Source organism: Diabrotica virgifera, chromosome 3 (assembly GCF_917563875.1).
Source record: "Diabrotica virgifera virgifera chromosome 3, PGI_DIABVI_V3a".
NCBI classification, from domain to species: Eukaryota; Metazoa; Arthropoda; class Insecta; order Coleoptera; family Chrysomelidae; genus Diabrotica; species Diabrotica virgifera.
The window spans coordinates 236,675,731-236,747,819 of record NC_065445.1 but is presented as its reverse complement, the minus strand read 5'-3'; the positions used below and the strand labels follow the sequence as shown (position 1 = coordinate 236,747,819).

Genomic DNA, 72,089 nt, shown 5'->3' with positions numbered 1-72,089 from the left:
AAGCATATCTTGTTTAGTAATAGACCTATAATTTTTTACTATACACTATTCTAAAGTAAAGAAAATAAGCTTTCTTTTTTATTGTACAATGTATATACCTAAATATACAATAAAAAGTTATAATGTGAAATTTAAAAATAATCGTAAAATATATCAAAAATCATTAAAAGTATAAAATTTTTAAAAACCATATCTTGCTTAAAAATAGTCAAACAACCTTCTACAATAGACCATTTTAAAGGTAATTGACTTCTCTTTCTACTAAATGTACAATTGTATATACCTAGAGATGCGTAGAAAATAGTTACAGAACAATGTTTGCGAAATAATGGGGAAAATGGCGCAAAAATGCTTTGAGCGGCGAAATTTGAAAAATCCTATTTCGGAAACAGGAAATAATCATAGAGGCTTTTACCAAACTTCATTTTAAAGAGGAAAGGGAAGTTCTTTTTAGGTAAAACAATGCCTATACCCATATCCCTGTGGAAAATTAGGGAGCAAAAAACAAAATTGCTTTCTTTCTTGTTTTTTCTTGCTTTTCAATTGAATATATTTTTGTAAAAAAAAATTTTTTTTCTTTAAAATGTGATATTTTGATAGCAAATTTAAACCTGGAACAATTTTCCTGGAGACGTGTTTGTACCAAAAGGGCATAGAACTCACCCTAATTCACCCTGAGCCTAGAGACTAATTCACTCCTTTCTCAAAAACGCACCCATTTGGTATCACTCCACGGTTCTTTAAAATTTAGAGGTTCATTGACCATATGAGACAATAAAATCACGTTAACGTTGTAGTTCCTTTTAGCTCTCTTATTTTGAACATAATCAATAGGGTGATGTCGAGTTCGCTCCGCTTCGTTCAGGTATATTTTAGAAGGGTACGAATTGGCTCCCGCATGAATGCGGGTAGGCTCTCATATAATGGCGGAAACATTAGACATTGTTGCCAAATCGTGTAATATTTATACTGCTTAGGAAATTTACATAGTGATATAGACTTTTTATAGGAAAATTATACTTTTAGACAACTACTTTTAGAGTTTGTCTTAGTTCAACATTGGCATATGTGGCAATTTTAACACAAATTATCGGTGTCGGCCGGTATGCGCTCGACCGTTTTGCGCTCTTACCTGAAATCGGCCGGTTTGCGCTCTACACTCTAATACCCGAAAGTTAAGTTAGGACCGAAGGGTTAGGTCTTCCTCCTTTCCCATAGATATTTCTAGGAAGGTACCTGTTTCTAACAAAAAGAGAAAATTTGAAAGAAGTGACAACGCTGGGTGATATTTTCGACATGTTTAGGTAAAATAAATTTTGTCTATGGGAGCCAATTCGGACTCTACCTTTTTTAGTTCAGGTAAAATTCTTACCATTGGGAGCGAACTCGACCCCGTCCAATCAATAGCATATAATTCCGAACATTGATTAGATATTAGATCCGTAGTAGCCTGTCGTTATGAAACCTGGGTAAAGACGAAAAAAAATTAAGTCCAAGTCATGGCATTCAACAGAAAGATACTCAGGAAAGTATATGGCCCAGTGCAAAAGGAAAAGCGCATATTGAGAATCAGGAGAATCAACCAGGTTAATGAATTGAATTAAGAGTTTGATATTATAGGATTTGTGAAGTCAAAGACTGTCATGGCTGGGACATATTCAGAGCCAAGAAGATGCAAAACAGCAAAGAAAATAATACAATGGAGGCCGATAGGAAGGCAAAAGATGAGAAAGTCCCTGAGCAAGATGGTTGGCTAACGTGGAGGACAACCTGAAAACCATGAATAAATTAAAAACAAGGGCACAAGAGAGACCTGAATAGAAGGACACAGCCAGGCAGGCAAAGATCCTTATGATGTCAAAAAAATAAGAAGAAAAAAAAACTAGTTGATATTGTGACATTCTCTTAATACGATTAAAACATTTTGGTTTTCTTCTTTTTATTATTTTTAACAGTTGCCTTTGCGTATTCAAAATTTGTATTATACACTCCTTCTAATTGATGATTTTCCCATACGCATATAATTAGTAACAATTTTTTAATGCCTTATTAAAAATGCTTTATTAGAGGCCTTTTAAAAGGAATTTATAAAACATGGAAGCTAATATAAATTTGGATGTATATGTACAATATCGAATATAGCTTCTATTGTGTAGACTTTAATAAAGCAACAGTTTAAAGCATCAAAATTCCGTGTCAAAAATCAAAAGAGAATTATGTCTGAAGCATCTCTGAGATTAAACTTTCTCCCCAGTATATTTTCCCCTGAAGGAATCCGCACTTTCCGCGTATCAAACAATAAACATCGTTTATCTGGTTTAATAATGTACCACCTATAACCCCTGTGCCAAAATACAACTTTCTCTACATTATCTCGTAGAAAATTACTTCCATCCCACACGCGTACCAACCTTATTCATTTAAATGGCGTTTGAGACTTTCTCCGTTTCTGTTAGGCTCCGACTCTACGGTTTATCTAATTAAAACTCATGTCATGACTTTAAGAGCCAATTTGAATGTTGTTAAACAGTTGATTAGAGCTATATACAACCATAATCCCAGGCCACACTTACCACCAAAACAATTTTATTTGACTCGGCATTTACGGAAAAATTATATATTTTTGTTTATGATTTTTAAAATTATAATAAAATGTAAATAAAAATTAATAAAATATGCATGAAAAAGAAATAACTCAAAGATGGAGAGAATACTTTAAAGAAATATATTATGCAAAACATGACAGAACCCCATTAAGAATTAGAGCTTAACACTGGGATAATTACAAGAGAAGAAAGGGTTAACTCACTAAATTTACCTATTAAAGAATGGCAAATCAGCAGGAACATAATACAATGTACCCATCGGCCTGATAAAAGCAGACACCGAACAATCTATAAGTATATTATTTGCTACATAAAATTCTGAATATAATGTGAACCAACGAAGAATGCCAAAAGAACGGAAAGAGGGATTGATAATAAAAATACCAAAAGGGCTGATCTGGGCAACTGTAATAATTGGCGTGTAAAAACAGTACTAAGTGCCACATCTAAAGTGCTAACAAAAATCCTGCTCGATACAATGAAAGTAGAATTTGACAAGAAACTAAGGAGGAACCAAGAAGGATTTCGTGCTAAACGCACCACTATAGATCACAATATGCACCTTAAGAATCAAGGCAATGCATGTCAGAAAAACCTTCAAGCTGATTAACCTATAACTACACGCGCTGGCGTATTTTGTACGCCAGATATACGAATTCTACTGCAAATATATTTAAAAATTAAATTTTTCACCTTGTTTATCTCTCTAACCTATCACTGGAATGTGCTTTACAATTTGGTTTTAGTTTCGTTATAATCGACGTTCTGGGAGGATCATAATTTCCAGTTTATTATTTGTTGTTTCCGGTGGTGGACAATATACTCCACGATTATATTAATATAAATAGTAATATAAATTCATATTTCAATTGTTTTTTAGTCATTATGGCACAAAATATATTTTTCTTCATAAACAATACTTTTTCTCCTGTAAAAAATCACATTTCAAAAAATTTTTTATTATTAATTTTATTTATCAGGGAATCCAGTTATTCCATGATTCCAGTTATAAATCCCAATTGGCTTACTGAGAAGGAACTCCAAGTATTCAATGATGCCCAATAAGGTTTATAACAAACAACTAAATGTATTTTTTCAAAAAAAATAAACAAATCCGCTGTTTTTAGTTAAAGGTTAAAGAGATTCCATCTACTGTCTGTTAGATTATCTGTTACTTTCCTCATAATCCAGTCTACCAAGATTAGGAATAACGTAGGAGACAAAATACAACTTTGTTTACCACCGCTTTCAATAGCTATTTCTTCTGTGATCACTTCATCGTATTCTACTCTAGCTTTGTACCCTTCATAAAACAATTTGATCAGGTTAACAATTTTTCCACCTACCTCTACCCAAAGCGAACTTGTCCTGACCTGATTGTAGGGAGCAAAGTCGTACTTTTCCTCCTTAGGGAGTAATAGTGCTTTTCCTCCCTAGGGAGAAAAAGTAAAAGTGACATCATGATATGTCATTGATGAAATAACTTATTGACGCCCTATACAATATTCTGTTCTCCATTAAGTAAGTATCTATACATTTTAACGTTTATTTGTGGAATAATTGTTTATTTGACGTATATTTGAAAATGAAAAAATGACTTGTTATTTAATTGATGGATTCGACCGTTACTTGATGGAAGTTCATTTTATCTCACAATAAAACACTGAAAAACGTTTGTTTTCTATACTTCCACAAAATTTATTACAACTATGTTATTACTACAGCTGTTTCGGCAAAGTGCCTTTCTCAAGTGATATATTTTACAATGTGTTTGCCTTTTTAAGTCTTTAACTGAAGAGGTTGAGGAGTGGGGATCTGTTTGTCTCGAGTTGGTCATTCAGAATTATATCTGTATTTTTCAATTTATTAATTTCCATTGATTCCAAAAGTGATAGCTTAAGGCCTTTATTTTGAATATGTAGAATTTGAAAATCTTCATTGAAAGAATGATTATGATCTAGAAGGTGAAGTGCGTATGTAGAAGTGTCTGTTTTTCTATTGTTGAAAGCCCTTTTGTGTTCTGCTATTCGTTTGTCAAAAGTTCTGCCAGTTTGACCGATGTAAGTTTTCGGACAGTCACCACAAGTTAGTTTGTACACACCACTCTGCAGTTGCTTTCTCTTTCGGCTTTTATTGTTTTTAATATGTTTGCTTAAGTTGTTGTTAGTTCTGAAAGCTGGTGTTATTCCTTTCTTTTTTATGTATCTGGCTATTTTTGTTGTTATTTTGCCAGTATATGTGAGAGAGCAGAAGGTACTGGGTTCTTTCTGTGGTGGTGGATACACTAATTTCAAGGCTTTCTTATGGAGTTTTTGGTTTAAAATGTTGTTAACTCTTTGTTCGTTATAGCCATTGCTTACTGCTATTTGTCTAATGATATTTAGTTCAGTCTCGAAGTTATTTTTTGTCATAGGAATTTCTGTCAGTCTATGTATCATGCTATGGTAGGCTGCTAATTTGTGTTGTGTAGGATGGGATGATGAATTGTGTATAGTTGTGTCAGTATGGGTAGGTTTATGATATACGGAGAACTCATGTTTGTTGTGTAGTCTGGTAATCGTTACATCTAGAAAGTTTATGGAATTATTCTGTTCTGTTTCTATTGTGAACTCAATATTACTATGAAGTGAATTAATGTATGATAGAAATTGGTCAAGTGGTCTGTTAGTTCCTGTAAAGCAGGCTAGTATGTTTAAATACGGGGTGTTTAGAAATTGTTGTTTCAAGTTGGTTCATAAATATATCTGATAGTAATGGGCTTAGAGGATTACCCATAATAAGCCCTGCACTGTTGTTTGTGTAAATTTGATTATTGAATTCAAAATAGTCTTGATTTATGCAAATTTCAAGAAGGTGTAAAATTTCAGATGCAATGATCGGATTTGTACTATTATGTTCTAAAAGGTTTTTAACCAAAACAAAAGTTTCTGTAGGAGGAACACTAGGAAAAAGATTTTTTACGTCAAATGAAATTAGTCTGGAGTTGTTTCGGTCTATATAGACATTTGAACTAACAAAAATTGCCGGAGAGCTAAATTTTGGTGGAGAGCTAGGGTATACCATAACAAATAAAGTTTAAAAAGTCCCCATCGATCCCATGTGTGCGTCAAAAGTTATTCGGGGTCAAAAGTCAAAATTTGAGATTTTTTGGATTTTTTTCGAAAACGGTAAGTTTTATCAAAAAAAAACCTTAAACCAAAGTTGTAGATCTTAAAATTCTCTACAAAAATAGTCCTTACTATTTTTTTCCTAAGAGTTGCCATTCCTGAGATATCGCGATTCAAAGAGTCACATTATACATGATATGCACACGTTTCCACACCACCTGTGAGGTAGTGTACTAGGCGCGTTTTTTTTTACCGTGGTTTCCCCTGTAGGCCTACTCCACTAACTGTTTTGACAACTTTAGGATAATTTAAGGAAACAATACCGGTCAAGTTCTAAATATTACCTTATTATTGATATTGACTATTGATATTGCTATTGATTATTAGGTTAACTATTGTTTTGATTTCTTTAGATATTTTAATCGGATTCATATTCTTGAAAGTCGACTTCAACAGTCAAGTCTTCTTCGATTTCATCTTCTTCCTCTTCCTCTTGCTGGATGTTCAAAAATTGTTCAAATGTGACTGAGTCATTGGTCTCTTCATTAAAATCACAGGAGTCTTCCTCTGTTGTACTAAACTGGACATTTGAGCAAGACTGACCTTGGCAGTTGGTACACACTAGAGAACACAGCAACCCGACTTTTTTACATCCACATTTGGCACTACAACCTTTTTTGCAATTGCAAAAAATAGTGTTGAGGGGTTTTTCTGGAGCAGGTGGAAGTAAGGTTTTAATCGGTTCCAGAGTATTATCTATTAATTTCCAACCCCAGTCTTCTGGATTCAGTTTATTGTCTAGCCATGTTTGAACTTGATAATATACTCGACACAAATGTTGAAAAGCAGATGCTGATGTTGGAGGAAGACATGATAGTTGTACTTGTTTCGCGTATTTTTTACAAAAGTTAAGTATCGGTATTTATCAAGACAAATAATTTTTTACTCCATAAACCGCAAGAAGAAAGCGAATTCCTTCCGTAATTATTGTTTGCGGTGTAGAATCAAGTTCTGTAAAAACTTTACAGCAGTCAGTCAAATCTTTTTTTTTTTCGAATAATTTAAGTACAGTGGAACCCCGATAAGTCGGCCCCCGATAACCCGGAAGTCCGGCTAACGCGGACCGATTTTCATCAGACAAAAATTTAACAAATAAACAATTTAACAATTTTATCAAATAAAAATGTATGTAGGCCAAATAATATTTCAGAGATAATGTGTATTTGTGTAATTTGAACACATAAGTACAATAGTAAAAATGATTCATGCACACGGCGGCAGCCAGAGCGACCGTCTCAGCTTATCGGAAAGAACAGACACCTGTCTGTATTCCTTTTTCTTTATTTATGTCAAACTGTCTTAGCATTGTTTAAAAAAGACGTGACTATTTAAAAATTCTTGTATTGTGTGTAGTACAGCCTATTAATCACTTCCGTTCTGTAATGTAATCGTGCTTCAGATTGTGTTTGCTTTGTCTACGTAATGGTAACAAAACCTAAAAATGTTGCAGTGACAATGGAAAAGAAACTTAGGTAGGATTGATAAAGACGAATCTTTAAAATAAATTTATTGCAGCATCATAATATGATATTATGCTACCATAGGTCTGGATCCCGCGTATGAAAAAAAAGTTGATTAATAGCAAGCTAAAAATTTATTAATAGCTTAAGGGTGTCTAGTCGGATAAACTTTGATATATGAGAACACTGGAACAGGGGCAGTTTTAATTGTGGAACAGGTCAAAAATTTGGAACGGTCAGAACACGAAAATGGCACATTTGTTTTGTCCGACAGAACAGACATAAACTCTCCGAACAGAGATTAAACTCTCATGCAAAAATCAGACTGCTATTTATCACCTGTCATAATTCCTGTCATTTGACATATTCTACATGTTCCACTCATTAAAACGCCAATTTGGTGATAAATAGCAGTCTGATTTTTGCATGAGAGTTTAATCTCTGTTCGGAGAGTTTAAGTCTGTTCTGTCGGAAAAAATACATGTGCCGTTTTCGTGGTCTGACCGTTCCAAATTTTTAACCTGTTCCACAGTTAAAACTTCCCCTGTTCCAGTGTTCCCATATATTAATGTTTGTCCGACTAGACACCCTTAAGCTAATAACAAATTTTCAGCTTGCTATTTATCAATTTTTTTTTATACGCAGGATCCAGACCTACCATATTATGGTGTCGGTACATCTCTACAGTATGACTGAGTTTTTTACCAAGAAATGAACAAAACTCTACACTCTATACAACTATACGTAATTTAGATGTGTACTGTGCATATGTGTTTCATGTTTTTGTAATTGTAATGGAGGTTATTTATTAATTTTTACTATATTCTCCGGCTAACCCGGATTTTCGATAACCCGGATCGGCCGCGGTCCCGATTAATCCGAGTTATCGAGGTTCCACTGTACTGACGTTTTGTCCCTTCTGTACATTGCGGACGTAGTGTCGCAGCCGGTTATCGCATGTAAAAATAAAATGTTCTTTTGGCATTTGGGATAAGCCGATAAACTATTCGAAGAATATATCTCTGTTCGCTGTTGAGCCCTTCCAGGTTTCAGAAAATAAATAACTTTATCTACTGGAGTCCTTGCAGTAATCAGTACCAAAAAATCAACATCTTCACCAACTACAATATGTTGTGTTTGTTGCCTTAAATGTTTCAATTGCTGTCTCAATTATAAGGACATCTGCGTCATTTTTAGCTTGTTTCACTTCAATATTCGCAGCTGTTAATTTGTCAGTTAACATGGAAATGAAACGAGATTTATTATTAATGTTGGCGAAAAATTGTTGTTGATTCGCTGGAACTGTTATATTTTCATCAAAGATAATCTCGGAACCCGATGATGTTTTTGTAGTTCGACGACGTTGTTCTGCAGCTTTAATATTCTTTGTCGAGTCATTGTAGCCGCCTTTAGCACTAAAAGAAACAGATAATATTATGAACCAGACCTACGGACAATACTGTAGCCATTGCCTATAATAGACAATCTGTTCTTTTTTAAACAATGGTATAGCCAAATGTTTTTCAAGGCCACGTGGATAGAGGAAATTCAGTTTGGGACTGATTACCTTTTGAAGAAATATTTTCAGAATAGTATAATACAGGTACTATATAAAAGAGACACAAATAGGCATTTATACTTGTGCCGGCTTATACAGGGTGCGCCAAACCTCTGGTCTTCTTTGATTACGGCTAAACTATGAGATATACAAAAAAATGTTAATAACAAAACTAATGTGTATCAAAGAGGTCTATAATTTAAAATTATTTTCAATTATACAGGGTGAGTCAGAACGACGGTATGAACCAAAGTTTTATTTTTTTAAATGGAACACCCTGTATATTAAATCATTTTTGAATATATTATTTAAAAATATGAAAAATTTGTATAAGGTCTTATAGGCCTAAAGTTAATAATTTTCGAAATATTTACATTTTTATTGAGAAAAATGGTAATATTTATAGGGTTGTGGATTATGTTTCCAAGGAAATAAAAATTTAGGTGATAGGTCAAAGTTTTTAAAATATAGTGTTATTTTTAAATAATTTAATATTTTTTACTTTTAGCCATAAAATATACAGTGTGATCACTATTTGCAAATACAAAATTTTCTCATTTTTTTAAATGGGACACCCTGTATATTAGTTTTGCGTTTTGTAGTAAATATTACAACCTTTCTTTTGGTATAAGGTTGTATGTACCTAGCTTGCTTCGTTTTGTAGATATTTTAAAAAAACTATAGATTTTACGTGTTTGCGGATTTTTTATTTAAAAATTTTTTTGCAAAAAAAATAATTATAATCTGGTTTTAGAAACATACACCAAAATATAAAATATGAAAATAAAAACGTAATTAAAGATTAAAATAAATCGTATGCTAGTACAATTCAATTGAATTTAATAACTTTAAATTATTTTACAAAAAATATTTTACCACATTAATGAATGCATAAATTAGTTACTAAATTAAATCAACAACCAAATTTTAAATCAACCGTAGTAATTTTTCTACTACAGCAACTTTCCTGTACCAAATTAATTGTTAGTTAAATTGTATTTAGTTAAACTTTTAATTTACCTTTTAAATTTACTTACATACATCTTGAGAATATAAAAATTATTATAAAGTATGCTTTGAAACAAATGAATGTTAAATGTATCATCCAAATTATTTATTAATATAAATAGTATTTACTGGTGTCACAAAAACTGGTAATACTTTTGTAGTTGAAATTTTTGTAACAATTTTTTATATTTTAAATTTTAATTTTTTAACCGAAAAATTTTTGGATATGACATTTGTTTTGGGCGAAACCATTAGAAATTATTACCAGCTTTTGTGACACGAGTAGGTACATAGATACTATTTACTTCTTAATATACTTCCATAACGTTCATTTGTTTCAAAGCATACTTTATACGTTCTCAAGATGTAGGTAAATTAAAAAGTTATTAACTGATCTTACTCGTAAATACAATATAAGTAACAATTAATTTGGTACAGGAAAGTTGCTGCGGTAGAAGAATTACTACGATTGATTTAAAATTTGGTTGTTTTTTTAATTTAGTAACTAATTTATGTATTCATTAATAAGGTAAAATATTTTTTGTAAAATAATTTAAAGTTATTAAATTCAATTGAATTGTACTAGCATACGATTTATTTTAATCTTTAATTACGTTTTTATTTTCATATTTTATATTTTACTGTATGTTTCTAAAACCAGATTATAATTATTTTTTTTGCAAAAAAATTTTTAAATAAAAAATCCGCAAAAACGTAAAATCTATAGTTTTTTTAAATATCTACAAAACGAAACATGCTAGGTACATACAACCTTATACCAAAAGAAAGGTTGTAATATTTACTACCAAACACAAAACTAATATACAGGGTGTCCCATTTAAAAAAAATGAGAAAATTTTGTATTTGCAAAGAGTGATCACACTGTATATTTTATGGCTAAAAGTAAAAAATATTAAATTATTTGAAAACAACACTATATTTTAAAAACTTTAACCTGTCACCTAAATTTTTATTTCCTTGGAAACATAATCCACAACCCTATAAATATTACCATTTTTCTCAATAAAAATGTAAATATTTTGAAAATTATTAACTTTAGGCCTATAAGACCTTATACAAATTTTTCATATTTTTAAATAATATATTCAAAAATGATTTAATATACAGGGTGTTCCATTTAAAAAATACAGCTTTGGTTCATACCGTCGTTCTGACTCACCCTGTATAATTGAAAATAATTTTAAATTATAGACCTCTTTGATACACATTAGTTTTGTTATAAACATTTTTTTGTATATCTCATAATTTAGCCGTAATCAAAGAAGACCAGAGGTTTGGCGCACCCTGTATGTGCATAAAATGTATAAAGTAACTTTTAAAATCGCGATATCTCAGGAATAGTAACTCTTAGGAAAAAAATTGTAAGGACAATTTTTGTAGAGAATGTTAAGATCTATAACTTTGGTTTGAGGTTTTTTTTTGATAAAATTTACCGTTTTCGAAAAAAATCAAAAAAATCTCAAATTTTGACTTTTGACCCCGAATAACTTTTGACGCACACATGGGATCGATGGGGACTTTTTAAACTTTATTTATAATGGTATACCCTAGCTCTCCACCAAAATTTGGCTCTCCGGCAATTTTTGTTATTTGCCAAGCATTTTGATGTCTAAGTTGACCGGACAAAGTTGGGCAATTGAAAATGTTGTATTTTATTAACTAGTTCTAGTGTATTTTTTACGGTGAATTTAGGTGAAAATTTAGTGTATTCTGTAATAATATCTTACAGTTTTTTTGAAAGTTTATATGACTGAGCTGTATAAAAAGAAACTACAGGTTTTATTGGGTGGTCAGGTTTGTGTAGTTTAATAAAAGAGTATAATTTAGGGGGTTGTGGGTTAATAATATTAAGGTATTTCTGTTCTGTTGGATTTAGTATTGATTTTGAATTTTCAATGGCTAGTTTAATTTGTTTTCGGTATTTTTCTGTGGGCTCTTTGTTTAGTGTTATACTATTTTGGTTATTTAAAAATTCTATTGTTTTGTTATTATAGTCACTTTTATCGATAGCAATAGTAGTATTACCTTTGTCTGCTTTTGTAAATATTATGTCATGTGTTAGGAACTTTTTGACTTTTTTTGTTATGTGACAGTTTCGTAGAAGATGAAAAGAAAATAAAAAGAAGATTTATGTTTGCATGGTGATGCATGCACCTTGATAAACAATATAGAAATAATTGAATTTTTACCAAGTTGTCAGAATAAACTTCAAATTTAAATATAGTTTTCTTAATGCAATATATCCATACCAGCGCAAATAATTACAGTCCAACCAGATTTAAAACCTAACATTTTGGTCCTTCGAGCCGGATTTGGTCCTACATCGTCGAATTAAGGATATATTCATTAAGAAAGGTGCCAACAGCCACGTTTCCAAGTGGGTTTGAAGTTACCATATATTGGTATATTTTCAAGTTATTGTCCACCAAGCGACTTCCAAGACTGGAAGATATAAGTAATTCCAATAGATTCCGTTATTTTCAAGATACCGTGCACCAAGCCACGTCCAAAACTTGAAGATAAGTCTGTCCTTTTTGCTATTATATCATAAACCTATTTTTATTTCTGAATTAAGCAAAACAGTGCATTTTAAAGATTTGTTTTTGATTTAATATAGAATAAATTTAATTTCCATTAATATTAATTTGCTAACAAGTTTGTGGGATTGCCATAAATCGCCAAAAAATGACTTTAGCCAATCATATAAGAACAAGGGGTTCTTACAAGGGAAAACTGACCAATTTAGAGTCTTATGTTAATATAATAAAAGCTGCTAAGCCAAGTAGTAAACCATCTCTGTCAGAAATTCAACTAAGATATGAAACGAATGCCAGTTTATTAAAAGAATTTCAAGATGTTCAACTGCAAATTGAAATTTTAACACCGGAAGACAAATTAAAAGAACAGTATGAGGAAAATGAATTATTTGAAAATAGGTATTTTAAAGCTATGGGTTTTTTGAAAGGTTATATTGAAAGTAACACATTTCAGTCTTCACACGATACTAGTTTGAGTTCTACTCCTCAAGTAGACTCCTTAAGTCACCTTTTGTTACCAAAAATGAAAATCAAAGTCTTCACTGGGGAGTTAGAAACTTGGTTAGAATTTAAATCCACGTTTACTAGTGTCATTCATAACAGTCCTTTGTCAAACAGTCATAAGTTTCAGCTTTTGCGACAATATGTGGATGGATATGCAAAACGTATAATAGATAAAATTGAATTTTCTGGTGACTATTACCAAACTGCCTTTGATGCTCTCTGTCAGAGATTTGACAATAAAAGGTTATTAGTAAAAAAACACATTAAAACCATTTTTAGTTTAGAGTCAATTAATAAAGAGTCTCCAAAGCATCTAAGACAATTGTTAGATATTGTGTCAGATAGTGTCACTTCAATTGAAAGTTTGCAGATAACAAAAGAGTGCCTAAGTGATTTATTGTTAATAAACATTATTTCTGATAAACTTGATAAACAGAGTTATAGAGAATGGAAAGAGTTTCGCACCAAAGAGGAACTCCCTACCTTAATGGAATTCTTTAATTTCTTAAAAACGAAAGTAGATACTTTGGAAGAAATCCAAGACCAAAATTCTCATAATGCCAATCACAATAATAATAATAATAATTCCAATTCTAATTACAAATATACAAACCGTGAAGGTCATAAGAGAGCAGTCCAAGTAAATTTAGCACAGAAAAAGAGTTTTGTTTTGTGTAAAGGCAATCATTATATATATTCTTGTATTCAATTCCTCAAACTAGATACCAAAGGCAGATTAGGTAAAGTTAATGATTTAAATTTGTGTCACAATTGCCTAAGAATTGGGCACAGGGCTCAAGAGTGTACACTAAAACCATGTTTGAAATGTCATTTAAAACATAATTCCTTAATACACTTTGATGACATTCAACATGTTTCAGTGGACTCTGACAACAATGTCCAGCCATATGAAACATCAGTAAATAGTATACAGAATGTTAATATGCCACCAATGGCAACTCGCCAGCTATCTGCACAAGCAGTAGATTTGCAAAATAAACAAGTTCTTTTGTCAACAGTTGTTTTTAATGTCAGGTCAAATGATAATAAATTAATACCATGTCGTGCGCTTCTAGACAGTGGCGCTCAGATAAATATGATAAGCGAGAGCTTTTGTAAAAAATTAAATCTTCCATTGGTTCCAACTAACCTTGCTGTTAGTGGTATAAACCAGGTAGTGTCAATTATCACAAAGAAGTGCCAAATTTCTTTGTTGTCTAAGTTCAATAGCTTTAATATTACATCCATATTTTATGTTGTACCAGTCATTTCAAACCAAATTCCGTCAGCTAGCTTTGATACTTCAAATTTTGTTATCCCATCTAATATTCAGCTATCTGATCCTTTATTTAATGAATCCACTAATGTTGATGCCATTATTGGTGCCAATTTATTCTGGGATCTCCTTACCGATGGCAAAATCAACCTGGGAAAAGGTTTACCAAATTTTCAAAATACACGTTTAGGCTGGATTGTAAATGGAGTTGTTCCCTATGAGACAACTCGTGTGTCATGTAACTTTACCAGAACCATCGCCGAAGATGACCAGTTAAAACATTTCTGGCAAATAGAAGAAATGCAAGATTCTACACCATGGTCGAAAGATGATGACGAATGCGAAGAAATATTTCAAAAAAGCACTACCAGGTCCGAAAGTGGCCAATTTGTAGTAAAACTTCCACTGAAGTTCTCTGCTGATTTGTTAGGAGACTCCTTAGATACTGCTGTCAGCAGATTTCTATTATTAGAAAAACGATTTACCAAAAATCCAGAACTTAGTGATTTATACCATGACTTTATTAAAGAATATCAAAACCTGGGACATATGGTTAAGGTCGATATGAAAAATATATCTTCTAAATCCTATTTTTTACCCCACCATGGAGTTTTAAAAGACACCAGTCTTACTACTAGACTCAGAGTAGATTTTGATGGCTCCTGTCCTAGTACTTCTGGTTGGTCTCTCAATGATCTTCAGTATACAGGACACAAAATTCAAAACGATATTTTTGACATTCTAGTACGATTTAGACAGTACACCCACGTTGTTTCTGCGGATGTGTCAAAAATGTACAGACAAGTAATGGTACATGAAGAGGACCAAACCCTTCAACAAATTGTTTGGAGAGAAAATCCAGCTGATAGTCTTGACACATTTAAATTAACCACAGTAACTTATGGACAAAAGGCAGCTCCATTCTTAGCCATGAGATGTATGCGCCAATTGGCCCTAGACTTTCAATCTCAGTTTCCTTCAGCTGCAAAATCTGTGATACAAGACTTTTATGTAGATGATCTACTCACTGGATCAAACGACTTAGAAGAATTGCAATTGAGATGCAAAACCATTTTTAAAATATTGAAATCTGGAAATTTTATCTTAAGAAAATGGATTTCCAATACTCCTGATACCCTTGTTCACGTTGATAACAATGATATTTCCAATAATATCATTGATATTGGAAGCTCTGAGAGTACCAGAACTCTTGGAATTCAATGGATGAGTCGCCAAGACCTCCTTTGTTATAAAATATCACTTTGTGAAATGCCTGTTTTATTTACTAAACGTCAAATTTTATCCATTATTTCTAAAATTTGGGATCCAATGGGTCTTCTCAGTCCAGTTATTATACTTGCCAAAATAATTATTCAAAAATTGTTCCAACTTCAAAAACCATGGGATGAACCTGTACCTCCAGAGTTAAATAAATCCTGGAGGCAGTTATATAACCAGTTGCCTCAGTTAAATTTATTACGTATTCCAAGATCCGTTGTTGGACCATACAGTCAAATCATTGGCATCCATTGCTTTTGTGATGCTTCTCTTAAAGCTTATGCAAGTAGCATTTATATATCCAGTATTGGTAAAAATAATGAGTACAATTCTCATATTTTATGTTCAAAAACAAAGGTTGCACCTCTCAAACAATTAACAATCCCGAAACTTGAATTATGTGCAGCTCTCTTAGGTTCTCAACTTATTAATAAGGTTGTAAAAGGCTTACCAGTTGTGAATGTTCCAATTTATATGTGGTCTGACTCAAATATAGTATTATGTTGGTTGAAACTAGAGCCGCACCAGCTACAGGTATTTGTATCTAATAGAGTAGCTAAAATCCAATCTCTCACCACTGTGAACAGTTGGCACTATGTCAACACTAAGGAAAATCCGGCAGATATTGCTAGTCGCGGAATTCTTCCTGAATCTTTCATTGAATCCAACCTTTGGTTTCATGGGCCACATTTTTTGAGACAACATCCCAATAATTTGCCGATTAATTCACTTCGAGAACTAGAAGAAATACCAGAACTTAAGCAGTCAGTTCAAGCAACCTTATCTTCCAATATACACATAAGTTGGATTTCGAATTTTATTAGTAGATTTTCAAATTTACATAAACTAAAAAGAGTATTTGCATATCTTATAAGATTTACAATATCTATTAAAACTAAAACTAGAGCAGATAGCATGCTTTTAAGTGTAAAAGAACTAAATGACTCCTTTTTAATATTAATAAAACTTGTTCAAGCAGAATCTTTTCAAGATGAAATTGTTAGCTTGGCAAATAAAAAACCATTAAATAAAAAATCCAAATTAATTCATTTATCACCTATTTTAGATAATGATGTATTAAAGGTAGGAGGACGACTTTTACATACAATGTTACCAAATAATATAAAAACTCCAATCCTATTACCAAAATTTCATGCTTTAACAAAATTAATATGTACACATTACCATGTAAACTATTTGCACCCAGGACCACAACTATTATTGTCACTAATCAGACAAAAGTATTGGCCAATATCAGGAAAAGTATTAACCAAGCAAATAGTGAGACAATGTATTAAGTGTTTTCGAGTAAAACCACCTAATACTTCAATGACCATGGGTCCACTTCCTAATGAACGAATTACTACATCACACACTTTTGACAATGTGGGATTAGATTTTGCAGGACCGTTCCCTTTAAAGGAGAAAAAGGGACGAGGAAGCAAAATTCTAAAAGGTTAAGTTTGCATATATGTCTGCTTTGTTACAAAAGCTATACATTTATAATTATTAACTGATATGACAACTGACTGTTTTTTATCATGTTTTAAACGATTTATATCTCGCAGGGGTATTCCCACTAATGTTTACTCCGACAATGGTTCCACTTTTAAATCAGCCAATAGAGAATTAAAGTCTATTTATCATTTTTTGGAAACAAATAGCCATACCATTCACAATTTTGCTTTAACTAAAAATATTGCATGGCATTTTTCTCCACCATATAACCCAAATTTTGGCGGTTTATGGGAATCGTCTATAAAACAAATGAAATTTCATATGAAACGCACACTTACCAATATTAATTTAACATATGAAGAATTTTTTACTTTATTAACCGAAATAGAGTGTATTTTAAATTCAAGACCACTTTTTGCTAGTTCAGAAGATCCATCTGACCTTGAACCCTTAACTCCTTCCCATTTTTTGACATTACGTCCTTTAACTTCACTTCCTGAACCCAATGTTCTATCAATTCCTACAAACAGACTTAATCGTTTCCAACAAGTTCAGCAACTTCATCAACGATTCTGGGCTCGCTTTTCAAAAGAATGTCAGCCAATTGCACCAGTCTTATAAATGGAACCAGAATTCATCGAAACCTCTCAATCCAGATGCTTTAGTGATTATCCATGATTCAAGTTTACCTCCATGTAAATGGTCTTTAGGACGAATAGAGAAGGTATTTCCTGGAAAAGATGGAAAAATCAGGGTTGTTCAAGTTAAAACCTCGAAAGGCATCATCACCAGATCCTCCAGACATCTAGCCCAATTGCCTTTAGAAGAATCTCAGTGATCCTCTAACTATTATAACAACTTCCCAAGTGTATTATGTGTCGTGGACTTGTTTGAAGTGTACTTCAACGCGGGGAGTATGTTAGGAACTTTTTGACTTTTTTTGTTATGTGACAGTTTCGTAGAAGATGGAAAGAAAATAAAAAGAAGATTTATGTTTGCATGGTGATGCATGCACCTTGATAAACAATATAGAAATAATTGAATTTTTACCAAGTTGTCAGAATAAACTTCAAATTTAAATATAGTTTTCTTAATGCAATATATCCATACCAGCGCAAATAATTACAGTCCAACCAGATTTAAAACCTAACATTTTTATTGATTTATTTTTAATTGAAACGGCTATTTGGTTTTCTTTGTAACAGGAATTATTAGTTTCACTACCTACATCGGTAATAGATTTTGCAATGATGCTTTTTTCTATGTTATTGGCAGTTTTATTTAACGCTACTTCACATTCTACACCTAAATATTCTAAATTTTTTTGATTATTATGTTGAGGTAAGTTATGTTTGAATCCTTTCTCTAAAAGTTCTATTTCAATATTATTGAATTTGGTATCTGTTAACTTTATAAATCTATTGAAAAAAGTATGATTTGAAAAATTTTTTGTATAATGAGTATTGAGTTTTTTACTATTGCAAATTAGATTATTTAGTTTTTTACATTGTGTATTATATTTTTTGTCTATTATGTTATCTACTTCTGTTCTTACGTTAGAGTCTAGGATGTCAAATTCTATATTATCTAATCTATAATGTAATTCTGAATGACATACCTTGTTGGATACCTGCTATCGCCGCCGCGATAGCAGGTATCCAACAGGGCCAGACCAGATGGCTGAAACGGGATAGAAGCACCCAGTACAGCAAACGAGATATTATAGTTGTTTATCTTAAGGTATGTCATTCAGAATTACATTATAGATTAGACAATATAGAATTTGACATCCTAGACTCTAACGTAAGAACAGAAGTAGATAATATAATAGACAAAAAATATAATACACAATGTAAAAAACTAAATAATCTAATTTGCAATAGTAAAAAACTCAATACTCATTATACAAAAAATTTTTCAAATCATACTTTTTTCAATAGATTTATAAACTTAACAGATACCAAATTCAATAATAGTGAGATAGAACTTTTAGAGAAAGGATTCAAACATAACTTACCTCAACATAATAATCAAAAAAATTTAGAATATTTAGGTGTAGAATGTGAAGTAGCGTTAAATAAAACTGCCAATAACATAGAAAAAAGCATCATTGCAAAATCTATTAACGATGTAGGTAGTGAAACTAATAATTCCTGTTACAAAGAAAACCAAATAGCCGTTTCAATTAAAAATAAATCAATAAAACATGACATAATATTTACAAAAGCAGACAAAGGTAACACTACTATTGCTATCGATAAAAGTGACTATAATAACAAAACAATAGAATTTTTAAATAACCAAAATAGTATAACACTAAACAAAGACCCCACAGAAAAATACCGAAAACAAATTAAACTAGCCATTGAAAATTCAAAATCAATACTAAATCCAACAGAACAGAAATACCCTAATATTATGAACCCACAACCCCCTAAATTATACTCTTTTATTAAACTACACAAACCTGACCACCCAATAAGACCTGTAGTTTCTTTTTATACAGCTCCGTCATATAAACTTTCAAAAAAACTGTCAGATATTATTACAGAATACACTAAATTTTCACTAGTAATACCACTAGAGGTCAAATTATTTCCGGAAATTTTTTTGAGATCATGAATATTTTGAAAATTTCCCGAGTCGCAGACGAGGGAAATTTTCTAAAAATATTCATGATCAAAAAAAAATTCCGGATATTAATTTGACTTCGCGTGGTATTCGGTAAGAAAATTCCACACCAAATTTGCATTTGAAAATCCAAAGCTGCATGAACAGATTAATAGCGCGCCATAGCTTTGTCAGCAATTATTTAGGCTTCCAAATTCGTAATTTCTACTCATTGTAGTTGCATGGGAATACCATTTCAAGATAGAAAATAGTATATTCTTCAATTTTACATAAGTTTTGAGTAACTACAAGTGATAGAAAATGAATCAAAACTAAATTATGTAAACAAATAAAAACCAGTCTGTCAAAAATGTTCTGTTATTTTAAACGTCAAAAAATTTCCACTATAATTCGCTGTTGGGTACCCCACGAGCAAAAAATTTCCGATAAAATACCTCCGTTTCCATGGTGATCTGTCAAAATAACGTATTTTGATTGGTTCAAAATTACAGGTGTGGAATATTCACTAGTAATACCACTAGAGGTCAAATTATTTCCGGAAATTTTCTAAAAATATTCTTGATCAAAAAAAAATTTCCGGATATTAATTTGACTTCGCGTGGTATTCGGTAAGAAAATTCCACACCAAATTTGCATTTGAAAATCCAAAGCTGCATGAACAGATTAATAGCGCGCCATAGCTTTGTCATCAATTATTTAGACTTTCAAATTCGTAATTTCTACTCATTGTAGTTGCATGGGAATACCATTTCAAGATAGAAAATAGTATATTCTTCAATTTTACATAAGTTTTGAGTAACTACAAGTGATAGAAAATGAATCAAAACTAAATTATGTAAACAAATAAAAACCAGTCTGTCAAAAATGTTCTGTTATTGTAAACGTCAAAAAATTTCCACTATAATTCGCTGTTGGGTACCCCACGAGCAAAAAATTTCCGATAAAATACCTCCGTTGCCATGGTGATCTGTCAAAATAACGTATTTTGATTGGTTCAAAATTACAGGTGTGGAATTTTCAATAGTAATACCATTAGTGATTCAATTTTCGCGATAAGTCTGTCGATTTACTTCTAAACGAAACTGAGTTGCTTGAAAACACCACGAGTCCGTAGGACGAGGGGTATTTTCTTTAAGCAACTCAGTTGAGTTTAGAAATAAAAGACAGACTTATAAGGTAAATTAAATCACGAGTGGTATTTTATTAGACTATTTCACGAACAAAATGATAGGTCAAAAATTCAGTAGAATGAGAGGAAGGAATTTAATAATAATACATTTGATCTAGGTAACCCAAATCTACCCATTTTTTGAATAATTCACAATTAGTCATAATCATGAAATATTTATTATAACTATAAATAATTTGTTATAATTATTTTTTACCTATAACAATAAATAATTTGTACACGAAAAAAATACATTATTCTCGACTATAATTATTATAAACGGAAATATTTTTCTTGTACCAATTTTGCAGTAGTGTTCCATATGGTTTTAATAACACTCTCCTTGTAATCACTACCATCAATTTTTCGCATGTTGAAGGCCCAGTCTTTTAGAATGAATGCTAGTCTTTCGTTGTTATTTTCTCCATCTAATTTGTAGTTGCGATCCACACAGAACATCATAAATTGTCTCCATATATAAGATTTAGATTTTATTGTGTTACTCGGTATATTTTCTTCAATGTTTTGGTTTATAACTTCGTTTGAAGTACCACCGAAACGACTCATTTTGACGTATACAGCTACAATAATTTTTTTGGCAAACGTCAAACTTTGCTTTGCGATCGGTATCCATGGTTACGTCGTTGAAAACACGAAGCTGATAGACTAATCAGAATTGAAAGACAGTTGGTGTTTTCGCGATAACACAAGCTGTCTTTGGTTTGCGATTGGTCAGATTATGTGAAAATTTTAAGATGAGTGAAATAGTCACCTAAATTCACCGTAAAAAATACACTAGAACTAGTTAATAAAATACAACATTTTCAATTGCCCAACAACTCCAGACTAACTTCATTTGACGTAAAAAATCTTTTTCCTAGTGTTCCTCCTACAGAAACTTTTGTTTTGGTTAAAAACCTTTTAGAACATAATAGTACAAATCCGATCATTGCATCTGAAATTTTACACCTTCTTGAAATTTGCATACATCAAGACTATTTTGAATTCAATAATCAAATTTACACAAACAACAGTGCAGGGCTTATTATGGGTAATCCTCTAAGCCCATTACTATCAGATATATTTATGAACCAATTTGAAACAACAATTTCTAAACACCCCGTATTTAAACAGTTCTTATATTGGTGGAGATACGTGGATGACATACTAGCCTGCTTTACAGGAACTAACAGACAACTTGACCAATTTCTATTATACATTAATTCACTTCATAGTAATATTGAGTTCACAATAGAAACAGAACAGAATAATTCCATAAACTTTCTAGATGTAACGATTACCAGACTACACAACAAACATGAGTTCTCCGTATATCATAAACCTACCCATACTGACACAACTATACACAATTCATCATCCCATCCTACACAACACAAATTAGCAGCCTACCATAGCATGATACATAGACTGACAGAAATTCCTATGACAAAAAATAACTTCGAGACAGAACTAAATATCATTAGACAAATAGCAGTAAACAATGGCTATAACGAACAAACAGTTAACAACATTTTAAACCAAAAACTCCATAAGAAAGCCTTGAAATTAGTATATCCACCACCACAGAAAGAACCCAGTACCTTCTGCTCTCTCACATATACTGGCAAAATAACAACAAAAATAGCCAGATACATAAAAAAGAAAGGAATAACACCAGCTTTCAGAACTAACAACAACTTAAGCAAACATATTAAAAACAATAAAAGCCGAAAGAGAAAGCAACTGCAGAGTGGTGTGTACAAACTAACTTGTGGTGACTGTCCGAAAACTTACATCGGTCAAACTGGCAGAACTTTTGACAAACGGATAGCAGAACACAAAAGGGCTTTCAACAATAGAAAAACAGACACTTCTACATACGCACTTCACCTTCTAGATCATAATCATTCTTTCAATGAAGATTTTCAAATTCTACATATTCAAAATAAAGGCCTTAAGCTATCACTTTTAGAATCAATGGAAATTAATAAATTGAAAAATACAGATATAATTCTGAATGACCAACTCGAGACAAACAGCTCCCCACTCCTCAACCTCTTCAGTTAAAGACTTAAAAAGGCAAACACATTGTAAAATATATCACTTGAGAAAGGAACTTTGCCGAAACAGCTGTAGTAATAACATAGTTGTAATAAATTTTGTGGAAGTATAGAAAACAAACGTTTTTCAGTGTTTTATTGTGAGACTTGTTATTTGAGGAAGGTGGAAAAATCATATGTATAATATGGGAGTAAAGTGCCTTTTCCTCCCTTGAATGGTTACTGCTATCCGCTACGCGTCGGGCAATAAACTTCATTCACAGGAGGAAAAGTAGCACTTTCGTCCTTTGTTATATAAATAGCTATTTTCCACCTACCTCTACCGAAAGTATACTTCTCCGGACCTGATTTTAGGGAGCAAAGTCTATTGACGCCCTATATAATATTCTATTATCTATTACGTAAGTATCTATACATTTTATCATTTATTTTACCCTTTATTTTACCCTGTATTTTGCAGAATGGAAAGAAACAGTAAATTGTTAGTTTGATTTAACAATGTTTACATTAATAATTTAACTTATATTTGCCAGTTGACAGTTCTACTGTACCTACTTGTTAGTTTTAGTTCTCTAATAAATTTTGTTAGTTACATAAATAAATTATTTAAAAATGAAAAAATGACTTGTTATTTGAGGAAGGTGGAAAAATCATATGTATAACATGGGAGTAAAGTGGCTTTTCCCCCCTTGAATGATTACTAAACTTCATTCTCGGGAGGAAAAGTAGCACTTTCCTCCCTTGTTATACAAATAGCTATTGTTGGTTGTCCATACTGTCTTAAAATTTTCCAAAATAGTTCCCAATTAACTTGATCGAAAGCTCTAAGTCGATAAAACTTAGGTACATGTATAATATAAAAATGTTGTTAAACAGTTGATTAGGGCTATACAGGGTGAGGCAAATAAAGGGCCTATTAGAAATATCTCGAGAACTAAAGGCAACAGAATCATGAAAATTGGAATAAAGGGGTTTTGAAGGATGATCTATTAAATGAAAATATTTTCATCTCTTTGCAACTTCCGGTTATACCGGAAGTTGCTTATAACTTCGTTTTTTTAAAAGGGGACACCCTGTATATTTTTACATTTTTGGATTCTCTTCGATGTCTTTTTTCTTAAAATATGAGGTTTTTAATATTATACAAGGTATTTTAAAAGATAATTACGTTTTTTTATTAATTTCGTAGCAAAATTAACACCCTGTAGAATTGTAGTAGTTTGACATCTAAAACTCTACTGACATTCAAATAATTTTTAATATACTATACTATTGTTAAGAATCATTAGTATAGCTAAATTTTTAATTTTAGTATACAGGGTTGGTCGAAACTCGGAATGAGTATTTTCTGAGTTTTCTTAAATGGAACACCCTGTATTTTAGTATTGTAGTGAAATGATATTTTATGGTACTTTTTTATTTCTTAAGCATTCCCTATACCTAACTGCTTTAATTTGTGCTTAATTGTTAATCGCACCAACAATCTTTACTACGTAGATTGTTTGATAGCTCAACCATTATTAGCAATTTTAAGTATCAGTCTCGATTAGTATGTACTTATTTCCGAAAAATTATTTGTGATTGAATATTTTTACGGCCAACCTAATAAAATTTCAGGTATTTTGTGTTGCAATGAATGTTTGGCTTGATTCACCAATAACTCACAAATTGAAGCAGTTAGGTATAGGGATTGCTTAAGAAATTAAAAAGTATCCTAAAATAACATTTCATTACAATACTAAAATACAGGGTGTTCCATTTAAGAAAACTCAGAAAATATTCATTCTGAGTTTAGACCAACGCTGTATACTAAAATTAAAAATTTAGCTATACTAATGATTCTTAACAATAGTAGAGTATACTAAAAATCATTTGAACGTAAGTAGAGTTTTAGATGTCAAACTAATACAATTATACAGGGTGTGAATTTTGCTACGAAATTAATAAAAAAACGTAATTATCTTTTAAAATACCTTGTATAATATTACAAAACCTTATATTTTAAGAAAGAAGACATCGAAGAGAATCCAAAAATGTAAAAATATACAGAGTGTCCCATTTAAAAAAACGAAGTTATAAGCAACTTCCGGTATAACCGGAAGTTGCAAAGAGATGAAAATATTTTCATTTAATAGATCATCCTTCAAAACCCCTTTATTCTAATGTTCATGATTCTATTGCCTTTAGTTCTCGAGATATTTCTAATAGGCCAGTTATCTGCCTCACCCTATATACAACTATAATCCCAGGCCACACTTACCACCAAAACAATTTTATTTGACTCGGTATTTACGGTAAAATTATTTGCTTTAATTTATCAGTTTTCGTATTTTTCCTTTTATTGGTGAACAAAGTTTTCAGTGAAAAAAATTTCAAAATTCTTCTTTCAAAGTTAAAATAAATTATGGTTAATCTGAATAATGGTTAAAAAAAAATTTCAAAAACATCTAACAAACGGCATATCAGGACTTTACAGAAAACACATTAAAAATTTGATGATGGTACGGCTGCAAGCACCGATCCATCTGGATGCATTCGAGGCGGCGTGGCAGACAGAATGAAGAGAACCTAATGATGATTTCCTAAATGTCTTCTCAAAATGACATTAACAGCTGACGCGACTCATGTGTAGGAATTTATAATTACTTAACCGTTAGGAAGATGTACACAATTTGAGTTATCCATAAAACAATAACTGAAATCATTTTTTATGTAAATAAAAAAAGAAACTTGATTGAAATGTTATCTAGTATGATATTTAAGTGGATATAGACAATGCACAATGAAAGAAACATTCTGTCATTGAGAATTTCAATTATTATACGGATAAAAATGTTGACTGTGACCAATAGTGAAATTATTTTAAAATATATTATATATTTAAAGTGTGGTTTGATTTTTTTGTAAACAAAAATAAAAAATATTTTTTTTAAATATTGTAAAATATATTGTTTTTATATCCCTGTAACTGTTTCCCAATTTTTTTAAAAAATAGATTATTTACAAAATGACGTAAAATTTACTACACGCGCTCTCTCATGTGAATTAAAGGGCGCGCCCGCTGGAAGGATAAATTATTATATTATGTCATAGCTCTGATAGGCGCTCAGCTAGGAACTAAATATGTTTATAAACTTTTAAAATACTTTTCTTTTCCCATTCTTTGATATTGACTCTGCCGTTATATACTTCTCATCTATATAGGAATAGAAAATATAAATTTTGTATAATAATGTTGTTCTGAAGCTATTTTCTGGTGGCATTCTTTACAATTTTAACTATTTATAATGGGAAATAAGCCACAATATTATTAAAAAATGATTTTTATTAACGTTTCGACGCACAAATCGGGTGCCGTTGTCAAAATACAAAATACTTGTAACATAAACAAAAATGTTGTTGCTTAGTAAAAAAAATTCTTCTAATAATTTATTTAATTTGACTCATTTATATCGGCAATTCAGATACATATGATACATTTTAAAGTAGAAGACTTTAAAGAGATATTGCCAATATTTATGAGTTGTGGCTTATTTCCCATTATAAATACACACAACGCAAAAGTCTAGGGATATTTTTATAAATAGACGTATTTTGTTTATCTGTAATCAACTTAAAAAAAGTAATACAAAATTTGTAGTTTAAATTGTTGTTTAATATGTCAAAAACCATAAATTGCAAAAAAACAGAAAATTGGAGCAAAAAAAAAAATTATTGCAAATCACCCATGTTTCACATACCACCATAAAATGTCAAAAATACGAAATATAAACTTAAAATAAAGTATGGCCACCACGTTGGTTTATCACAGCTCTACATCTACTGTTCATGCTCCGAATCACATTGTTAATGTCTGCTTGAATTAGTTGTGTCCATTGTTCTCTCAGAAGCTCTTTTAATTGAAACTCATTTTAGATATTGCCCATATGTGGAGTAATTCTTCTTTGGAGCATGTCCCATCCATGCTTAATGGGATTCAAGTCCGGTGATTGTGCTGGCCACGGCAATACATCAATACCCTCGTTATCCAACCAGTTTGTTACAATATGCGCAACATGTGGTCGAGCGTTATCATGCATAAAGTAAAAATTTTCTCCAACAGCAGCAGCAAACGGGCGCACAACAGGTTCAAGAATAGTGCCCAAATATTGCTGACTTCTTAGAAAGCCACGTGGGAAAATAAGGTCAGTTCTTCCGTCAATCATGATTCCGCCCCATACCATTAATGTGCCACCTCTGTATGCATACACTTCTTGAAGATGTCGTAATCGTTCTCCATTTCCGGGTCGTCTCCAAACTCTTGTCCGACGAGAATCTGGATGAAATCCATATCTAGACTCGTCACTAAACAAAACTGTGGCCCAGTCATTGTCAGTCCAATTCTGAAACTCTTGACACCAGGTTAATCTTGCAGCGCGATTGACTCTAGATAGAGGTGGACATCTCAGCGGTCGCCGACTACGAAGATTGGCTTCATGGAGACGATTCCTCACAGTACTGCGGCTAATTGTTACATTATGTGCAAGCTGTAATTCATTAACCAGCTCGGCTGCTATGATTGTTGGCTGCCTTCTGGCATTTAAAATTAAATATCGGTCTTGAGCGACGGTTGTAAAGCGACCACGTCCTGGATGTTGCTCGGCTGGACTACCAGTGTCTCTAAACGAACGCCACAAACGACTTACGACGCTTTGGGAGACACCCAGCTCGTCAGCAACTTGATTTTGTCGCAGACCAGCTTGAAGGAGGCCCACGGCTCTATTCATCTCGTCCAACGTTAAATGTTGTCATTGCATGGTAAAAAGACAATATCTTTAACTCACCTGTTAAGCAAGAATGGTATAAAGTGACTAAAATTAAGAATAAACAAAACAAAAAAATGTTGATTTTTTTGTCTCTTATAAAAACATTCTAAAACACGTATTGCTATCAGTTTTACAATTTTTTTGGATAAGAAGTGAGTGTCTGTATCAACAATTATAGTACAAGCCAATTTATATGGTCATGAAAAATCTGTCATTGGTATTGTCAAATTATTAAAATATCCTTAGACTTTTGCGTTGTGTGTAGTTAAAATTTGTATAATAAAATGAAATAAAACACTCTGAAATTTTCTTTATTCTTTAACATTTAGTCAACATCGAGTTTCTTAAAATTTCCGTAAAATCCAAGAAGTTCGTCGTTTTCATTTTTCGTTGGTCTAAGTTCTTCATTCACCTTTAGCGTTTCTCTTATATCGAAATATTCCTTGTGTATTTCAAATCGTTTAGTAAACAGTTCTGCAAAAAAATTAGATTATTAGATTATTTTACATGTTTTATAAATCCGAGCCAGATTACAATAATGAGGTGGAGTTTGATAATTGGAGAATTATCGATATGGAGAATATTTGGAGAACACTGGAACAGGGGAAATTTTAAGTGTGGAACAGGTGAAAAATTTGGAACGTTAAACTACCAAAGCGTTAGATGTATTTTGTCGGACATAACTTCCAATTGTTCTGTTACCCTTTCATTAAACTCTCATGCAAAAATCGGACTGCTGTTTATCACTAACGTCAGTCCGACACGTAAAACATGTCAATTAACAGGAATTACGTTGGTGATACATAGCAGTCTGATTTTTGCATAAGAGTTTAATGAAAGGGCAACAAATCAATTGGAAGTTCTGTCCGACAAAATACATCTGAAGTCTTCGTTGTCTGACGTTCCAAATTTTGAATCTGCTCCACAATTAACACTTCCCCTATTTCAGTGTTCCCATATATCAAAGTTGTCCAACTAGACACCGTTAAGCTATAACCAAATTTTCAGCTTGCTATTAATCAACTTTATTTGGTACGAGCGATCAAGGCCTAGTTACAAACTGTAACTTCACGCGTAGTATCCCATATAGCACACAACGTCCGATGTACGTCCATATAACGTACATTTAAAGTCCAAACGTCCATGGACCAAAACTGGACGTACTATGTACGTACATTACGGGACGTCCATTGGACGTTTGATTTCAACGTACATTGGACATCCAATTGTGGTCCATGGATATTTTACACAAAACGCGACTATTATATTAAGTCCCAATACAAACTAAATGAGAATCTTCTTGACAACGTTGTCGCTCTTCGCGCTATCGGTCGTGATGAAAGGTGTAGTATTAGGCAGGTACTTTTAGGGGATTATCGCTGTTAATTGTTGTGGAATACTGAAGGATGGTTTATTTATGATAATTCACAGAATGGCAAACGCGCTTGTAATTTACAACAACGGTACTGACTCTAAAAATAGTTTGGAACAGAAACAGAACAGAGATTAAACCTCTTTTAATGTGCATGCTTCCTAGGGCGTCATTATCTGAATCTCGTCTTTATGAAAATACATCCTGTGATATTTGTGTTTTCTGTTTATCGTGCAAGTGCAGTCGTGCATTAATGAAGTTCCTAGTTCCTATAATAAAGTATATATTATAATGAAGTTATAGTAAAGAGAAATAAAAAAGGTCTTTTGTGTAATATTTTTAAGTATCTATAAGTTTAGTATTATAAGGAACTATTTCCTATAAAAGCTTTTTGCTATGTATTCACAAAATTATGGATACTAGATTGCTTTCTGAAAAGTGCCCTACAAATGTCCATAAGACGTACATTGAATGTACATAAGGTGTACACTGAAAGCTCCAATACAACGTACCCTAACAACACACAACATTCCAGGAATGTACTACCAAAGTTCTATCAATATTTGAATGTCCTGGACATTTAGGGAACATTCGGTGAACATCTGTTTAAATTATTCCTGGAATGTTACCATAAGACATTCTGTGAACATACTACCAATGTTCTTATATTTTAAGTTGCGAAATAATACATACGTGTAACAGATACAACATTACTTATAACATACCAGACAAACTAAGTGACACTTTAGGCCTACAGTGCAATAATATGTCAAATTTAAAGAGTTTCCCAAGTTCAATTAATACAATATTATAAACATACAAATGTAATAAAAATTATTGTTCGCGAATATTCAATTTGGAATGCGATTTTGTTAATAAAAAAAATACTTATAACTTATGCAAAACCCAAGAGAGGCATTTATATTTATTTCTTTTGCGTTCATTTTCAAATTCGCCGTGCATATATTTTTGTGCATGGCGCTTGAGAGGGCATCACGTGACTAAAAACGACCAACCAACGACCTCGCTTCGGCCATCTTGGCATCTTCATCTTGGTCACCTTGCTTTGCCGTGGATCGTTTGTATTATCTATTATTTGTGCTTTTTAAGAATATTTTTTTAATTCGGATACTTTTATAATAGCTTTAATAGTATTATTAACATAGTGAATAAAATGGTGTCCTGTTTTTAACGCAGTTGGAGTAGCAGAAACAAATGTAGATAAAAAAATCTGCAGGAATAACGTTTCAATTATGACAGAAGCTCCAAACAAATGACTGTGAATGAAAAGCCCTATTAAAAGGTTAGTATGCAAATATGTAAACGAAGGCATGCCCTGTATTTCAGAAAATAAATTAATACTATTAATACCCTAATAATACTATTCATAAAAAATCTTTTAAGTAACCTAGATATAACAAAGTGAATAAAAGGCATAAATCAGAAGAATTATTATTTTATTTTATAAGTTAATAATTGGTCATATCCATTTATTATTTTAATAATAATTGTGAATAAGCCACAAACTTCGCTTATTCCTAACTAAAATAGTAAATAGAGATAATAACAATAGGATTTGTAAAACTAAAGTAATTCTTTTTGCGTTTTTGCTAATGTATGCCTTTATAAATAGGATGGTAGACCACACACTATAATATGCAGTACCAACTAATGAATACACAGAATATTATAGTCGATTTGCTAAACTCATTCTCAGTACTACTGAGTCTCAGACACAACTGGCTAGTGATTTTAGTAAATAATTTTGCCAATTTGGTAAAATTGGCAAAAAAAAATAATAACTAAATAGTTAATAATTACTGTAATTTTGGCAAAATTGGCCAAAAACAAAAAAAATTACCTACTAAAATCACTAGCCAGTTGTGTCAGAGTTTGGGGAACCGACTATACTAATAAACAATTTCTAAGCTGTTTTATAATATTTTGTGAGTCCATTAATCATATTTTTTATTTAAAACTAAAATTTGTTAATAATGCTTAGTAATGCATATATTTTGTATTTTTAGCTTTCCAGAAGATCCTGCGAAGAAGACATGAAGTATAGATCAGATTTGTTAATAGAGGAGTATGTTCAAAACACTTTTTAGAAAAAGATATTGACAGAACTTCACTTTCATCTGTTCGTTTAAGAGACTGTGCTGTTCCAATAGCTTATGTCACACAGGTATATGCATTTTTTTTCTTGGTTTTAACATCTTTAAACGCGAAATACGCAATAGCTTATCGAATTGATGCCATGTTATTTTTCTTTATTAAGGTCTTTGTTTATTATTGTGTATGTGTATTAACAACAGAAACATTTTTGGTTATTCTTTATTTTATTTTATATTTTGTCATCAAGTGTTCAGTCAATGTATGTAGTTTTCTTATGTACACCTTTATGGGTTTATACCTGGTGGATGTATATTTCAATAAATAAATAACCTAATTAATAATACAATCTGTACAATATAGATACTGTTGTAATTCATTATCTACATCGGAGATCTAAGTTGACATTGTTGCCCAACTGCAAAAAATTTTTGAATTCATTTTAAGTCAAATATATCACATAATTATTGCGAAGTAGATTATACAACAAAACAGATTAATATTCAATGTAAATAAATAAAAACATCAGAAATAGAAAACAAGAATTAAGGTATAATCTTATGTTACAGTTATTAAGGTACCAAGGGTATTATAAGGATAATAACGCTTGAGGTCAATGGTGTTTTTAACAAGGGCCTGAGGGATATACGTTGACCGAAAGCGTTATTATTATAATACCTGTGGTGCCTTCAACGTTTAATGTCTGACTAAATTATTCTTTATATGCGAAAAATTTGAATGAATTTTGAATTGATTAGTTTTTAAATAAGTACATTTACCAGTAACAGTAGTAACATAATTGTGGTAACCATAGTTTTACTTAGGTTGATATTTGTCAACTTGACAGTATCTAAGTCGTTATTTAAATTTAATGCCCAAGGGCGTTATATCGTACTTAACAGACTTCGAAATGTCATTATTTGTCAAATAATGTACCAGTAGGACATTAAAGTAAATAATAAAAACAATAAATATAATGAATACTAAATACTTATTTGTTTGTGAAAAATCTATTTCTTTGTGGCTTTTTTGTAATTAACTATTCTAATGAGGAAATAAGCCACAATTTACTTGAAAAAATAATTTTATTAAGGTTTCTACTTCCACGTCGGATGTCGTTGTCAAAATACAAAATGTTCATTATTATTATTTTATTTATTAAATATTATTTATTATTTATTTAAATATTATTTAATATTTATTTTTTTATTATTATTATTTATGCGTATTATTACCTGTAAATAATATTTCTTCTGATTGATAATTGTAAAGGATAGAAAAATTACCTTTTATTTTATTTTCTTTTAGAATCAGCTGAGAGAAGTGGTCTACAAAAAACCAGAAAGGAAACGGAATATGTGGCTACGAAAAGCAAAAGAAAGGTTTACAAAGCAAATGTGACACATTTTTTTATAATATTTAGGAATGTCAGTAAATTACATTAAAAAATGTATGTAAAGATTTTTTGCAATAAAAATGTTTATATTTATCAAGGATGTATTATTTGGTATGGCCACATATCGTCAGTGATGTGACAATACCTCATCTGTTTTTTTCAAGAGATTTGTAAGATAGACTAAAAACTTGTTTCGGCCACCTCCTGTTTTCATATATTTTTTGACTTGTTTTGCAGTAAATTCAACTATCTATTTACTACAAAAAAGTCAGAATACGTACGAAAACAGAAAGTGACCTTAAAAAATGTTTTTCGTCTCCTGCAAACCTCATGAAAAAACATATAGGAGGTATTGTCACATTACTGACGATATATTTCAGTGAATGTCTAAAAAATATACTGTGAATGTCCAAAGAACATTCATGGAATGTTCCAACAAGACATTCAGTCTAAAAAATAGACTGTGAATGTCCAAAGAACATTCGTAGACATTCATGGAATGTTCCAACAGAACATTTTAAGAATATTTAAAATGCTGACACAGCACTTTCCTGGGACTTTCCAGGGACATTCGTGTGCATTTGGGGACATTCCAGGAATGTTTTCAATGTCCTGTGTGTACATTCTAGGAACATTCATGGAATGTTTTGTGTTATTAGGGTACAATGTACGTTTGTAGCGGACGTTCTATGGACGTCCAATTTTGTGAACTCTGGACATTCGTTGGACGTCCATCGGATGTCCATTGTACCTTAGCGGGACGTCTACTGGACGTTCCAATGTACACAGATGTACGTCCATTGGATGTCCATAAAACGTACTTGTGCTATCTGGGATGATAATTATAAAATTTTAATAATAGATAATAGACACTAGCGATAGTAAAAAATAAAGATATAAAAATAATTCAAAATTTTATTTCCCAAAAAAATAAACTTCTAATGATACCTATTTTCTGGTTACACCTTACTGGTTTCTTTTACTTGCAAACCATAGGAATGTTGGATTAAAGAAGACTAAAGGGGAGATCTAAAATTTGCATCTCACTGCAAAAGTAATTCTCGATACTCAGATAGCAGTAAAGAACTAATACTAAATAATGTCGTAAAACGAAAACCAGAGGTGCATTATAATTCAGTTTTTTCTGAGAGTGCCGGAAACGATCTTACTAGTTTCATTATTATTGGAAATTATCAGAGATTGTATAGCGGATGGTGAATTGGAAAATGGGCCATAGGAAATTCAACGTAAAATTCTAAACTGTTGAATTCCTGCTTACCTAACTATTTTACATCAAAACACTTAAGAAACTATTTGTGGAGGATTTAAATCTGTATTGAAAACAACTGTTATAATTGTTCTGTGAATTAAACATATTCCAAAATTTTGTAAAAATATAATAAATTTATTAGACTATGACGCCAAAGTTAGGCCACACACAACAAAGTCATGAAGTGTAGCGGCTGCGTTTGGTCACAATGAATTTATTTAAAGGTTTGTGCTAGCAAACAGTCAAACTAGTCAGAAACCGTCAGCAAACAGTTGGTTAGTGAGAGAACATAATACAGTCACCAGTGCTATCCCCTCTACTCGCGCTGGTCCACTATTCGCTGATGGTTTCAAATCGTTTGAAACTGATGCTAGAACAAACCAACAATATGTGAATTGTCAAAATTTTTATTTTATCGTTTATTGTTTAAAAAATAATACAGTTGTTATGATACCCTCGGTTATGGAGAAAGTATTAATAATAAAGATGTTTTATTCAATCAATACTGTGCTCACGGTTAGCTAAATAGTAACGTGGGCCTAAATTTTACACACATACCTACCTACTGTGGCAAATGTATCATATTTTTAAAAATTTTGGAATGTTTAAATCATAGAACAATTTTAGCTTTTGTTTTTAATACAGATTTCAATCCTCTACAAATATTATCTCATGACTTGATGTAACTAATTAGGGAAGCAGGAATTTAACAGTGTAGAATTTAACACTGAGTTTCCTATGGCCCGCTTTACGATTCACCACCCTGTATATGGATATCTCTGAACAAACAAATATGCACTGAGGCCATGGTACAAAGACGCCAGGTACGATAGCCGGAATATCCGAAATAGGCTATTGATTATGTATTTTAGAAAGGAACTACAACGTTAACGGGGTTTTATTGTTTCATATAGTCAATGGATCTCTAAATATGAAAAACCCGCGGAGTGCTACCATTTAAAGGGATGCGTTTTTGAGAAAGGGGTGAATTAGTCCCTAGGCACAGGGCGAATTAAGGTAAGTTCTACTCACTTTTGGTACGAACACGTCTACAGGAAAATTGTTCCAGGTTAAATTTACTATCAAAATATCATATTTTAAAGTCAAAAATTTTTTTTACAAAAATATTCTCAAAAGAAGAGCAAGAAAGAAACACGAAAGATAGCAATTTTGTTTTTTGCCCCATACCTTTTTTGCACGGGGATATAAGTATAGACATTGCTTCACAGAAAAAAACTTCCATCTTTTCTCTTTAAAATGACGTTTAGTAGAAGTCTCTATAATTTATAGTTTCCAAAATATGTTTTTCAAAGTTCGCGACTCACAGCGATTTTGGCAAATTTTCCTTGTTACTTCTCAAACATTGTTCTGTAACTTTTTTCTACGCAGCTTTAGGTATATAAAATGTTGCATTTAATAGGAAGAAAGGTCAATTACTTTTAAAATGGTCTATTGTAGAAGGCTGTATGACTATATTTAAGCAAGATATGGTTGTTCAAATTTTATACTTTTAATGATTTTTGATATAATATAATTATTTTTAAATTTCTCATTGATACTTTTTTAATGTATATTTAGGTATAAACATTGTATAATAAAAGGAAAGCTTATTTTCTTTACTTTAAAATGGTGTGTTGTAAAAAACTCTAGGACTATTTTTAAACAAGATATGCTTTTTCAAAATGTGACATATACACATGCAATAGGTACCACTAAGTTTTATATGGAAAACTTTTTTATTATTACCTTTATGAAAAAAAAAATTCTTTATAAAATGCTCTGAATAGTCTAAAACCCAAGATGCAATCATCAGATATAAAATTTTATCGATATTATTTTGTATTTTGACAACGACACCCGACTTGGGCGTCGAAACGTTAATAAAATCATTTTTAGGTAAAATTGTGGCTTATTTCCCATTTGAATATACTTGATTAAAATTTTATCAATAGTGTACGAGGTATGTTAAAAAATATGAATTTAGCTGAAGAGTAAAGTACCTTTATATTTCACAATATCGAGAAGTGTTATTAAGAAAATTGTTTGGAATAAAAATTATGTTATAATATGCAATTATATTCTTATAATTAAAAAAAAATTAAAAAATATATAATTTTTCTCAAATTACGGATATTCTTGGATATCCTATGAATACCTTGTTTAAAAATAGTCCTAGAATTTTTTGCATTACACCATTTTAAAGTAAAGAGAATAAGCTTTTTTATTCCACAATGTATATACCTAACTGTACAAGAAAAAAGTCATAATGAAAATTTTTAAAAATAATTGTTAAAAATATCAAAACTCATTAAAACTATAAAAACTTGAAAAAGCATAACTTGCTTGAAAAGAGCCATGTAGTCTTATACGATAGACCATTTTAAAGGTAATTGACTTCTCTTTCTACTAAATATATCATTACTTATACCTAGAAATGCATAGAAAAAAGTTACAGAACAATATTTGAGAAATAATGGGGAAAATGGCCCAAAAATGCTGTGAGTGGCGAAATTTAAAAAATCCTATTTCGGAAACTATAAATTCTAGAGATTTTACTAAAATTATTTTTAAAGAGGAAGAATGGAAGTTATTTTTCGCTGAAGCAATGCCTATACCCATATCCCAGTGGAAAAAAGTTATGGGGCAAAAAGCAAAATTGGTCTCTTTCGTGTTTTTTTCTTGCTTTTCTTTTGAATATATTTTTGTCCAAAAAAATATTTTCGACCCTAAAATGTATTATTTAGATAGTAAATTTAACCTGAAACAATTTTCCTGTAGACGTGTTTGTGCCAAAAGTGCATAGAACTCACCCTAATTCAACCTGTGCCTAGGGACTAATTCACCCCTTTCTCAAAAACGCACCTATTTAAATGGTAGCACTCCGCGGTTTTTTCCAATTTAGAGGTCCATTGACCATATGAGATAATAAAATCCCGTTAACGTTGTAGTTTCTTTTAGCTATCTTATTTTGAACATAATCAATAGCCTACAATTCGGATGAGTTTGCGCATGAAGTCACAATGGGAGTGATTTTAAATATTCCCCATTTAAAACATTAGCGACTGGAACACAATTAGTTTTAAAAGTGTAGTCCAAGTAATGAAGCTTAAAATAGGACAAAACCTCGCAATTTTCACAGAATGAATCGATTTGCTTGAAAATTTGAGAATAAGTAGTGGATAGTCCAAGGATCAAAATCTATACGATGCCAAAAGGCGCTTTTACCATAGGGGTGGTTGCCACCCCATGTCAGGGGTGAAAATTGTTTATTATATTTTGACCGCAGAAGTTGGTAAAAACATTCATTCTAAGCAAAAAATGCTCTGTACATTTTTTTGATAAAATTAATAGTTTTCTATTTATTCGCTATCGAAAGTGTTAGTTTTATATTAAAAAAATTAATGTTTTTAATCAGTTTTCTGCAAATAACTCAAAAAGTTTTTGTTTTATCAAAACCACTTTGCTTCAAAAAATTTACCTTTTGAAGAAATCAACAAAACCGTTTTTTTAAATTTTCTTTAAGACCAATAGTAATCGAGCTATACTTTATTATATGTTATGTCTTCTTCGGCAAATGCTAAATACTGTAGTTTCAAAGTCAAAAGACGGGAAAACTATGCATTTTTCGAGGATCACTTGTTTAAACTAATTTGAAGTATTTAAAAATATCTATCTTCAAAAATAAAAAAAAGTCTTTAGCTCAAAAATTAGGTGGCTTATAATGAAAAGAATGTCAGACCCTATATTTTTCAGCGAAAAAGTGATCGAAAGCAAACCCATAATCACCACCCTGATTAAAATTAGTCATTGACCTTATTTCGTCTTCTTTACTTATGTATTGTTAATAGGTTCTAGAAGTTTAACTGGTTTAGAATGATTAGTTTTAAAAAAAAATGGAGTCAAAAGCAAATATCGAATTTTTGAAGTTTGGTAAAAGATTCCCTTTTCTTCAGAATTGAAAGATTATCATCAGATATACAAAAAAATATTTAATACAAAAATTGTAGCCTATTTAATTCCTAAGAATTTGGTTTTCAAAAATTTTCTCTACGGTAAAAATTGAGTGAGCTATTGACAATTAAAACTTGTAATAACATGCAGAAATCACCTTTACCAACCCTTTCAAAGTCACCACTTTTTGCAACTGAGGATTTTAAAAGGATTTGGTATTAACGGTCTTATAGATCTTGTAAAAACCTACCAAATTATTTTTTAACAAACTTTCTAAGATAAAAATTAAAAAGGTTACGGTTAAAAAATCAATATATTTTTTTCAAAACAACAAAAAAAGAAATCTAATTGGAAGCATAATAATATAAGTTAGCTTTGCTTTTAGTCATTGGCCTTATTAATTCTTCTTTATTTATGTATTATTAATAGATTTTAAAAGTTTGACTGCCTTAGAATGATTAGTTTTTACAAAACTAGAGTTAAAAGCGAATAACGACTTTTTGTAGTTTGGTAAAAAATGCCATTTCCTTCAAAATAGAAAGATTAGCATCAGATATACGAAAAAATGTTTTAATATGAAATTGTAGGTTATTTAATTATTCCCAAGAACTTAGTTTGAAAAAATTTTTTCTACGGCAAAAATTGAGTGATTGGTAAATGAGTATATATCGAAAAACATTGATTTTTTCTATATAAAACTAACACTTTCGATAGCGAATAAATCGAAAAGTATTAATTTTATCAAAAAAATGTATAGAACATTTTTTGCTTAGAATGAATGTTTTTATCAACTTTTGCTGTCAAAATATAATAAAAAAATTTCCACCTTTAAGATGGGGTGGCAAACGACCCCATGGTAAAAGCGCCTTTCGGCATCATATATAGATTTTGATCCTTGAACTATCCACTACTTATTCTCAAATTTTCAAGCAAATCGATCCATTCTGTAAAAATTGCGAGGTGAAATGCTTCGGTTCCTGGACTAGTGGTCATAAACAGTAATTTTAATAGATTAATATAATTTCTGTTTGACTATTTCGGATTTATTGAAATGTAGGTGTTTTATTATTTTGATTTTAAAAATTGATTAAAAATACAATGAACAAAAATAAATTTCTAAAATAAATTTGTGAGTTATATTTAAAATGTTTTTTGTATTCGTCGCTTTTTAAATAAATTTTACGAGCTTGTTTTTGATTGGCTTGTCTTATTTGGCGCCAGTGTTAAGGAGGGGATCGAGCCATGGGCGTACATATAAAAATTTGTAGGGGGGCTAGACCTGAAGATGTTGCACATTACATTTTGTACACTTTGGATGACAATATATAGTTTAAAGCATCCGAAAAACCATGGGGGCCACGCCCCCCTACCCATATGTATGGGAGCCTATGAATCGAGTCTTCATTTAGTTGCACATAAATAATTGATTATTGATTATTAATGAAAATAATTGATTATTAATTGCCTGACACAAAATCACAAAACAAATAAAACACAAGACTTTAATACTGTTACTAATAAAACGCTCGTATTCTAAGGTTATTCCGTATTTATATCTAGAATATTTATCCTAAGTATAAGGTAGATATAGACGAAAATCATTTGTTACTAATAAACTCGGTATGAGTTAGATATAAGTATTTTCACTTTATTCCGAAATAATAGTTTGGCAACGTCGCAATCTTCTGCACAAATACATAGAACAACGATATTTTGTGTCAAATATGCCAATTTTGATTTGTCTCTGTAACTGTCAAACCAAATTAACCTAGGCGAAAAGTTTTTTTTTGAAAATTCGTTTACATAAAAATATTAGCTTTTCAAATTCCAAAGTAGATTTAAGTCTACAGTCAATATTAACAGAGTTATTCAAATTGTTTATAAGCCAAAATTGACTTTACTTTTTTAAAATGTTTTCGGAATGATAAAAATGAGTTTTTATTGCAGTATTATTTTTTCATATGGTTTCCACAGAATTGCTGTGTCATTATTATTTTCTGAACTCTTGGGAGAAACAAATTGAATAAAATTTAAACTAGTTGACGAATCACCTTGAAATTTTCTGGACATTATATGGACTATTTTACTTAACTTTTCGTGCAATATGAAAGTCTTAAATTCATTTTTGCAAAAGTTATAGCAAATTTTTTTTTCCGAAATTTTAGTCTTACTTTGCAATTTTCGAAACAACAAATAATCGGACCAAAATTTAAAAAACTGCCCCATGTTGAATACCCCAAATAGGATATTTAATTACCCCATTTTTGGCTGTAGCGATTTAAACGAATAAACTGCCATTTGTGACTCTTATTTTTTAATAACTAAAGTTCTCGTCCCAATTGTGATTGTCATTTTTCTATTTATAATGTCTGCGGTATATAGTACCCAAACAACCCATCTGCAACCTGGCTGCTCAAGTTTCCCGACAAAAATCTTATTTCTCTGGACTTAAAAACCTTACACCCTCTTTAGAAAAGCGATATTTAATTCTGAATTCCTTAGCGGTGTATTGTGAAAAGGGATTTATTCTATCTTTGAAAAGTTTCCTTTTTCGTGTATTTTCTATCATGATAATTAAATTATCAACTTCTTCCACAGCCGCAATACCTTTTGACCCATTTTTATATTATATAATTACTCACAAAACAAATCAAAAGATAATATATTTTTGCCTTTGATGACATTGACAGTCATAAAATAGGTTATACCAGACTTAATGTGTGTTATAATGTGTGTTATAAACAAGGGTGTGGGTATGTATAAATTTGGACTAAATTCTTATACCAAGTATAACCTATACCTAAATTATTCCATGTTTATTGGGAGTGATTTTGCCTATACCTGATTTATTCTCAGTATAACTTTTATACTTGGTTTATAAGTACCAGTGTAAGTTACAATTTTCTTTAATTTTCTCTTATTTCTCATATTTTCTTTAAGTTTTAGGTTTAATTTCTTAATCCTAAAATACATGCGCGACCGAAAGAACAGGTGTTTGGTTTTGTAATCACCTTCAATCTTTTCAGACGAATCAATCAGTCTTTGCAAATAATTTTTCTCTGGCTTTAACTGAAGTCCAGACCCATTAAAATTATTAAATATTAGTATCCAGTTGATGCATTTTTACCGCCAATTCTTCTGGAGGTTTCTTTAAGCCCCCTTCGGAGACTTGGTCAATCCACGTGTAAGTGGAATTATCCGTACTTTCAAGCAAATCTAACTTCTTGCAGATAGACCCACTGACATATTCCAATGCATCATATTGTAATTGGTTTAATTCTTCGGCGTCTGCATCCACTTCTTCTTTTTCTGCATCGTCAGATAAATCTGAGAAGTATGTTCTGCATAACAAAACTTCACCTAAATTATCGATTGGACCATCCCTGACCTCATCAGCTTCTGCGTTACCAGTTTCAGATAAACTCTCTTCATTCCTTTCCAAAATATAGCTTTTTACGCGGTAGAGAAATTCCACCGCATCGGGATGGTCATGTGAGCCACCAGTCCCCCTCATGTTGCCAAAAAAATTTTCAAGTACATCTTGGTTTATTTTATATCATTTTTATATTTTCTTATTGCCCAATGCCCAGCCGGGGTTGAGTAAAATGATATTTATTTTTTATCTAATAAGGTCCAGTTGGAACTATTGATAACTGATACGAATTTATGTCAGAATTTTGCTTTGCGATAGGGCAAAATTTGATTATATACTTTGATAATGAACAATTATATTACTTTGGTCTTTGTACCATGCACTGAGACTACTAGTATCGAATCACCACTAACAAATAGGTACGGATTCAGTAGCGACATCTGCTCTGACCTACTTTGTGGTTACGCCTTCGTGGTTTCGATTACTTGCAAACTATACGAATGTTGGATGAAAGAAGACTAAAGAGATGATCTGAAATTTACATCTCACTACGCCTGTATCCAACGTGGCAATATAAACTACAATACATATTAAATTAAATATTTAAAACCTACCTTCTAATTCATCTAAAGATTTTTCTGTACCACCATATTCTATTGGTAATATATTTTTGTCTATGGAATCAAGAACAGATTCATAGTCTTTGTGCAGATGTATCTAAAACAAACATATAATATGTAATAAAACAAACATGTAATACAAAAATAATAGTCTTAAAAATAATTTAGGACATCTTTTATATCACATATGGCATTGCGTAACTTCGGTGGGTTTGGCTTGAGTTATAGGCCCAAATATTAATAAGTTCTTGTCCCTCAAGCCTAGGAAATTTTCTCTTTTGGTCAGCGTTACTTACTTCATGAAACGAATTTCTGACCTGTTCTTTATTTTGTAGCAATTTGACCACTTGAGTCTTGTTTATTTTAATTATTTGGTCCACTTCCTGGTACTTATACTAGTAATTTTTTCACTTTTGTTAATTCTTTCTTTTTTTTTTAAGAGGCGTGTCATATTGTGCCTATCTGTGATTTTGCTCGAGGGGTGAGTCTCACCCCCAAAGCAAAAGCACACATAGGCACACTAGCATCTTTTTTCTATTGCATGTTATTAAGGTATGTTTATGCCGAATTTCATGTCAATCCAAGTGGTTCTTTAAAATATACAGCAAAAGCCGTCAGTAATTGGACTACATACTCGTTAATTCCCAAAACAGCACCAATAGTATTAGTATTGTTTTCTAAAAAGATCCTAATAATTTAGTTATGTGATTTATTTCATAAAAATCAGAATTTGTGATACATGGAACATTTTTATTGCCTAGTACCGTGATAGAAGCTCTTACTTCTTGCTTGAGGTCAACATTCATTTGAATATTAAGGTGATACAGTAGCGATCAACAGGTAGCAAAAACGCGTTCCCAGATTGCGGCTGTAATTTTGAATATTTTTTCGAGAAAGTTGGCAAACGTATTCGTAATATAATAAAGAATGGCGCTACAGAGCCCAATTTGAAAAATATATTAATATGTGGAAATTACTCTGTAATTAAATACAATATTAAAAAAACGAGCCTGTACCGCCATTAAGAAGAACAAAAAAATACACTTTCTTCAAATAAACTTTTTTATCCGATGCCTAGATTTTGTGTCATTTTGGAACTAATAACATTTTTTATTTCATTAGTAGTTCCAAGATGACACAAAATCTAGGCATCGGATAATAAAGTTTATTTGAAGAAAGTGTGTTTTTTTGTTCTTCTTAATGGCGGTACAGGCTCGTTTTTTTAATATTGTATTTAATTACAGAGTAATTTCCACATATTAATATATTTTTCACATTGGGCTCTTTACCGCCATTCTTTATTATATTACGAATACGTTTGCCAACTTTCTCGAAAAAATATTCAAAATTACAGCCACAATCTTGGAACGCGTTTTCGCTACCTGTTGATCGCTACTGTTTCCCCTTAATACAAAACTGTAATAATAGATACATAATATATACACAACTGTAATAATATGTAAATAATAAAACAGATAAACTAACTTACCTTTTTGGCCAGTTTTGGTGAAAGGATAGATTTTATCATAATGATAACCTGATCGAAAAATCTGGGAGCATTGATAATATGAATTCCACTTGAACTTGTAGTGTAAGCTTTCTAAAATATACATTGTTTATTATACAGTGCGCTGGAATAAGTGTTACCCCCCTTATTAACTTATTTATTTTTAGCATATAAGCAGAACGCTCGGACGGGTCGATTTTTAAAATAATCATAGTATATTATATCATCCATGTTTCGATCTTTACGCGGTCCGTCTTCAGGTGACAGGCACAACTTTAAATTTTTAAATGGGAATGTACATCATGTGATACCTTATTTAAAAGCTTTTGAAATACTGATTACAAAAATGTATAATACTTTAATCCTTTTTAAAGGCGTAGGCGCAAAATTTCGTTCGAATTATTATTAAACTTAATTATTTTTTTTCCAATCCTGAGGAAACTAATAAATATTTTTGAAAAATGAAATACAGAATGAAACACTACATTATTACCGAGAACCGAAAATCCCTTAGAATAAACAAAAAGTTTCTTTTGCGTGATATATTTGAAATTAAAAGTCAGACTAAATTTTCTCTTTTTTTCACCTCTGTGACTTATTAAAATAATCATTATAGAAGTTCTCAGGGACTTTCGACCCTTGATAACACGATTTCATTCTGCCTTTAAATTTTTCAAAAATACTTATTAATTTTCTCAGGATTCGAAAAAACTAAATGCGTTTAAAAATAATTCGAACAAAATTTTGCGCCTACGCTCTTAAAAAGGATTAAAGTATTATACATTTTTGTATTCTGTATTTCAAAAGCTATTAAATGAGGTGTCACAAGATGTACTTTCCTATTTAAAAAAATTAAAGTTGTACCTGCCACCTGAAGAGGGATCGCGTAAAGTTCGAAACATTGAAGCTATAATATACTATGGTTATTTTAAAAATCCACCTGTTCGTGCGTTTTTCTTATGTGCTAAAAATAAATAAGGTAATAAGGGGGGGGTAACATTTATTCCAGCGCACTGTATTATTATTCAAACTATCACTACTAGGGCTGCGCCGTGCGTACACCGACAGCTCGAGCAGTCGTCGTCGACAGCTGGAGATTGTTGACTGATCGAGTTGTGGCATGCAACTGCTCGTGCAGTTGACCTTCTGCCGCAGTCGAATCCATAGATAAAGTAGGATATAGATATGGTCGAATCATGGATTCTGACGAGGAAGCACTCCTAGAAGAGCTACCGACTGAACCTAGAGTAGTCAGTGTATGCATTGCAACCACTCGCGAGCTGCCGACATCACCAATGGGAGGTAATCTGAAAAGCTCAACGTAGGTGGCGCTCGTGTAGTTGGAGGTCAACTCAACTTACGTCAACACTTCAAATCAATCTATTTCTAAGTAAATATTGCATATTTGTTTCGCTGTGTGAATTAAACTTGAGAGCATAAAATCCCTCAATGTTGTGCTGTGCATTTGTGCTCATCAAGAACATCAGGACACAGGTTTCCCAAAGATTTTCTGATGAGAAAAAAGTGGATTGTAGCAATAAGAAGCGATAAATCTATGCTGCAAATAAATGCACGTATCTGCAATAAAAAATTTGTTGAAACAAATTACGTATTGCCCCTAGATTCGACTGTAAAAATAGAATACTTCACTATAAAATTCAGATCAAAATTTATTTTAAATGCACGGATTAAGATATGCAATTTTATATACATGCACACTGTTGCCACATCTACAATGACTTTTTATGAAGTGACAATATAAAAAAAATTATATTTGAAATAATAATATAGCAAAATATGAAATAATAATTTGAAATAATTCTAAAGTTCTCAATATTTTTTAGTGACTAAAACACAATCTGACCAAACCTAACCTAGCGTCATCGAAAATAATATAAACAAGTTAATACCTGAAAATTTAAGTGACATATTACCTTTAAAATATACTTTAAAATGACTCTGATCAAACCTAACCTAATCAAAAATAATATAAACAAGTTACTGACTGAAAATTAAAGTGACCTAGTACCATTTAAATATGCTTTAATGACTAAAACCTGATCAAACCTAACCCTATTTCTATAGTGGCTAACGAACCCGCATCCAAGCCATTTTTTCTCACACACACACACACACATATTATATTTCTATAAGGAATTATAATTTTTTTTTAAATAAGGCAACATTGCAGAATCAACTGCGCTCAACCCATGCTTAAACCAAATTTACCGCAAATGCGCAACTGCCATGGCAGCCATATTTTGAAAATATCACATTTTTAAATGAGATAAACACAAAAAATAATGCTGAGCTCACTTATTTGGGAATTTTAAATTGATAAAAAATAAGGCAGATTATCATATACACACTAGACTCGTGGGGGGAGTGAGTTAATACCAAATAAATACCCTCAGATCTATACCCTTTGAGCTATACGCTCTGAGCTTCGCTGGTGTCGCTCCTAGCAGTTACTAATTCAACTTTCACCGGTAATTTTTAAATTTATTATTTAATTGTTATCGTTTAATATTTACAACGCTAAAAAGTAACTAAATTGTAATAGATTTTTTTAAGATTTTGCTAATCATTTTGACGTTCTATTGATGAAATATTAATTTCTTACTTCGGATACTTTTACAATTATCATGTAGATGGCGCCAAGATTAATTTATAATTACATATTACAGAACATTAAAAAACGCAAATTCAGTATTTAAAACGTAAGTATATTTAAGGTAAAAATATATACCACAGCTTTGATCAACTAATATTTTTTATAATTAATGTTTTAATTTTAATTTTAAATTAATCACTTTGACATTTATGTCAAATTTCCGGTAAACATTTACAGACTTGTCACTACTGGCGCTCACGAATTTATAAATATCCCCTCTACGTACGAGCTCACAGCGGATAGAAATCAAACATTGAGACGATGATTAATATAGTTTATCATTCGATAAGGGCTCGTTTTTTCCATTAGTTCTCGCATTCCTTCTCCTGAATTCGTTTTCAACACACAAACAGCCCAAGATCTGTATTTTTCGGCCATACTTTATTATTTGTTAAATCGTAATCAAAAACACCATATAGAAACTTCACAAACTGCCAAACGTTGACCTCCAACTACACTAGCGCCGCCAAGCGGGATCAAATGAGTACATAGGTGCCATTAACTAATTTCATCGTGCTGTTAACACTGTTAACAGCTTGAAGCGGTCACGACTACTTGAGCTGTTGTATATATGGCAACGAATATAAGGGTACGGACATACCGAAAATACATGGATGAGCGCGGTAGAGATCGCGGTCGCTACATCGACGTCAAACAAACCTTCATTTTCTTATGAAATGGCACGATGTTTCACCAGTTCATCCTCGCGACCTGTCATCGTGATTTACAGCGATGTCGATGCCAGAACAAAATAGTTTGTTTTACATTGAAACCGAGCTGTTGATGGCGTGGTATACTACTGAAGAAATATACTGAAATGTATCTAGACTCATTCTTATATACGCATAAAATCTGTCTACGTGATGTTTCTTAATCTCTTTAATTAGGTGATGATATTCTCCTAGATCAGAGGTTCTTAAAGTGGGTGACGCAGCACCCTGGGGTGCCTCAATCATTTGCCAAGGGTGACGTGGAACATTTAAGAAAAGAATTAGGTCCAAATATGACCAAGAAGATTGATAATGTGAAGATGTCAAACAGCACTATAAGCAAGAGAATTCAGACTATTTCAGACTTTGTAGAGAGAGAGAGAGAGCTTATAAATAGATTAAAAACTTGTGAATTCTTCAGTTTACAGCTTAATGAAAGTACCGACGTTGCTGAACTTGCTGTACTGCTTGTGTTTGTGCATCTCCATTCTTTGGCAACTTAAAAAATGCCGCAAGATTTAAAAGACGTACTTACTGGATGGTTCTGTGGAAATAATTAACCATGTGAAGAGACGTCCGCTTCAAGCATGCCTTTAAAAGCTTATCGCTGAAAATATGGGTATGGATGGATCACTTCAATCTTTTGCTCCACACAGAGGTCCGGTGGCTATCGAGGGGAACAATTTTAGGGAGACTATTTATTTGAACTATAAGATCCACTGATTATCACATTTACAGAGGAGTTTTTCATCCAAGAATTAAAAGATATCTTTCAGACATCTTCGAAATAATAAATAAAACCACCACTTCGCTTCAAGGCAAAGTAGTAGCACAATTAAATCCAATCAAAGTCTTGCGTAAAAAAGTTACATTTTTCAAAGCATGTGTTGAAATAACAAATTTCTCTCGATTACGGGATTTGTTATAACAAATGAAATCAATGTTCAATGTTCAAACGAACTTTTTTGAAATTGTTATTGCTCAATGGCAAGGTTTGGAAGAACGTATTGTAAACTATTTTCCTGATATTGACTCAGATGACTTATATAGCTGGATGATGGACCCGTTTTCGTGTGACCCAAAAAATAAACCTGTCGGAATGACAAATGAAGTTTTTCAAAATATATTTGAGATCAGCGAAGATAGCAGTTTAAAACTCAAATACCGTGAAGGAAACCAAGAATAGTTCTGGATGCAGGTATATTTAGAAAATAATGTTGTTGGTAAGATTGCGGTGGAAAAACTTGTTTGTTTCACATCGACTCATCTCTGTGAGTCATCTTTCTCCGCATATGCTTACATTAAAGACAAATAGAGAAGAAAACTTCAAGCATCAAGGGATTTGAGGGCCAAACTTACAAAGATTCCCATAATTAAAAAGAATATAATGAAAACATCATCGAAACAGTTTCATTCATCACATTAAGTAACGATATTTGAATATCAAATATAGGTACTGTATTTTATTGATCTGAAATAAAGTTAATGAAATAATAAATGAGCCTCAGAATTGTATTTTTTTCATTTGTTGTCGTTTGCCAAATCGCTTTAAGGGTTGGTGTGCCTCGAAATATTTCTAGCCCTACAAGGGTGCCGCGACTAAAAAAGTTTGAGAACCGCTGTCCTAGATAATGCTTTTTTTATTAATAGGATGAGCCGAACACTGGCGATTTAAAGAATTATAAATTATCCACCACTTTTCACATGAAGAGGTGCAATCACTCGTCACTACTATTGCTTATTTCTTCTACAAGTGCCGTGCTTGATTATCGAACGTTGGATATCAAATTGGCTATAGCAATTTTTTTAACGGCAGCTCGGAAAGGGATGCAGAGGATCTGTTATACTATTCTCTCAGGTTTTTAAGCCATGACGTTCTTCTTCGACCTGTCCCTCTTCTTCCGTCTACCTTGCCTTGTATTATTAAATGGAGTATATTATATCTCTCTGGGTGTCGCATAACATGGCCAAAATATTCAAGTTTTCGATTTTCAACTGTTCTGACGACTTCCGTGACTTTTCCCATCCGGTGCAAAACAACTTCGTTACGAACTCTATCCACCCAACTTATGCGTAGGATTCTTCGGTAAACCCGGATTTCAAACGCTTCCAATTTCTTGAGAAGAGCATCTATTAAAATCCAACCTTCGACACCATACAAAAGAGTAGAGAACACTTAACATCTCACTAATCTAATTTTAAGATTAAAAGTAATGTTGTTTCCATATAAAAGTTTATTTATCTTAAAGGATGCAGCTCTGGCTTTCTCTATACGTATTTTAATTTCTTTGCTCATGTCCCAGTTCTCATTTAGATTACAACCAAGGTAGGTGATACTGTCAGTTCTTTCTAATTGTTCACCATAAGCTGATATTACTCCCGGTTATATTGGCGTTTTACTGAAACCATCACCTTGGTCTTTGCGGTGTTTAGCTTGAGTCCATATTCATCACACGTGGTAATCCTATTAATCAGATGTTGAAGTTCTTCGTAATTGCTCGCAATTAACACCATGTCATCCGCGTATCTCAAATTATTAATATTGACGCCATTCATCTTGATACCACATTGAGCATTATCCACTGCTTTATTGAAAACAAACTCAGAATAGGTGTTAAATATTAGTGGGGACAAAATGCAGCCCTGCCTTACCCCTCTTCGTATTTGAAGTCCTTCAGACGTGTCCCGGCCAATCCTGATGTTTGCACGTTGATGCCAGTAAAGATTTTTGATAATGCGTAGGCCTTTATCATCAATACCGACCTTATGAAGACTAGCAATCATTTCAGTATGTTCTATCCGATCAAAGGCCTTCTCAAAGTAAATGAAACACATATAAACCGGATACCGACATCTCTGCATCTCTGTAACATAACCTGAATACTAAATAGACCTTCTCTGGTCCCAAGGTTATTGCGCAATCCAAACTGTGTATCAACAAGCTGTTCTTCTATTTTTTGGTACATCCTAGAGTACAAAATTCGTAGAAATATCTTTAAAACATGCTCTCATCAAGCTAATGCTTCGGTAGTCACTGCATCTTTTCACGTTTGCTTTTTTAGATATCGTCACAAAAGTCGACAGCAGCCAATCCGTTGGTATATAGCCAGTTTGATAAACTTTATTAAAAAGATAAAGGATAGATCTTTTACCTGGACTTTCGAAGAGCTTTATTATTTCACTTGGTATTTCGTCTGGTCGCGTCGTTTTTCTGGTCTTTGCTAATCTTATTGCTTGTTCAATTTCGTCCATAGCTGTCAGGTCCTGTAACTACTTCGTTAATTTCAAGCTCGGGCCTTTCATCATTAAACAGTTCCTCAATGTAGTCTTTCCATCTGTTTCTTTTATCCAAATCAGTGATAATCCGTTTTACGTCTCTATCAGCGAAGTTATTTGCATGTTTCTTGTTCTGACCGGTGAGTTCTTTTGTTTATTTAGACAATTTTATAATGTTGAGAAGCTCACTTTCCCAGAATACGTATCAGTTACCTCAGAAAGCGCAAAGAACACTGAAAGAAGGTATTTTCGATATATTCTGCCCGTCCTTGATGTAAACCTGGACCACGACCGCGACCTCCACAGCGCACATCCATGTGTATTTTCGATATGCCGTACCCGTAGATTATAGTTCACCGCGCGGTCGCAGCGTCAAGCAGTCGCTCTCAACTGCTTGGAGCTGTCCGTGTACGATCAGCCTTATTTCTTGTTTTTTTCAATTGTGATTTCTTTAAAAGTATAGAAATACACTTACCTGACAGACTGTATAGCAACGTCTGATTAAAGACGGTGAAAGTTTGGTGCAATGTGCTACCTGACAATGCTTTAAATCGGCGATTATAATGTGACGTGCACATAAATCTTCAAAAAATCTTACATCTACCATATTTATTAGCTGACAAAACGCTGCGCCAGGATCTAGCGCATATGGATCTTTTTCGGTTTCTTTTAATTTCATAATTACAACTCGAGAATAATCTGGTAACAACTTTGGGAGTGGTATTAAATAACTAAAATAAGTTCAAAATTAGTAAATAGAGTGTAAGTAAATAAAAAATAAACAATTCTATACCCAAACCCATGCATATAAGATGGGGTGTTCGACAGGGATGTGTGCTTTCCTCTCTTTTATTTAACATTAATTCGGAAGCCTTATCTCAAGAGTCTTTGGAAGATGCAGAGATGGGAATCAAAGTGAATGGAGTATTGATCAACAACATAATATAATATGCTGATGACGGTTTCTTAATTTGTGACAACATAGTTGATCTGCAATAACTTGTCGCTATAATCGGAGAATACAGTAAGCGAATGGGATTATTAACACCAAAAAGACCAAATTCATGATCATGTCCAAAAACTTGCATGCACTTGAAAACTTCACAATAACACTGAATATCTACCAATTCCATTGAAAGAGTGAGCAAATTTAAATACCTGGGAACGTGGCTTTTTGAAGACTTCGCATCAGACATGGAAGTAAAATGTCGCATTTACCAAGCTTTCGTAAAATTCAGGAAGGTACTGACCTGCTCAGAGTTCGATATTTACTGAGAGTAAGGTTTACTAAGTGCTACGTATGGTCGGTGCAGCTATATAGCGTAGAGGGCTGGACACTAAAAAACGAGGGATATATACAGATTAGAAGCTTTCGGAATGTGGCTTAGAAGATATCGGCCAAAGGCACACATGTTGTCCTTAAAAAAATCAAATAACAACGCCAACTTTTCGAAACCATCAAGAAAAGACTACACATTTATTAAATTCCGAAATAATTCTACTGAAAATATAACTAGTCCATTGAAATGTTACATTTAGGGTTGCATTTCTTAGGAGTCAATTTTATTTTATTAATTTGTCGGGGGTTTAGTAGAAGCTTAAGTGCAAGTTTTTATGGTCGCCACTCTTGTCTCCCGGCCGCCATCTTGGAAAAGGGGGTGCAAAGGGCTTTTTCGCTGTATCTCCTAAACTAGCAACCCTACAGAAAATTTAATGACACATGAAATGTAGCAAATTAAGTTTTCTACAATTTTATATTTATCAACTTTTATCGTCAAGTTACCAACAAAACAGTTATAAACAAAAATAAGAGAAAATTTTGTAAGATCTTTCCTTTTGGAAGTTATAACTTTTTTCCGTTTTTTTTTTATTCACAATAAAATAACATCATAGCGATTTTGTAGAGTATTTTTCAGCGAACAATTTACACTATAAAGTTGTTTAATTTTATTTATTTATCTAGGTTTTACAGCGCTCCAAACTTGACCAGGTTCTCGAATTCTCATAGGAATACGATAAAAACAAAACCTTAGGCATAGATACTTTTCTATCTATATATTTATTTATTATAATTTTAACAGTCCTATGCTATTATTAAGCTATTTTTGACCCTTTTCCCCGCCACCTATGAGGTAGAGTCTGGAGGCGCTTTTTTGTGTGGTATCCCCAATAGGCCTAATCCACGGACAATTTCTAGACAAAATAATATTATTTATTATTATATCTTGAAAAAGATCTATCATAGTTATTATTTTTTCATTTTTTTCGATGGTCCAGGCTGCGAGTCAAGATCTGAATCAGTATCCGAGGTGCATTTTTGTGGTATAATGAGAGTTAGAGTTGGCGTCACTGTCGGTAATTCATCTTCCAATAAATTTTCTTTAATAATTAATGTTGATATGTCCACGATATTGCTGCAACTTTCACCCCCACAATGAAGGCACACTGCTGAACATTTGAGGTCTGCTTTTTGGCAATCACATGCACTTCCAATTTCCGTTGCATCTGCAAAAGATGAATTTAATAAGCTCAGGGGTACTGGAGGCTTGGAAGTTTGGATTGGTATCCAAAATTTTCCATGCTTTTTCCAGCCCCAATCTTCTAGATCACAATGTTTACCGAGCCATGTCTGAATCTGGTGATACACTCGGAGTCTGCGGAATCGGGCTGCATCTTGTGTTGGAGGAAGTGAGAAGAGATTAAATGCATTTTTTGTCACTCTTTTAGCGAATAGTTTGTATCTCATGGTTTCCAGAGATTCTCCCACAACAATAAGTAAAGATGGCTCGACTTTCCCAATGACAAATAATTTTCCCCAGATGTTTCTTGCAAATAAAATACCCACCACTCATGATGCGCGCTAACAAAAACACAAAATGCTTATCTAATCACAAAAATATAAATTTTACCCGCAAGACTCCCAATGGTATTATCTATAAAACTCAAAATACTTTTCACAATTTTTAATACGACTTAACTTGGCTAAACAGGTAGCACAACTGTAAGAATAAGTTAAGTAGAAGGGAACCGACTGCTGTGGCACACAGAATAAATTATAATATTAAAACTAATAGCAGGCATATATTCAGTTCGGTATGGAGGAATAATGACGTAACTGCTGATTTTCTCAATTCCTGTTTATTGGGAATTAACTTCTAAAATATTATGTACAGATGATACAAAACGACCGAACTGTAAAAATGTACTGAGCTACTATAGGGTAGTTGCGTCGCGTCGTTACTGAAATACGCACTATGTTAGGCCTTGTTTCAGATGCATAATGACGCAACTGTAGATATGGTTGAAAATGGGGCGATTAAATTAAGATAATGAAATTCGAACCAACATCGATGAAAATAAAAGCCATCGTTGTCAAAAAACAAACGTCATACCGATGCTCCTGGACGATTGCTCTGAATTCAATCCATATTTAAAATATTCAAAAATCGTTTTTTTGCTCTTCTGAAGAATTTTTCATTTTTGAAGTTATACTTCTTTACACGCGATATGAGGGTGAATTTTAATAGGATTAAAACCTTTGATCCCGGCGCAGTCGCATTACAACTTTGTTCTGATTGGATGTTCAAATGACATGACAAAAATTATCCAATATGGCAGCTGTGGTACAGCTGTGGGACTGTGGTTTGGATATGTATGGTTGTTGCGTTTTAAAATTTGTAGGAAGAGAAACAACAAACAAAAAGTTAGTTAATGGTTATACTGCCTTTTTAAATAGTTTTCATATTATATTTTTGGACTTATTAACATAGAAGAGATGATTGTTGCGTGCCAATGTGAAAGCCCATCAAACTGTGACTATTTAATAAGAGTGCCGCAAAATTACTGATAAAAAACCTATTAGCTCGCAGGCCTAACCTTAGCCACTTTTGTAGGCTTAGAGAACTGTGGATAACAACAATCAACCGGGACGATATACGATCTCGCTTATTCAAAGCTAAAGAATCTTACACTGGTAAGTGTTTTAAAAATAGTTGATCAAATTTTGTTGATATTTGAACGTAGCCACTTTGCACGATGCAAGTGATTGCGAAATTTATTAGTCGTTATTCGGGCTCTGATTGGGTGTTGAAATGATCTGTCAATAATAAATAATTGTTCAATATGAAGGTAAACAAATGTATAATATACTAGTTTTATTGTTGTGAGGACAGAAACAAAAAAGTTTATAATTGTAGTGATTTTTAAATAGTTTTTAAAGCACTAGGTACGTAATAATTGTAAATGTATTATAGGTACCTACATAATTTGATTACCATCAAAATTTCTATCAATATTCACCTAATATATTCAATTCTAAATCATTTCAATTCAAAATCAAAATAATTTGATTTACATAATTCAAAAATATCAGAAGTTTAATCCGTTTAGTTAGTCGATCTTCGCACATAATGACACACTGTCTCCGTGGCGAAGCGTTTAATGCGAGTGAACCCCAATACAACGCCAATACCAGCCGCGCTGATAAGTTGGTTCAAATCCCAATAGAAACTTTTATTTTTTATTTTTTTATACATTTTATGATTGTAAGTATATTTATTATATAATTTTATTTTCAGAAAATACGTATTTAGTTAAAATAATTTCCGACAATTAATGTTCAGAAATCATTTGTGGCATTTTTAATGTGTTTGTGTGTGTTTTATTCTTTTATTATTTTAATTTTTGGCACTGTTTTAATAAAAATGTTTGAGAAATAGTAAGTATAGATTAGTTTTATATTTAAATAAAATATAAATAAAAAGTATATTAATTTCGTTTATAATCATATAATCATATAATAGAAGTATAACTTCTTACGTGCGTAAAAAGTACACACACATTCTTTTTTTTTTGGTTGCGTCATTCATCTTCTGGACCGGCGAATTTGTCCTCAAACAACTTCTTGTGCCTTTTCTATATATGCTTAGGGTTCTAAGTTTTATTGTGGAGAGAAAGGTCAAAAATATATTAATAATAGCATAGAAATGTTAAATCATAATAATAAATTTTATGAATAAAAAATATATAGATATAGTCCAGAAAGCCATTGTGCATCCTCTAGGAAAAATATTCTAATTCGGATTTTTTGCACAATCTTACTTAAAAAGGAATTTTAACAAATTTGCATGTTGCCAGGACTAAAAGGTGGTAAAAAATTTTTTAAACGTTTTTTTTTGTTTTTTTCCTAAAATTATTTTTTTTTTGCATGGAAAAAAGTTTTTTTAGCTTTTTTGGATCATTCCAAACAGAAAACGTCTTCGGTGACTTTTTTCTAAAATTGATAGTTTTTGACATATAAGCGATTAAAAATAGAAAAATTGCGAAATCGGCCATTTTTAACCCTCAAAAACTACGTGAAAAACTAAAAATTTGAATATTGCCAAGGTAGGTGGTTATTATTTAAACATCGATTGATGAAATCCCGAAGAGTTTTTTGCAATACAATATTTAAAACTCCTTTGTTTTTTAATTGCTAATCAAGCGTCGCGACACTATTTTCCACCGACAGTATGGTGCAAATGAAAGGAATAAATTCGTTATTTCGTAAACCGGCGACTTTAAGGAAAAATCCCGAAACAGGTCGATTTTTATTTTTAAGTTATGATATTGTGGTATATATGGTATACTAGTGACGTCATCCGTCTGGGCGTGATGACGTAATCGATGATTTTTTTAAATGAGAATAGGGGTCGTGTGGTAGCTCATTTGAAAGATTCTTTAATTCTCTATTTAGTAATGTAATTATTTACATAATTATTTATACAGGGTGTCCTTCTACTTCTTTTTTTGTCAAATAATTTAATTTAATAAAAATTTTTTGGACACCCTGTATAAATAATTATGTAAATGATTATATTACTGAATAGAGAATTGAAGAACCTTTCAAATGAGCTAGCACACGACCCCTATTCTCATTTAAAAAAATCATCGATTACGCCATCACGTCCAGATTGATGACGTCACTAGTATACCATATATGCCAAAATATCATAACTTAAAAATAAAAATAGACCTGTTTCGGGATTTTTCCTTAAAGTCGCCGGTTTACGAAATAACGAATTTATTCCTTTCATTTGCACCCTACTGTCGGTGGAAAATAGTGTCGCGCACGCTTGATTAGCAATTAAAAAACAAAGGAGTTCTGAATATTGTATTGCAAAAAACTCTTCGGAATTTCATCAATCGATGTTTAAAGAATATCTACCTATCTTAGCAACATTAAATTTTCAGTTTTACACATAGTTTTTGAGGGTTAAAAATGGCCGATTTCGCAATTTTTCAATTTTTAATCGCTTAAATATGTCAAAAACTATCAATTTTAGAGAAAAGTCACTAAAGACCTTTTCTGTTTGGAATAATCCAAAAAACCTAAAATAACTTTTTTCCATAAACAAAAAAAAAATTTTAGGAAAAAACAAAAAAAAAACGTTTAAATAATTTTTGACCACCTTTTGGTCCTGGCAACATGCAAATTTGTTAAAAGGAGTCCTTTTTAAGTAAGATTGTGCAAAAAATCCGAATTAGAATATTTTCCCTAGCGGATGCGCAGTGGCTTTCTGGACTAATAGAAAAGTAAGCCTAACGTTTTTTTATTGTATCCCTATGAACATTCGAGAATCTGGGCAAGTTGGGAGTGCTCTAAAACCTAGATAAATAAATACAATTAAACAACTTAATAGTGAAAATTGTTCACTGAAAAACTCTCTACAAAATTGGTATATTGTTATTTTATTGTAAAATGAACTGAAAAAAAGTTATAACCTCCAAAAAAACTTGTTAAAAATTTTTTAATTATTTTTGTTATATCTTTTTTGTTGGTCACTTGACGATAAAAAGTAATAGAAACAAAATTGTAGAAAATTTAATTTGCTACATTTTGTATTTATTAAATTTTCAATAGGGTTGGTAGTTTACGAGATATATCTCGAAACCCCTTTGCACCCTTTTTCCAATATGGCGGCGAGGGACCAGGGTGGCGACCCCAAAAACTTTTACTTAAGCTTCTACTGATCTCCTCTACGCAAAAAGAACATAAAATTGACTCCTCTAACAAATGCAAGGTACGGCCTAAACAATGTAACATTTCATTGGACTAAACCTTTTCTACAGATATTTGAATTAAATATACATCGATCTTGAGGGCTAAAATTAATTTCTGTAGGTACGTAATATTATTTGTACAATCCATAATCTCTTATTAACTTACATATAATCGTTGACGTTGAGGATCCGTTTTGAAAAAGGATGAGAATCGTCGAAAATATCAGGAAACAAAGACCTCATCGTGAAGTACATATCAATTTTGGGTTTTGCGTTTTCAACACTACCCCGCCCCATCATAAGAAACGCTCTTATTTGTTTATCAGCTGCAAATATAAAAAAATATTTAAAATATTATTTCATTTAAGAGGGTTGGCGCAAAATCTTTGTCCAATGCTATTTAATTTCGTTAATTATTTTCGAATCCTGAGAAAACTAATAAATATTTTTAAAAAATTTAAACGCAGAATGAAAGATTACATTATTACCGAAGGCAAAAAGTCCCTGAAAAGTTCTACAATGTTTATTTTAATAATTTACAGGGTTAAAAATAAAATTTAGTGTGATTTTTAATTTGAAATATTTCTTTCAAAAGAAAGTTTTTCTTTATTCTAAGGGACTTTCGACCCTCGTTAATAATGTAATGGACGAATTTATAAAATAGATGAATAATTTGAAGTATAACAATACATATTTTTTATTTTTAACATACCTATAACATTTTATTTAAATAGAGTTATTCATTGTGCTACAAGTAATGACAACATCTGACTGGTCGTATTAATACAATTATAACAGATTCCAATCATGACAGGACAACTCTTTTGTTAGTAATTCAACAGTAAATCAACAAAATTAATAAAAAAACACTCGACCTATTATGTCTACATAGTAAATATACGTTCTGTCGCCTTTCGCTCAATATCTAATTCATTTTTATATTTCTCCACTACTTATTGAGTGAGTTAAGTTTCATTATTTTCTTAAGGAGGCAGTTCTATTTTATACGTATAGAATAGAATATATCCGAATAATCTTACATCATTAGGGATGTAAATAACACAAAAATAATATATCTCTTACGTATATAACTGGATTACGTACTTTAATTTAGCCTTGTCAAATGTATTCTTTAGATCCGCAAAAGAGAAACATTCCGGCTTTTTGAATTCAAGTGATTTTTCTTGTACTTGTCCCATGATAAATAAATAATGGCGTCGCCACAGATCGTTCCAATATAAAACCTTGTTGTAATCCTTTTCCTTTTCATGTTAAAATGTTTTTCTGTTTATTTGTTATCACTTTTGTTGTTAATTTGAGTGTTGTGTTTATTAGGTTGATTCCTCTGTAGTTCTTTGGGTTCGTTTTCCCCTTTTCTGAAGAGAGTTATCAGGATGCTTTATAAAAGTGCCTATCTTCTGGAGATGTTGGCGACCACATTGACCCATTTTATTCTATTTACCGTAGCTCGAAATAGATCTGTTGACGTTAGACCAGTCCACTTAGAGCCAGATTTAAGCCTGTGGGGGCCCCTGGGCAGAATTGGTGTGGGGGCCCTACCTCCTACCATTAAAAATTATTGATCTACTTGTATAAATATAATTTTAAATAATAAAAAGTACAAGAGCTGTAACTTGTTACAGTAAAATATTAAAAATAATACAAACTGTACCAGATGGACACATAAGTTTTCATCTAAATAATTGCTATAAATGTTGGTAAGCTTTAGTGAGTGAGCTTCAATTTCATTCAGAGTTAAATTTTCCAATTTTCCAAAATGACGTAAAAATCCAAAATTGGAATTAATGGATTCATATGCATAAAACCTCTGACTTAGACGAAGTGATCTATAATAGCGATAAAATTTTGAGTTCTAAACTTCATTGATGTTCTCATATCTTTCGAAATTGTCACGTCTTGACTGTAAAATTTGTATAAGTGATCTAAGTGCTCCCACTACTGAATTAAGGTCAATATTTGGATCTTGAAGAATACGACTTGTGCTGTTTGTCTTCCCTGATATCCTCTCTGTTTCTAGTAAACACATTCGATTATAGGTACAATAAACCATTTGCAATGCTACGAGTTTTAAATTGTTGCTCATAGTCTTCCGAAATTTTGGATAATGCTCCTTTAGTCTGATATAACCTTTAACTAGTTCTTTTGCGGCATTACCTCCATGATTATCTAGTAGTATTTGCTCTTTTAGGGACAATAATATTTTTCTTGCTGTCTCTTTAAGACGCAGCTTTTAAACATTCTGTTAAATTGTATCTGTATGTAGAGAAAGTGAAAAATACATATAGTCAGGTCTTCTAAGAAATTAGCTATGCTTATACATAATAACACTCAGTTGCAGCTTTTGAAACTAATTCTAGAGAGTGGGCGACACAAGGAATCCAAAACTCCAAGTTATTAAGGTACGTATAGGTGGGTGCTCCGTGCTCGGTGTAGCAACTCCACATAGTGGATACGTTGGTGATCGCTAACCAGTGATTTAACCGGTTTGCTGTTTATATGTGGGGGAGCACATGCCGTATCCATTTAAGCAGCTACACCGAGCACGAAGCACCCACATATGGATATGTACCTATTTGTTCTATAATTTCAGCCTGAACACCACTGTATTTTCCACTGGTAACTGACGCATTAACGTAGGACGGTCTCCTGCAATTTTTCAGATCGATATCATGTTCTTGCAAAAATGTCATTAGATAATTAAATATATCTTCTGCTTTATGACGGCGATTTGGCAAAAATATGGTAAACCTTTCAACAGGAGTGAAACCTTCTATGTAATGAAATATCACAGTTAATTGATTTGTATGAACTGAATAATATTTTGACTTCTTAATCCTTGAAACTACTTCATTTAATACGTTTTGACCCATCAGATGTACAATTTCCTCACATATGGTTAATGAAATATAGTTGACATGTCCGCTTGCAGGATTTGAATATTTATTAAAATATGGTGCTTCAAAAATTGATCATATTCAGCTAATAACTGGAGTATTTTCAAATAATTTTCATTTTGTGATGAACTCGACAACTCCTTTTCGCTGCGAAATGCTAAATCTCGTTCACAAATAAACTTTATAACACTAAAATTTTTCTTTGGGTTACCATTTTCCAATAATTCTTTATTTTTTCGGCCTGTTTTGCTACTTCAGTATCAATACGCCCAATTCTTTCGTGTGCTTTAGACATTTCGTGATCCATAAGCCTACTATCTGCATCTGCATGTTTCCTATCACAAAATTCTTTTCTCATCACTTGATAACAATTTACAAACGAAGCAATACACTCACCCGGTGGAAGGTCAAAAACATAACCATGAACAATGCAGTATTATCACTCCTACGCTCCTTCATTTTATACTTGCCATACATTGTTCCTGTATCTCCTGCCAATATCTGTTTAAATGAACCTCTTAGGTTTGAGACTTTGTGGGGTCCCCGAAATGTGGGGGCCCCGGGCAGCTGCCCAGCCTGCCCCCCTTAAATCCGGCCCTGAGTTCACTTCCTAAGATTGGCCAGCCAGGATATACGTCTAAGTCCAGGGCCTCTCCTGCCCTCAATCTTGCCTTGTAAAGTCAACTGTAGCAGTCGGTATTTTTCATTACGCATAATGCGGCCAAAGCAAAGTAAGCCAATTTTCTGTTCTTTACGGTGTTAATTATTTCTTTGTCTTTTCTTAGCCTCTGGACTCAGGAGAATAGTTATATTAGTTGTGTGGTGTATATATGAGACCCTCAACATACGTCGGTAGCACCACATTTCAAACGCCTCTAACCGTTTTATCGCATCTTCTGTCAGAGTCCAGCTTTCAACCCCGTAGAGGAGTACACTAAAGACATAACATCTAAGAATTATTATGCGTATATTGATACTTAAAGACAAGTACAGAATTTTCCTAAGACTCTTATACTAAGTTCTAAGACTGTTCCTAAGACTTGATATTTTATTCTTGTATTATTCTTTTTCATTCTATAATTTTTAGGATCCTTTTTATTAGTTGCTTGGTCAGACCTTGTCCTCGGTACTTAAGTTCGGTATTCTGTCCTCTGCTGTCGATTTTCTATTTTTTAATTTTCTTAATACTTTTCTTCTCTACTTCTCTTTCTTTTCTATGCAATTTTATTATTAAATCTCTCAATGTAAACTAAGAAGTATAGGTTGGTACGTTAGGGATATAGAAAATGGTGCTCATCTTCGTAGTTGATTTTTTCGTGAACAGACTAACGGATTACTCTAATTTTTTTATATATTAGATCTTGCTTTAGTTTTACACAGTTATGCAAATGTTTCCTTAACCTTCTTTGTTGTATTTATACCGGATGGAGGAAAATAAATGTTTTTCTTATCTTGAGTTTGAGACACCCTGTAGGGAGGACGAGGTACAAATGTACTTCGGAGTATATATCGGAATTGTATTGTGGTATTATTTTTTTTGAACATTTTGTTTTTAGAATGTCCGTGATACCTTTAGAAACAAAGAGAAAAGACGGTTTTGTAGTGTAATCTGTGTTTTAACTGTAACAAAAGTTTGAGATACCCTCTAGGGAGGAAAAGGTACAAAGTTATACATCGACATTATGTTGTAGTCTCATATTTTGTAAACCTTTAAGTTTTTTTATTTCTCTGATATCTTTAAAAACACAAAAACTATACGGTTTTACTCTTTAATATATGTTTTAGCTGATGACATTGCGAGATGTGGGGAAGCCATCTGCATTTTCTTTGTTTCTAAAGACATCAGGGAGATTCAAAAAACAAAATATAAGACTACTATACGATTCGGATGTATATGAATATTTGTAGCTCGTCCTCCTTACAGGGTGCCTCAAATTTAACACAAGAAAAACATAAAATTATAACAATCATGACATAAGAAAAACATGAAAACAATTTTCTATATCCCTAACTTATGCCTCCCAGTATAGATTACTCTGCGTTTTTTACGTAATGATTTCTACTTAGAATATAGATATGCACAAGACTAATGTAAGACTACTAAAACTACTTTACACATAATTTTTAACAACAAGAGGATGTATTTTTTTATTCTTACTTAATTTTCCAGGTAAATGTGGCTGTGTTGGCAGCCATTCTTTTATAGCTTCTATATTCTTTTTTATTTCACTAGGAGTTGTTCCAAAGACATTCCAAACTCCTATTTCGACTTGTTCAGTCAAGTCGTTAAAATAATCAGGTATCATGATCTGAAACAAATCAAAATTGATTCACAGCTAAAGAAAAAATAAAATTAGATGTGTTAAAATATTCAATATATCTATTACTTATTCTATTTATTATTGAACAAGACTCATTGCGGTAGCGGGTAGATAGTTCTCTGTGATCTCGGCAGAGATGGATTTACTTTAGGAATAGCACACCTGCCCGCGTAAGGTTCCGGGTTTGCCCAGCCTCCCATCCCCGTGGAAACCTTCTACAAACCCAGAGCATTCCTTTCTACATCTTTTCCTCCCTCCACATCAAAACCGACACGCCAACAAGCACTAGCCAATCATAGCGTTTTAATGGCTTAAAAGCCCAGAACTTTTTTTCAATGAAAGACGAAGCTACTGACCGACCTTTCGTCTCCGGCGGCTCCAACATCTCCAACCAAGGTATCCGTTGAAACAGAGTTGGAGCAGATAGTGCTGAGAATCCCTGTAAAAACAGGCTATTACAAAGATCGACAAACGCATGCATATTACTTCGTTAAATGTTACAACTCTTGTAGTGGACCAGGACTACGGAACTGGAGAAAGATCAAAAAACAATAACATGGAACATCATCGGCCTCAGCAAAATAAATAGAATGAAGCGGAGAAGCCAAGAACATAAAAAACGTCGTTTTTCGATACGAAATTGGATCAAAAGAAGGAATGAATGTTTTGTTTCAGAAACTCTGCTAAAAGATTTTGCGATGGAGGATACAGAAGGATATAAACATCTGAACGTAACACTCTCTGGCTGCGTTCACTACGGAGACCAAAGGATGGTATCCTAGCCTAGAGCATAGTATCGTACTCTTCATATTCGTGAATTCTCGCATTTAAAATAATCTATTTATTTTACCTGGCGATCGAAACTATATTATCGATCGCTATGTAAAATAAATGCAATATTTTGAATGCCAGAATTCACGAATATGAAGAGTAGGATACTATGCTCTAGGCTAGGATATCATCCTTTGGTTTCCGTAGTGAACGCACCCTCTGACAACTTCAAACTCATTTTGTTAATTTAAACGATAACAATTTACGGAGGAGACGATTTGCATAAGAAAATTACAGAAATGTGTGGAATCAGATCTAAATGAAAATGAATACACGAACCCTGTACCATTAAACAGGGGAGTCAACAGGGAGACACTCTATCACCCAAACTGTTTCCCTTAGTTTTGGAGGACGTGTTTAAAAATCTAAATTGGAAATATAAGGGAATAAACATCAATGGCCGCTACCTCAGTAATCTACGATTTGTGGATGTCATAATCCTGATAGCTACTGACCTACAATAACTGCAAACCATGCTTTCAGAACTACACACAGAATCTCATAAAATAAGACTGAAAATGAATTTAAACAAAACAAAATCCATGCACTCCGAAGAAACCGTGACAATAATAAACGACAAAGTTATAGAGCAAATTCAACTATATCTTAGATCTAAAATTTTTGATGCATGCATTATTCCGATATTAGCATATGGGGCGCAAACATGGACAATCACAACAAAGAATATGAACATACTCACAGTCACTCAACATGCGATGGAAAAAGCAATGCTTGGCATATCACTTAAGGACAGGAACACAAACACATGGATAAGACAGAAAACCAAAGTCACCGATGTGGTACAAAAATCATTAAAATTGAAATGGAAATACGCTGAACATGTAGCTAGGAGCGATCTAAACAAATGGCACAAAACAATTCCAACCTGGAGACCATACGAACACAAAAGACCCAGAGGCAGACCTCCTATGAGATGGACAGATGATCTGAAACGAACTGCCGGGAAAAATTGACTACGAGAAGCGTACAACAAATAACAATGGAAAGGAAGACTTGAAGAGGCTTATGTTCAGATGTGGACGTGAATGGCTAGACGAAGAAGAAGAAGAAGTAATGGGATCAGAAACGCTCAATACACGCAGAGTGGCACAATAACAAGCACGGGTGATAGAGTCCTGACCACAATAGAATAAATAAGCGTTGAATGGCGAACATACATACAAAACCTATCCTCACAAAATAGAAACAATAGATATTGATAGACAAACAAACATCGAAAATAACGACTTGCCCATCTTAACATCAGAAATAAAATACGCCTTAAAAAATATGAAAACCGGAAAAGCCTCTGGACCTGGCTACGTTCATAGTGAAATTATACTACTTTTGGAAGAAGACAATTTAGAACTATTGTCAAGACTCTCAATAGTATATTATACAAGACTGGTACAATTCCACAAGATTAGTTAACGTCCACGTTTGTGCCTATACCTTAATCAAGCTACGCAAAAAAAATGTACGACTTTCGATTAATAAGTCTCATGCCCCATATTCTAGCTATTTCTAAAAATTATCAATAACAGAATTTACAAAAAATGCGAAGAAGATATGGGTCCGGAACAATTTGGCTTTCGAAACGGTATGGGCACTCGAGAAGCTTTGTTCGATTTAATTGTTCTCATGAAAAGTGTCGGGATCAACAAAAAGATTTATACTCGTGTTTTATAGACTATGAGAAAGCTTTTGACAAAATCAAACGTGATCAGCTACTAGGATGCTTGCAAAAAAAGAATCTGGATCCAAACGACAATAACGACATAATACGTGAACTCTACTGGAATCAAAACGCCTCTGTTAGAACCAAAATGGGTGATACTGAAACCAGAAGCATCCAAAGAGGAGTTAGACAAGGTTGTGTATTATCACCATTATTATTCAACTTGGACTCAGAGGAAATTTTTGCACAAGCTCTAGATGAAGCACAAGAAGGAATAAAAGTCAATGGAAAAATCGTGAACAACATCAGGTACGCAGATGACACAGTACTGATTGCTGGCAGTGAAGAACAACAAAAAATTCTGTTAAACAAGTTAGTGCGAGAAGGAGAACTATATGGCCTTAAGGTGAATTAAAAAAAAAAAACTAAAACAGTGGTACTTTCAAAAAAGCACACACCAGTTATAAACATCCTAGCCAAGAACAATCTCGTTGAACAAGTGAAAACGTTTACGCACATAGAATGTTGGATACATGAAACCCTAGACCAAGAACAAGAGACTAAATGTAAAATAGAACAGGCAAGAAACACCCTCTTAAAGATGCGACAGTTACTCACTGCCCGCAATCTTAATCTGTCCATACGATACCGCAGGATAAAGTGTTATGTATATAGTGTACTATTACACGGCGTAGAAGCTTGGACGTTAACAGTAAGCTCGTTACGACGTTTAGAGATCCTTGAAATGTGAGTGTTTCGTCGTATGCTGAAAATTGCGACCGCGTTAGAAATGAAGAAGTTTTAAGGCGTATGAATAGAGAATATGAACTCACAGAAATTGTCAAGAAACGTAAAACATATTATCTTGGACACATATTTAGACACGATAGGTATAGTTTCCTTCAACTTATTATAGAAGGAAAAAGAGAAGGAAGACGCGGCCCGGCTAGACGACAAAAAATGACCTGGCTGCGCAACATCAAAGAATGGACAGGATTAGACTTTCAAAATCTAATAAGAAAAGCCCAAAAAGAGACGACTTTGCAGAAGTCATCGCTAACCTTCGGTAAAAAGACGGCACCCAAAGAAGAGAAGAATTTACCCAGACAAGAATGATTTAAGTCGACCAACATTATGTTCATATGATAAAGTTTGACTCTATCAATCTTTTGTTGAATCGACAAAAGTTGATGGATTAAAATTGAAACATCATGTTCTCACAGCTATTATCATTCGATTTTAGTTGATTCACTAAAGTTGATCAACTAAAATCGAACCGCGAGAATGCGCCTTAATATAAACATTACATAACAAAATTAAATTTAAAAAAATTTATAAACAAAATGTACCTACCTAGTAGAATAGTTTATTTTTGTAAAAATTCATAGGTGGTCATAATAATTTGGCTAGGGACTGTAATACTATTTTCCTTGAATTGAATTAATCTTTTCAATGTAATATTATTAGTTTAAACATATTTTAAACTAAAATTGTGTTTATTCCCTTTAAAAATATTTAATTTTATAAAGATTATTCAAGAACATAACTTCAGAATAGAATAGAATATAATGTTTACACGATTTTTATGAAAAATATATAAAAATAATTTATTATTTACTCACAAATAGATCATGTCTATACAACAGTTCAAAAGTGTAACAAGTCAAAAATCATTCGTTACAAGAAACCACGGAAACAACTCGAATTGTTACACTGTGGAACTTAAATATTTACCGGTTTATGGCAAAATATAATATGTGTGACATCTTCACCGAACGTTCTAGAGTTGTTACATTTTGGAACTCATTTGGTTGTTGAAGCAATTTCCAATACTTAACTCCAATTTACTAAAATTCAGACCTAGTCCATTGACTCACGGTAAAATATTGCAAAACCTTTAACTTTTTAAGAGCCTCTTGGATTGACATGAAATTTGGCATAGGCATTGGCATAGGCAAAAAAAGTGATAGTCTGGCGATGTGTGCTTTTGTCCTTGGGGTGAGTTTGGCCCATTCTTGGGGGTGAAAATATATACGTTCAAAATAAATACGCAAATCGATACACTGATTAATTCTAAGTAACATTATTTGTTCGAGAGTGTTTTTTCACAAAGTTAATATTTTTAGAATTATTTGCGAGTGAATATGTTCATTTTTCACCAAAAGAAAACACGTTTTTAGACTATTTTTTGCAAATAGCTCTAAAAGTAAGTATTTAATGGAAAAAACATTCCTAACAAAACTATAGCTTTAAAAATGGTGAAAGAACTGCTGTATATATGACGTGTCTAGACCCAGCAGAAGCAGAGCTGTAGCCAATAAAAAATAAGTTCATACTGGTCGAATTCCAAATCGAACGTTTTAACGTAAAATAACAAGAAAATTATGCACTATTTAGGAAAAACTCATTAAAATTTTTTTAAGGTGTTTAAAACAAGATCTATTTTCATTTTATAAAAAAGATAATAGCATCAAAAGTAAGCAAGTAAAGTTAGTCCCTTTTAGTTTTAGTAAAAAAATCGTCAAAATTGCCCTCTAACTAGCATCTCAAATGATATTAATCGTTACCGCTTCAGAGGTTGCTTTACTCGTGTTTTTATGTTTTATATTTTATGATGTATAATTTTCATCGGTTCAAAGCGCTTATTTTATAAAGAGTTTTATTTGGAAGGGCTTGAACGCGTTACTAGTCACGAGTTAATGCAAATATTTAAGAGCCAACCCACAGTTAAATATTTAACAGCTTTACCAACTTTTGTCTTACAGTAAACAAAAAATCTAAAATATGCAGAAAAGTAAAACCTACATTTTTTTATTCTTTGAGATTATTGGTATCACTAATAACTTTTGAGTTTTTCTGAAAAAAAGCATTTTTTTCAATATTGGCAATTAAAAAAGTTTTCACTTTAAACCAAATTTTTTCAAAAATAAGCACTTCGTACCGATGAAACTTACAGATCTTATAAACAATACCTAAGTAGAGCAAACTGTAAAGCGGTAATGATTAATTTCATTTGAGATGCCAATTAAGGGGGGATTTTACCGATTTATTTTTTACCAAACAAAAAATGGACACAATTTATTTTGAGCCGAACTTGCTTAATTTAAATGCTAGGAACCGTTTTAAAAAACACAAATCAGTTTTCCCAAAAATTGCTTAATTTTTTGGTTATTTCACATTGAAATATTATATTTGGAATTTGATGAACATTAACCTATTTTTCATTAGTAATAACTCTGCTTCTGATGGGTCTAGAGACCTCATATTGGCACCATTTTTTTTTTCATTTTTTATAACGTATATTTTTATTACGAATGTTTTTTTTTTCTATCAAATACTTACTTTTTGAGTTATTTACGACAAATCTTCTAAAAAAGTGTTATTTTTTGTTTAAAAATGAATATGGTCATTCGCAAATCAAATAACTCGAAAAGTATTGACCAAGCGGATCTTTAAAATGTGCATAAAAACCGTGAGTAAATGGACTAACTTGTAACTTATAGGAACTGGTGTAATGACGTATATTAAAAACCTAATTATAAAACTATAAAACTACCAAATGAAAGTGCCTTATAACTACTTTGATGAATATTTTTTTCAAAATTGACAATTAAAAAAGTTTTAGTTTAAAACAAATTTTTTCAAAAAAAAGCACTTTGTACCGATGAGACTTACAGATCTTATAAACAATACCTAAGTACAGCAAACTGTAAAGCGGTAATGATTAATATCATTTGAGATGCCAATTAAGGGATGATTTTTCCGATTTATTTTTCACCAAACAAAAAAGAACACAATTTATTTTGAGCCGAACTTGCTTACTTTAAATGCTAGGAACCGTTTTAAAAAACACAAATCAGTTTTCCCAAAAAGTGCTTCATTTTTTGGTTATTTCACATTGAAATATTATATTTGGAATTTGATGAATATTAAGCTATTTTTCATTAGTAATAACTCTGCTTCTGATGGATCTAGAGACCTCATATTGGCACCATTTTTTTATAACGTATAGTCGAACCCGCTTATTGGAATAGCCTTCGTGCCAATCAAAAGTATTCCTATAACCGGGATATTCTAATAACCGATCATAGGTCGCTAGTAGAAACGTTTCGGTACCTCAAATTTTTATTCCTTAAACCGGGATATTCCTTTAAGAGGTATTCTAATAAGCGGGTTTGACTGTATTTTTATTACGAATGTTTTTTTCTATCAAATACTTACTTTTTGAGTTATTTAGGACAAATCTTCTAAAAAAGGGTTATTTTTTTTTTAAATGAATATGGTCATTCGCAAATCAAATAACTCGAAAAGTATTGACCAAGCGGATCTTTAAAATGTCCATAAAAACCGTGAGTAAATGGACTAACTTGTAACTTATAGGAACTGGTGTAATGACGTATATTAAAAACGGTACCCCGTCAAAATAGCCCCGTCAAAAAAGCTCCGACAAAATAGCCCCGACATAATATCCCGCACACAAAATAGCTCCGACAAAATAGCCTGCAGACAAAATAGCAGCGGAATAATAGCCCGCCGACAAAATAGCCCCGACAAAATAGCCCCGAAAAAAAAGCTCCCTTCAGAATTCATCATGAAATAATTCCTTAAAAATAAATTTTTTCGAAAATGGTAATTATCCTCTATTAAGATATTTATCTTAACCACTTTAAATAAAAATTGTCTTTTCAGAGAACTCGAGTCCTGTCTTTCCTGCCTCTTAGAAGTTTGAACATTTAAGTTAAGCGAAAATCAATGTTAATTTATGATATAAACAATTTTTTCTGTTTTCGGGCAACAGTAAAATGCATTTTAAATTAAATAAATTAAATACATTCTTCCTTTTTGTCAAATAATTTAAATAAAAAAAATGTTTTTGGACACCTTGTATAAATAATTATGTAATTGTTTATAAGAGGCTGTTTTAGCCGGGGCTATTTTAGCCGGGGCTGTTTTGACCGGGGCTATTTTGTGTGCGATCTATTTTGTCGGGGCTATTTTGTTTGCGGGCTATTTTGTCGAGGCTATTTTGTGTTGGGGCTATTTTGACGGGGCTTTTTTGACGGGGCTGTTTTGACCGGGCTATTTTGACCGGTCACGATTAAAAACCTAACCATAAAACTATAAAACTACCAAATGAAAGTGCCTTATAACTACTCTGAAATATTAAGAAATCTACTTACATTGGTGTAGATGGGCACACTGTGAACTAAACTGTTAAACAAGTTTGGTTATCTTTTATGTTGTTGAAAGGTAACCAACAAAGGTTTACATTTAATTTTAAATGTCTCGATCAATGAAAAATCATGTTCACCTCCGACAATTATGTCAACGTTTTCCTTGAAGTTTCAAGTAACTACACAGATTCACAATACTCAACACTTGTACAGATTATGTATTTTGATCGAAAAACATAATGACGTACGGTGTTATATAGATAACTGTGCATATGTTAAAATGCAGACGCAGACGGTGGAATAAAGGTCAATATTATTATAGCTAAAAAGTCCGTATATAAGTCCGTAAATGTGGAAAAAAGTCATCGATTTCACGTAAAAATGTTATTCTACTTTTGCAGGTGCTAAACAGTAGATGATTATAATTCCGTAAAGATATACAGCTAATTTTGCCTTGTTTATTTTTTAAACAAAACTACAAATAGTGAAAAAATCATTTTTTTTTATCTGCAAAACCTTTCTGGTGCATTTTGCAGAAATAAATTTTAAATAAATGTTGTAGACCTTAAAAATTTCTTTAATTTGCTAATTTCTAAATTGAAATACATAAACAATTGAGCTGGATAATTGAAAAAATAACCTTAATTTTGTACTAATTTATAAAATAATGTTAATAACTTCATTTTCTTGTAAATTGTCTTCTAATACAACTAATTGAACTTATGTCAATTAATGAGTTATCGAAGTGTGCAAAATTTCAACCAGATCGACTAAATAGTTTTTAAGTAATTAAATTTGATTTTCCCAGTAGTACGATAGAATAATAATTGATCCAAAAGATGGCATAACCCAGACATCCAAAGTGAAAGTTATCCTCCTACAACAAATTGTTCTATATGGTCCACATAATGTTCAGAAAAAAGTCACACCATTTTGAGCGTCGGGTTTGGGGGGGAGAGGGGGGAGAAATCGGTAAATTCGTAGTTGTTTACGGTTTTCGTCAATATTTCTAAAACTGTGCGGTTTAGCATGAATAGCCTTCTATACAAAAATGTTCTACATTAAATTTGAAATAAAAAGGTCCTATGCATAATCCTTCTAAAATGAACGGTTCCAAAGTTACGGAGGTAGTATAGTATAATTGGTCCAAAAAAAAAGGCCTAACCCAGACATCCAAAATAAAAGTTTTCCTCCTACACCAAATTGTTCTATATAGTCCAAATATGGTTCAGTAAAAGGTTACACCATTTTGAGCGTCCGGTTTGGGGGGAGATGGGGGAGAAATCGGTAAATTAGTAGTTCTTTTTTAAGTTTTTCGTCAATATTTCTAAAACTATACTTAAGCGTAAACAATGTTGTACATAAAAATATTCTACATAAAATTTACAACAAAAAAGGTCCTATACATAATTGTTATAAAATCAACGGTTCCAGAGTTACGGAGGGTGAAATGTGGAGGTTTTCGACACTTTTTATATTTTTTGGGCAATTGATGATAATTTTGGGTGGTGAGGTTGACCTTTCTTCAAGGGCTTATCACTAACATACTGTCGGCCATTGAAATAGCAAATTTGATTTATAAAACACAATCCTGTTAAAGAAACTCAGTAGGGAATTGCCCAAAAAATATAAAATGTATCGAAAACCTCCACTCCTCACCCTCCGTAACTCTGGAACTGTTGATTTTACAACAATTATGTGTAAGACCTTTTTTGTTTTAAATTTTATGTAGAACATTTTTGTATAGAACATTGTTTACGCTAAAGCATATTTTTAGAAATATTGACGAAAAACTTAAAAAACTGCTAATTTACCGAATTCTTCCCCAGCTCCCCCCCAAACCGGACGCTCAAAATGGTGTAACTTTTTACTGAACAATATTTGGATCATATAGAACAATTTGGTGTTGGAGGAAAACTTTTACTTTGGATTTTTAGGTTAGGCCTTTTTTGGACCAATTATACTATACTACCTCAGTAACTTTGAAACCATTCATTTTAGAAGGATTATGCATAAGACCTTTTTTATTTCAAATTTAATGTAGAACATTTTTGTATACAAGGTGGTTTATGCTAAATCGTACAGTTTTAAAAATATTTACGAAAACCGTAAAAAACTACGAATTTACCGATTTCTCCCCCCTCTCCCCCCAAACCCGACGCTCAAAATGGTGTGACTTTTTTCTGAACACTATGTGGACCATATAGAATAATTTGGTGTTGGAGGATAACTTCCACTTTGGATGTCTGGGTTTGGGTCTAGTTATACCATACTACAGAGAGCAATAATTGTTTAAACAACTATACTTGCCCACACAGTGACTCTAGAGGT

At 32.2% G+C, this 72,089-nt stretch overlaps 1 protein-coding gene and 1 long non-coding RNA gene across 2 annotated transcripts; one reads left to right on the top strand and one right to left on the bottom strand.

Annotated features, from left to right (window-relative positions):
* Nucleotides 1–27,832: 27,832 nt before the first annotated feature.
* LOC126881610 (alpha-tocopherol transfer protein-like) lies at nt 27,833–69,933 on the bottom strand. The gene is made up of 7 exons (XM_050645971.1): nt 69,765–69,933; nt 61,913–62,063; nt 57,006–57,165; nt 50,274–50,529; nt 43,121–43,231; nt 41,626–41,728; nt 27,833–28,011 (listed from the first exon to the last, which is right to left on the bottom strand). Exons 2-7 carry the CDS (start codon nt 62,058–62,060, stop codon nt 27,863–27,865), a joined length of 927 nt encoding a protein of 308 aa, XP_050501928.1. The 5' UTR covers nt 62,061–62,063; nt 69,765–69,933; the 3' UTR covers nt 27,833–27,862.
* LOC126881611 (uncharacterized) lies at nt 29,328–32,658 on the top strand. Its single transcript, XR_007696931.1, has 3 exons — nt 29,328–30,212; nt 30,937–31,094; nt 32,330–32,658. It is a non-coding gene; the product is annotated as an uncharacterized LOC126881611 (long non-coding RNA).
* Nucleotides 69,934–72,089: the final 2,156 nt, after the last annotated feature.

Coding starts and splice junctions, on each gene's coding strand:
- LOC126881610 (XM_050645971.1), bottom strand. CDS start 62,060: ATGATACCTGATTATTTTAACGACTTGACTGAACAAGTCGAAATAGGA. Junction 57,166..61,912: donor ACATTTACCTGGAAAATTAA/GTAAGAATAAAA, acceptor TTATATTTGCAG/CTGATAAACAAATAAGAGCG. Junction 50,530..57,005: donor CTCAACGTCAACGATTATAT/GTAAGTTAATAA, acceptor AACTTATTTTAG/TTATTTAATACCACTCCCAA.